This window comes from Phyllostomus discolor, chromosome 4, assembly GCF_004126475.2.
Source record: "Phyllostomus discolor isolate MPI-MPIP mPhyDis1 chromosome 4, mPhyDis1.pri.v3, whole genome shotgun sequence".
Classification (NCBI taxonomy): domain Eukaryota; kingdom Metazoa; phylum Chordata; class Mammalia; order Chiroptera; family Phyllostomidae; genus Phyllostomus; species Phyllostomus discolor.
In genome coordinates this window covers 41942120-42014208 of record NC_040906.2, presented here as the reverse complement: position 1 = coordinate 42014208, position 72089 = coordinate 41942120, and the positions used below count along the sequence as shown (strand labels likewise).

Sequence of the window (72089 nt, the reverse complement as noted above, 5' to 3'; positions counted from 1 at the left end):
CTCCATAATCCTGTGATGTATAGGCAAGATATATAGGTAATGATATCTATAATATAAATATAATATACAATATGTACATACATATTTTGTATACATATGTTTTTTGGAAGTTGTCAGACCTCATTCCTGGTCTTTTGGGAATATAGAATATAGTTGTAAAGAGAAAGCAAACACATCAATATTATAAAATATTGAAGATATTATGTAATTAAGGGCAGAATCTCATGATCCTGGCCAGAAGGACACTGGTAGTGAGAGAGTAAAGCAGAAGGACATTTCAGACTCTATTTTCTAAAAATGTCCTACCTTCTTTCTAGTTTTTCCCATCACCTCTCTATTTGAGAGTTTCTCTGGATTAAATGTTTAAGGTCCTCCACAAGACAGTTGGGTCAATAAATGGCCTATGGTTCTCCCTATGTGAAGCCTTGCTCCCTGAGTGTCTTAATATTCTTTTGGTTGTGAACCACAGAAACCTAAGAAAGGAAGAGAATGTATGTGATGATTTAGGGGGGTCTCTGGAACTCAAGGACAGAGCATGGCTATGCCAGAAAATAGAAGGCCATCTCTAGATGGCTACTCTCTCCACTGGCATCATGGCCCCGTCCGTGTATCTACTCTGCTCTTCTCCTTTAGAAGTAGGAATTTTCAGCTTCCCTGAGCACTTAAGAGAAAATAGCTGTCTTATATTTCTCAAATTTGCAGATCATTCTAATAATCTGATCAGCCTAGCTTAAGTCATGTGTCCAGTAGAATCCAGCCCAGCTGTTCTGAAGGGAGGCATGGGGCGCTTCCAGAGCCATACCTGGGCCAGTAGTCAGGGCAAGAGAGGCAGGACTGGACAAATCCTCTACAATATGTGAAGAATACATGAAAACACTGAGATCAGGCAAAAACCTAAGATGGAAAAAAACCCACCAAAAAACAAAAGAAGATGCACTCTAAAAAAGAATAAATACAGTGAGAAGCATGTTATGACAAGAAACAGTGATTCATTTTTCTTGTCTATTTAGCTTTTGGATTCTCTCAGTGGACTTTCCACGGCTCCTTCCATATGCTTGGTGGGCTCCAGGAAAGGGGCTCAGATGCATACATGGAGTAGGAGGTTGCTATGTGTACCATTTGAAAGAAAATCTTTCATGACCATCTCATCTTTCATGCACGTTAATTCATCATAGCCTCTGAGTTTGAGGCTCAGTGGCACTGATACTTTTTAAAAAGCTCACCAGGTCATTAGAATATGCAGCCACTCCTGAGAACCATGTGCTTATGAAGAAGAAATAATTATTTCCTTATGAAGGGAAGTTTGTGCTGCCGATGCACTTCCCTTGGTTAAATTTTTTATATGGACATTCATTGATTTATTCAACAAATATTTTAAGTACTTTCTGTGCCAACGTCACTGCTCATTCACAATGCTTACTTATAATAGTGAGCTAAACATGGTCTCTGCCCTCATGGAGTTTCTAATACAGTGAAGGACATAATCTGTAAGTGGTAAGGGGTATAATAGGACAAGTGTATGGGAAAATATATCACCTTAGTGACAGATGAGGCAGTCAGATAAGGCTTTCTTGAGGAAGTATTATCAAGTTGGTCATGCTTAAATTCGTTATTCTTGTTACAGATCTCAACATCCCATCCTCTTTTAATTAACCTAATTGAAGAGAATTTTTTAAAAAATCATCTTTTTCTCTTTAAGGTGACTCATATTCTCAATGTTGCATATGGAGTTGAAAATGCCTTCCTCAGTGACTTTATATATAAAAACATTTCTATCCTGGATCTGCCTGAAACCAATATCCTGTCTTATTTTCCAGAATGTTTCGAATTTATTGAACAAGCAAAAATGAAGGTAAGTTTTGTTTTGATCCATAGTTCTTCAAAAGCAGAAATTTAAAAATGAGTCTGTTATCCAATCTTTATTCTTTTTGTAATGAATATGTAGAGCACTATTAATAAATTTCCCCTCCAACAATATTTTATTAATTCTTACAACTATTTAGTTATTTTTTAAAGTTTTTTTTCTATTTTTTTATTTTAATCATTGTTCAAGTACAGTTTTCTACTATTTAGTTCTTTAATTGCTCTTTTCTCAATGAGATATTTATTTTTCAAATTAATTTTCCCTTTTCCTGTGCCTATATACTTAGATTTCCTTTGATAGTTTATAACCACTTGTCCACTGACCAGTTTGCAAGGTAATCAACTGGACTATAAGGTAGAGGTTGCTATAGTCCTATTAATGCATTTGTGAAGATTAATATGCCTTTATTGTTGTGGCTGAGGAGGTAGGGATTGTGAATTTGTGCATTTTTTAAAGATTTTATTTATTTATTTTTAGACAGGAAGGAAGGGAGAAAGAGAGTGAGAGAAGCATTAATGTGTAGTTGCCTCTCGCTTGTGCCCTACTGGGGACTTGGCCTGCAACTCAGGCATGTTTCCTGACTGGCAATTGAACTTGGGCCTGCAACCCAGGCATGTTTCCTGACTGGCAATTGAACTTGGGCCTGCAACCCAGGCATGTTTCCTGACTGGTGACCCTCTGGTTCACAGGCCAGCACTCAATCCTGAGCCACACCAGCCAGGGCTAAATCTTTTTATAAGTACTGCACGCTAACCGATTGCGCCACTGGAGCTCCTAAATGTGTGCATTTTTAATAATAGAATTTTAGGGTGCTCTAAGGACTAAATGGGTATTGCTTTACTGAAATTGTATGAAAATGCTGATAAGAAACTGTCCATTGGGTTTTCTGACTTTAGAAGACTGACAGTGTAATACTTGGATCTTGGTACTGGATCCAAGTCAACACACTGACACACTGGGCTTCTAGTTTGGCCACTAGCCGTAATTATACCTTGAAATGACATCATTTCAAATCAGCATGTAAATCTTCCCAAATTTATAGGAGAAAAATAGATGGGAATGTAGAACCATTTACAGAGAAAAGTTAACTCTCCGGGAACACCTAACAATTACTGACAGTTAATGTTAGAATCCAGTTTAATTGAATCCTGTCTAATGATCTCCCTTCTGTCTTTTCTCCTCCCCTTCCTTCCTTCTCCTCTCTTCCTTCTATTTAGTGATATTTATTGAGTGCTGTATGTGCCCTGCATTGCTTGAGGTGCCTTTTCTAGATTACACTGAGAATATAAAACTATTCAACCTTACCATCCAGCTTTATTCAATAGTAGATATTTGGATGAGAGAAAAGGTTTTCTAAGTCAGAACCTAGTATTTGCCAGTTTTTTCTTCTGTGAAAAATTTAATAGGCTCTAGATTGTAACATTCCCAGGTACCAGTAATTAAAGTTAAAAATAAAAATGACGATGTCCCTGTATTAGCTATTTCTCTATGGAGAGATAGAATATGCCTTAAGATGGTAAAGTATAGACAGCATTCGTATTCATATTTAACATTAGAAGGTATATACATGTTGTAGGTCAAAAATGGAAAGAGTGATAGTTAATTAAAATGGTCCTTTGCTTGGATTTCCTGAAAAACAGGACCTGAGACAAAGATTAAGAGCTGATGCTTCATTTCAGAGGTGCAATTGCCAGGCAGTGAGAGGGGGAGGAAGTGATTCAGGGAAGGATGAGAAGCAACATAAGGTGATATGTTGACCCTGCTGAGTACAACTTCACAGTGAACTGACAGTGACATAGCTGGATGCACCTTCCCTACCACCCAGAATACCTCTGGGCAGGGGGTACAAGGAAACCTCCATATGGAATTTGGGAGGGAGGGAAGAGAGAATTTATCTGCCTGGCTGTGTGTTGGCTCCTGTTCCCCATTGGTCAAAGTTTACCCACAGGGAAATAACTATTTCCCACAACACTTTGTGGAATTTTGAATTCCACAACAATTGTGGAATTGAGTCCCACAATTCCAGGGTACAACACTTGACTGCTTCAGCAGCCACCTTGAAGCCAAACCCAATGCCCTGTGGTGTTACTTTCCATCCAAGTTCAGGAGCAGCAAGGGAATCCAGAACTCTGTCTATGCAGAGACCGCTACTGGGAAAGAGCCAGGACTTTGTAAGGAAGCAAAACTCAATAGGCCTAAAAGGTGCAGTTGGCCATAGAGGTGATGGCTGAGGTGGAGCCAGTTTAGGGTGCATGAGATGATGGTACCAAGAGACTCTGAGGAGGCGCATAAAACATTTCTGCTGCAAATTGTATTAGAATTCCACGGCATGCCCTAATTTGTCAGGCCTTATGTTTTATATTGGGATCCTAATCTCCACATATATATGGAAACAATTGAAATTAGCATTTTAATGTGAGGATAATTTTGTTGTGGATTCTTTGGCATTTTGAAATGAGATGCACTTGAAAATTTGTTACAACAGATCTGGAAAAGGATTTTTGCAACAGATTTATGAATCTGGGAAAACTGCCTTGCAAAAGTAAAATAATCCAGTGAACTATAAACATAGTGTTGCTAATATGTGCTTTGGGTAGAGAGTCTTTAGTTCTAAGTTTTGTTGTTTTCCCCTTCCTCTGTTTCCATCTTTCTTTTGTGTTGTACCAAAAGAAGAATCAGGAAATGAAGTAACTAAAATGTTTAGTTCCACAGTGTGTGCTCACAGCTCACTCCATTTCATTCAGATCATTAACTTTTTAAAAGCCTGAAATAAGCCAACCTGTATCGATGGTGTTCCATCAGATCTATCACATTCATTATTAATGCAATATTACCCCATCAGCATTGGTCTTACAGTGTGTTCCTTTTCACTTGTAAAGTATCATTTTCAAGTTACCTGAAACGTTATTCATTTATTGACCTCATGCTGGTGTCTAATTACTTTTTCCACTTCACATTTTTGTAAGCTATTTGTGTCATCATTTACTACCTGATAAGTTTAACTATTTTTTTAAGCTACTTCCCTCCAGAATGTACCTAAGGGAAGGGAATTTTGTCTTTCCTGATCATTTTACACCCAGATTTCCATGCTAATAACACTAGCTTTATAGGAACACTATGTGTACATAGAATGTCTCAGGCTTTCTGTTTAGTTTATGATTATGGTTTTCTTCACATTTCCACTTATATTTCCCGTAATTTCTCTCTTATTTATAGACAAGTGGCTAAGTTATTATGTCCTTATGTGTACTTTACTAGATTACTTCAGTTTAACAAAAGATACTGTTTCAGAATTACAAATCTACCATCAAAGCACCTCAATCTTGGGAGGTGAAAAGGGGAGGTATTAGTCCATCGATTGATTGGTTTTTCCATTTTTTCCTTACAATGAACTGTATTTGAGAAGTGAATAAATCGATAGAATGAATTTTATTTTTATTTTATAATTTTTATGAGTATAAGATGGTACAATCGAGTTAATACCTTTTCTTAAAAGAGTAATGAAGAGTTTTGTTTGATTTTATTGCAGGATGGAGTGGTTCTTGTTCATTGTAATGCAGGGGTTTCCAGGGCAGCTGCAATCGTAATAGGCTTCTTGATGAATTCTGAAGAAATCTCATTTAACAGTGCTTTTTCTTTGGTGAAAAATGCAAGGCCTTCCATATGTCCAAATGCTGGTTTCATGGAGCAGCTTCGCACATATCAAGAGGGCAAAGAAAGCAATGAGTGTGACAAAATACAGGAATTAGAAGGGGACAACAGTTCATGAGTTACACTAGTAGATGATGGACAAATAATGTCTGAGTTGGCCTCTATAACCACCTTTCCCCTTTTTTTATAGAGTATAGTAATAAAAACTTCCTTTTTCTTGTTTTTTTTTTTTTTTTCCCAAGTGAAAATGGAGTCAGTTGATTGTCCTGAGATAGTCTATAAATAATTTTTACAATTATATTACTTTCTTTGATATTATAATGTGTGATTAAATGCTTCTTTGATTTGCTAAGGGAGAAAAACAGTGTATTCCCAAAAGTGATTATGTAGAAGAAAAAATGTTTAAATTTAAAATCTATGTTAGAACATGGAAAGCTTAAATCAGTTGATTAAGATGTTTGGTACTTTTCTATTCCAGCAACTGTATCCGTGAAGGAAAGAACTTGAAATGCTACTTGACTTACCATTTCAGAGGGAGATAAATTTCTTTGTAAATAATTGAAGATTAAAAACCAATACTTTAAACTTTCCAAGAGAGGTAACCAAAATGTGAAGGTTTATACAATATTTATGTAGTGATTACAATATTCACAAAGTTTTTATCTCCTTTTATGAAAATGTACTCACTTTTCATTTTGATTTTTAAATTTAATTATACTCCCTGGATTTATATTTTAAGTTCTTGTGTAGATTCTTCTCCATGACATTATTATGAGCTTATGGTGCTTTAATTAGGTGAAGCTAGTCTCTAACACTGTCTGCTTTTTATCCTGGGCTCCTAGCATTGTGTTTTTAGGTCCCATGGCATAATTTTATGATCTTCTTGGATCTGTGGAAAAATATTTTATACTGAATGATTGTTTTTTAGATATGACTTGTTAAATGATCTGTTTTTAAGTTCAATATTCTATTAGAGAACATATTTTTAAGGAAAGAAGGGTTATGGTTTTGTAAGGAATTTTAAATACATTGTTGGAAAGTCTAAAATTATTTACAATTTATCTCTGGCCAGAGGATTTGAATAGTTTCTTTTTAAAATATTAAGTCTTCAGGGGAATGGTCTGGGCAGAGGGGGGAAAAGGGGGAAAAATTGGGACAACTATAACAGCATAAAAAATAATAAAAAAATAAAATAAATAAAAATAAATGAAATATTAAGTCTCCATATTGGCAAGGCTGAACTCTATAAATTTGCTTAAAGGTATTTTTTGACTTATTCAAAATAAAGTGCACTTAAAATTAATATAATAATTATGATAGGATTTATTTAATAGCTTTCAAGTAACCTTTTATGACTTAGAAAGTATTGTTGCCATTTAGATATTATTAAGAAAGTCAGCTCTTCTTAAATACATAATCTAGTGTATTCCTATATGTAAGAAAGTACACACTGAGTGCATCTGTGTATTTGAGGAAGCAGGCTTTCTTATGCTGTCAGGGGCAAAAAAAGTAGAAGTGATTAGTATGTCTTGAGATCACTTATAGCTTGATAAGATGCCATCACATGCAAAACTATGAACTTTGTTTCTGTTGGGCAGTATAAATGTAATCAACCTACAGTGACTTTTCTGAAGCCAACAAAGGCAGATAGAATCATCTTAAATATGAGGTTGATGTATAATGTCTCCATAGTCAGTATTGCTGAGCATTTTCAGGGTGAACCTTTTCCATTAATGTAAAAACATTTATTTAAATACATTTTCTTTTGCTAGGTGCTGTTATCAGCCATTAAATTTGAAGCCTTGAATAGAACTTGTTCATAATGGATAGTATGTTACTTATGTCTGTATTTTGTATGCTCAGGTATTGCCTGTAGTTTTCTGGTTATGGTGCAAGCTCGTATACTCTATATCACCTACAGAAATACTTTGAGCATCTATTTTATTTTATCTGAAATGATAGTAGTTTGCTATATCTAAAATAGATCAACAAATGTAATTCAGTCATTTAAATTACGGATACTATATAAGGCAATGATGGGTCATATATATGAATATATAGTATATTTATTGTGTTTCCCATGGATATAAGTCACTCTGTCCTATCTGGCTATTTATAAAAAGGAATTTTATCATTATGATTCTTTATCTCACATATTGTAAATAAAAATATATACCAAATATAGGTCTGTTTTGAGAAAGAGGGAAAATATTTCAAGGAGTTTTTACCTCTATTTTAAAGTAGATATTTCTACAATTTTTCAAAAGAAGGAGGAAATGAAAATATCTTTTGTTTTTAAACATTAAAAACAAATAAAATATAAAGCCTTCCTAGCAACCTGAGAAAGATGATCAGAAAAAAGACTGGAAAATATGATATAATTCTATTTATTTGAAGTTAATATTTTAAAAACATTTTGCTAACTTTATGCTTTAATATAGGCATGTGATGATGACATATACTTTGTATTGAAAACCAAGGCCCTGGCTGGCGTAGCTCAGTGGGTTGAGCGCGGGCTGGGAACCAAAGTGTCCCAGGTTCGATTCCCAGCCAGGGTACATTCCTGGGTTGCAGGCTGTAACCCCCAGCAACCGCACATTGATATTTCTCTCCCTCTCTCTCTCTCTCTCTCTCTCTCTCCCCCCCTTCCTTCCCTACCTAAAAATAAAATAAATAAATAAAATCTTAAAAAAAAAAAAGAAAACCAAGAAATATTTAAATTTTTGAAAACTGAAGAAATCTTTTTCTTAGATTCTTTTGGATAAAATTTAGACCCTTATATTAACTCAAAGATTTCAGGGAAAATGGAGTGTAGTATTTAAAATCATCATTGCAGTTTTACTTGTGCATAACTTCTTCCCTATTGAACCTTGACTGAAATGTATGAATATACCACATTCATGTATTATGAATATGTATTGTGTAACCTAGGGTACATATTTCCATTCTGATTGATAATTTCACTGGTGATGGGGAAAACTTCTGAACTTGTCACCTGATTATTAGTAGTATAAATGGTTCAACTGTATATAGCAAGTCCCCCTCAAAGGTAATTTCTCCAAAGATTCTTGAAAGTAACAGGTAAAAATCAGAGTATTGTTGTAAAATCTTAGTGAGTTAACTCAGTGAATTGATACCTTTATAAGCAAAGCCACATACATTTTAAAGTAATAGAAATGTAGTACAATGAATTATTTAGTTTTGTCACGTAACTGTAAATAGTTGATTTTTCTGCCCAAAGGATCCTGAACATATTTAGTCACTGTGTAGTTATTTAAGAATTTAAACCAGAAGACTTTAAAGTTTTATATTCTTGTAATATATGCAGTGGCATTTATAGTTAACAAATTTATGGTTGTTTCCACAGATATACTTTAACAAACTTTTCAATTATAAGTGAAGTTTGACTTGTTTTGTATCCATATTTATAATGTATCCTTTATTGTTTCTAGGTATTGATATACTTTAATAAAATAATAAATTTACTATTTCCCCTGTTAATATCTTCATTTCTTTCAGGTTATTTGTTTAAAAAGATTTAACATATTTGCTGTCAAATTCTGGGTTCCAAAATCTTTTGACAGGACAAAAATTATACATCTTGCAATATAAATGACTTTAAGGTCTGTACAGATTTGTTTGCTCCGTACACGTTAAGAAATGAAAAGCTAGTATATTATAATTGGCATTACTGTGGATAAATGGGCATTGAAAAGTCAATAGAACCAGCTAGAATTTTAAGTCAATAGAAGATGTTGAGTTACTCTCAGATTAAACTACCGAATATTCTAACCATGACTGCACTGAGATTATTGGAACGTCATTCAGCACCCACTTCCCACTTACACACATTGTTACTTCTCTGACCTATGCAGTTGGGCTGTTTCCTCCCTCCCTCTCCCTGTTTTATCCCAACTGGTGTCTTGGCTATGCATTCCCTGAAAGTGCATAATGAAGGCTCTACTTCATTACCTGCTGTTCCCTTTACCTGGGACACTTTCCCACAGAAATATTAGAACTTTGATAAAATGTTACCTTCTTAATAAAACCTTCCCTGACCACCTTATTTATAATTGTTCCCATCTGGAACACTTTTATTCACCTTTCTTGTTTTATATATGACATGGCCCTAATTATCACCCAAATTCAGTATATTTTACTTATTTTGTTGTTTTCCTCGTCAAAACTGGAGCTCCCATGAGAGCAGAGATTTTTACTGTGTGGTTTTTCTATACCAGGTATATTCCATACCAGACCTTCAAAAATTGCTTACTAGAAGGAAGGGAAAGAGGATCGAAGGGAAAAAATGATGCATACCTTTGCAAGTTATATAAGTTTTGATGTTACTTTTTAACTTCCAAAGAGTGATAAGAAGAGTGATAAGAAAAATGTGGTGTAATGAGGGGTGTTATTGGTTGGAATGTGCTGCGCATGTGTACCTTGTGGAGCTGAAGAAAAGGAGGCTGCTATAGGGAACAGGAAGCCTGAGATGGTTTTTGGACAGCTGGGTAATGTGTACAGAAAAGGGAGTATTGGCTAGTGGTGTTTGGATTTGGTAAGAGAGACTGACTGAACAAAGGGAGATGCTGAGAGTCGACTGCAACTGTCTGCGCATTAGAAGAATAGAGAAAGAATAGGACTTGGTATCTGAATGTTTGATGGTAGAGATGGTGGAAGCCAGAAAAAGCACAGTGGACAAGATGAAGTGCTTCTATGAAGCATAACCTCCTTTCAAAGTGGGTATTGTTTCCATTTTACGCAAAATAAAATTTACAGAAATTTAATACCAATCCAAGTAATACAGGATTTAAGTAGGAAAGTTGTGCTCTAAATTCAGGTCTATTTGACCTTAAATTCTGCTCTAACATACTGTAACAAAATTATGTTAAAATCTAACATAATAAAATTTAAATTTTGGGTGTCTAAGAGAATAATGGGAAAGGGACAACTGGAATGGGGCAGATTTTAAGGGTAAGATTAGTTTGTTTTCAAGGTTTGATGTACTGGTAGGTTGTTCAGCAACCATTTGGAAAAGTATCATTTGGCTTTAGAGAGAGAAGGGGCATACAATAATAGAAATTATTTGCATGGATGTAACAATGGATGAGGACTCCAAGGGAGAACATAAAAAATGTTTTTTTTTAAAAAATTTTCAGAGCTTTTTATTTTATTTCATTTTTTATTAAATACTTTTGATTTTTATTGTTCAAGTAGTTTTCTGCCTTTCCCCTGCCCCTCCCTACCACCCTAGCCATCCCCACTTTTCTCTCCTGTTTCCAACCCCCCTTGTTTGTGTTCATGTATCCTTTATATTTGTTGAGAAGATAAAAAATTGAGGAGGAGAGAGAGTATGAAGGCTTCATTAACAATTCTATGTTCACACCGCTAAAGAAAACACAGGCTAAATGAAAAGGGAACCAACCATACGGGAAAATATATTTGCAAATGATGCCTGGGACAAGGGCGTGATCCCCCAAATATATAAAGAACTCACGTGACTCCACTCCAGGAAGACAGACAAACCAATTAAAAAGTGGGCAAAGAACCTGAACAGACACCTCTCAGGAGGACATACAGAGAGCCCAGAGACATATGAAAGGATGCTCAGCATCACTAGCCATCAGAGAGCTGCAAATTAAAACCACAATGAGATACCACTTCACACCGATCAGAATGGTCATCATTAACAGATAAATGTGCAGCAAGTGTTGGTGAGGTTGTGGAGAAAAGGGAACCCAAGTGCACTGTTGGTGGGAATGCAGACTGGTGCAGCCACTGTGGAAAGCAGTATGGAATTTCCTCAGGAAACTAAAAATGGAACTGCCTTTTGACCTGGCAATTCCACTGCTAGGATTATATCCTAAGAACCCTGAAACACCAATCCAAAAGAACCTGTGCACCCCAATGTTCATAGCAGCACAATTTACAATAGCCAAGTGCTGGAAGCAATCTAGGTGCCCATCAGTAAATGAATGGATCAAAAAACTATGGTACATTTACACAATGGAATTCTATGCAGCAGAAAGAAGGAGCTCCCACCCTTTGTCACAGCATGGATGGACCTGGAGAGTATTATGCTAAATGATGTAAGCCAGGTGGTGAAAGACAAATACCATATGATCTCACCTATAAGTGGAAGCTAATCAACAAAACAAACAAGCAAGCAAAATATAACCAGAGACATTGAAATGAACAAACTGATAGTAACCTGGGGGAGGAGGGAGGGAGATAAGAGGAAAGAAAGGAGCCATGGACAAAAACAAAGGGGGGAAGGATGGAAAGTGGGAGGTGAAGGTGGGTGGGGTGGGGGAAAGTGGTGGTGGAAAAATGGAAACAAACAACTGTATTTGAACAACAATTGGAAAAATGATAAAAAATATGAGCATGGCACACACACACACAAACAATTCTATATCCAGGTTAGAATAAAATGGGATCACGTATGGAAGAGCCAGGGAAAGAGCAGAAAGTTAAGAGAGTAGGAAGTATAGCATCACCAAAAATAAGGAAAACGATTGTATGTAGGAAAAGATTGTTAAAGCTGTTGAATACCACAGATGTCAAGGGTACAGGCCTAATATGGCAGGAGAAAAATAGTTGGGGTCAATAGTTTCAAAGAAGGATTTACACAAGAGTCAGTGTATAATGTATTAAAAAACAAGATGGTAAAGTTAGGGAAATAGGTCATGTACTAAAGTCTGTAGACCCTTATTTTGAAATGTTGAAAAAAAAAAAAGGAAATGTGAAAGAAAATAGTTCATGGCAGTTACAAAAAAGATAAAGTCCTAGGGAAGGTTTTTTGATAGGACAAAATGGGCATCTTTATACCCTGATAAGGAAAGAGTGTGTTGAAATGGTATAAGTTTGAAATGCAAGTGAAGGAAGAAAATAATTAAGAATTATTTTCTTAATTTTTTTTACAAATATCAAACTGCACTACCAGGCCATACTAATCAAAACAGCATGGTACTGGCATAAAAACAGACATATTGATCAATAGAACAAAACAGAGAGCCCAGAAATAAACCACACTTTTATAGTCAATTAATATTTGATAACGGAAGCAAAAACATACAATGGGCTAAAGATAGTTTATTCATTAAATGGTGTTGGGAAAATTGGATAGGTGTGTGCAAAAAAATGAAACTGGATTACCTTCTTATGCCACACACAAGAATAAATTCAAAGTGGATTAAAGATTTAAATGTTAGACTTGAAACCATAAGAACCCTAGAAAATATATGTAGTAAAATCTTGGACATTTTTTGTAACATGTTTTTCTGATATATCTCCTAAGGCAAGGGAAATACAAGAAAAAAATAAAACAAATGGGGCTATAGCAAACTGAAAAGTTTTTGCACAGCAAAGGAAAACATCAACAAATGAAAAGACAGCCCACTGAATGGGAGAACATATTCACTGATACATCTGATAACAGGTTACTATCCAAAATTTATAAAGAACTTGTAAAATTCAACACCAACACCCCCAAACAATCCAATTAAAAAATGGGCAAAGGAACTGAATGGACACTTCTCCAAAGAGGACACATAGATGGCCAAAAGACATATGAAAAGATGCTCAATGTCACTAATCATGAGAGCAATGCAAATTAAAACCACAATGAGATATCACCTCACGTCTGTCAGAATGGGGAACATCAATAAATAAAAAACAAGTGCTGGTGAGGATGTAGAGAAAGGGGAACCCTAGTGCACTGTTGGTGGGAATGCAGACTGGTGTACCCACTGTGGAAAGCAGTATGGAGTTACCTCAAAAAACTAAAAATGGAACTGCCTTTTGATCCAGTGATTGTATTTCTGGCAATTCGTCAAAGAAACCCAAGACACCAACTCGAAAGACTATATGCACCCCTATGTTCATTGCAACGTTATTTACAATCGCCAAGATTTGGAAGCAGTCTAGGTGTCCAGCAGATGAGTGGATAAAACAACTATGGGACATTTACACAATGGAGTACTACTCAGCAGTAAAAAAAAGAAGAAGAAAATTTTACCCTTTGCTACAGCACAGGTGGACCTGGAGAACATGCTGAGTGAAGTAAGCCAGTCAGAGAAAGACAACTACCATATGGTTTCACTCATGTGGAGTCTAGTGAACAAACTGAACTCACGAGCAAAACAGAGACAGACTCATCCATGGCCATCTGATGACAGAAACAGAGAGCAGCAGTGTCAGAGAGGTAGAAGATGTCATGCATCTGGCTTTGAAGGGGGAGGGTGGAGCCTTTGAGACCAGGGATATAATTTAGTCTTCAAAAATTCGAAAAGGAGGGAATCAGATTCTCTTCTGGAGTCTCCAGAAGAAACCAGTCTTCCTGACACCTTGATGTCAGCCCCATAAAACTTAGGTTGCCGGCGTCCAGAATTGTGAAAGATCTGTGGTGGTTTAACCCTTTGAGGTAATTCAGTACGACGACCTCATCTGAACTTGATTACATCTGTAAGGTACCTGTTTCTAAATAAGGTCACAGTCAAACGCACTGAGGGTTAGGACTTAAACACATCATTTTGGGGGACACAGTCCAACCCATACATCTGTAAAAAAGAGTCAATTTATCTCAGTGATTTTAAATTTCGATCTCAGGAGACATTCCATTTAATTATGTCATTGTAATTGCCTCACTCAAATTACAAAATTCTTGCTGGATTTGGAATTTCAGGAAACCCCAGAGGAAACAGGAAGGATGGGTAAGTATTTTGAGGATAATTAGTTTGGCACGGACTAGAGAACATTCTAGAATATATATAAATGTAGCACATCACTTTTATATAGAGAGAAAAACTAAACAACTTTCTTTTTGCACACATATATAGGCTATATTTGAATACGCTCTCAAGAAAAGCAGAAAGTTGGGGGAGGACAGTCCTGACGGCACAAAGAGGGTGCTGCGATGTGGCGGGTTCACAGGTGTTTATTTACTCTTTGCTTCCATTATTCACTATCTTTTGTACGTATTGACATGTAAAAACCAGCAAGCATGAATTATGCTTTAATGTATTAAAGCATACATTGTAAAATTGTTCCCACACAACACATTTTTTTTTTAAAAATGGCATAGAAATGACAAAAAATATGCAGCAAGAATGCAGCTTCACGCACTAAGCCCATAAATCGACACTGAAAAGCAGCACCAAGTTTTGCTCTTGGCCAACTTTCTGGAGATGGTGCTTGGGAAAGCTGACGGGTGACAGACCAATGGGTACACTCACGGTAGATAATGAAATTTTGAATAAAACGAACAGTACACCTGTGAAATTCAAGTACCAAAAAATCAGGACGCTCACACAGTGAGCAGAGGATTTCGAGAAATAACGATTTCGTCACAATTACATTGAAGTCTTTCCGGAAGACACTGAGTCTGCGCAAAAGCCCTTGCCCACTCCAAAATGGCGGCCCCGGCGTCCACAGCTCAGTGCGGCGCATATCCGGAAGTTACGCAAATCCTTTAAGTAGCGCGCTCTGACCCGTGGGGAGTGTTTCCGCCATTTTTGAAAATCGGGAGGGTCCGCAGCGAAATATAGTTGGCGCCGCGATGGCAGCCTTTGCTGTGGAACCTCAGGTGCCCTCGCTGGGTGAGTGAAACACTGCTTTTCCTCGCTGGCAGTGCGATCGGTGCCATAGGCCTGCAGGCGGGCAAAGCCGACGGGTAGTGGTCCTGACCTTCTCGTTTGCTAATTTCATTGGCGCAGGGGGAGTCCTTGGATCGTCCCCAAGTCCCTAGACGGCGCTCGGTTCTAGTCATTTGGCAGCCTGGGCGACTCCGGGAAGCTGCGGTCCCTGGAGGGACCGGTGAGGAAAGGGCTGTCGTATGTGGGCTGCGCCGTTTTGTGTCCCTGCACGCGAGCCCGCCAAACCTGCGGATACCTGAGACCTCCAGAGCTCTAAACTGGATCCGGGTGTCGGGATCCGGGGATTGTAGGTGGGAAGGGACCTGGTGGCTTACACGTGGGTGGGCGGTGCCCCGGAGAGTGGCCACGGACCTCGGCTGTTGAGTCATCTGGGCTTGTAGTTCCTGTTTGTTTGTTTTTTCCCCTCTTTTGGCCTTTGGCAAAGGAATCAGTTATTAATGGAAGCTTGCATCGTGCGACACTTTAGCCAGATGATGAAAGCCATCTAGATATTGGCCTTAATAGGAAACCAGGAGTTCGCACCATATTCCTTGCCTTAATCTTGGGAAGGTGACCAAGTATTGTAGGTATTTCTTAAGTCAGTCACATAATGAATACTTAAAAGTTCATTCCCATTGCTGAATTGTGACGTTGAAAAAATCCAGAAAGTTAACAGGATTTCCTTTTTGTCTGCTGAGTTTTGGGATTTCTGAGAACTGTCAACATTTTTAAATTAACCGTCTATTATAAGAGACTTAGTTGGAAATTAGGTCAACATATTCTGAGTTTGGAAAACAGAGTGACCGTGATATTTATGTGTAGAATGAGGGTTTTTTTCCCTATTTTTTTTAAGATCGGAAGAGTAACGATTTACATGTTTTGTACAAAATAAGTTTCTTTTGAGAGTAGAGCAATGTGAATTGTTTTAGTATTAGTCATAAACTAAATGCATAATGTCAGTGTAGATACTCTGCTACATTTAAATTTACATACAGATACTGGTCTAGGTATTTTAGAGATCAATTTTCTACTAAAAAAATTGGAGTGCATATTTATTGGGGTTAATGTGTCTAAACCTCTGTTTACTGCCTAATCAGAAATCTGACATTAGCTAGTAGTAAGTGTTCAAGTCCACATATTGCAGAGAATAAACATTTTCCCAGCACCTAGTGGTATTTTAAAAGTAGGTGTTACTTCAACAGTCAGTGCTAGGTAAGAAGACACACTACTTTAACAGTACAGACTGTGATAGGGAATTGAAGACTTGCGGGATCCATTGGTGCAGCGAGATAGCTCTCTCTTTAAGCAAAATTTAGCCTGATGGGGGGTTAGTGACAATCTGATAAGAGTTTTTTGTGCCCTCCCTCTGGTGCTTTCTACTGTATCACAGTATATATCCAGATGTATAAGAACTTTTTTTGACTTTTACAATCGCCATATTTTTTTTCTTTTGGGGGATGGTAGAGTGAAGGCAGTTAGTGGTTCCTAAAACTTTGTATTTATTACTGTGGGTTTTTAATATTTGTTCAGAAAATGCTTTTGGATTGATTTTAGTGTTTGTTCTTTGGAAATATGTAATAGTTTCATAGTAACATAGTAACTATCACTTTAATTACAATGTAATTATAGTTCTTCCCTATTTCAGTATTTGCTTTATCTTTTTCTTGAATTGCTTTGCCTTTTCTTCTTTTATATACTTGCATTGTTAATATTTAATTATAACTATAACAAGTTATAAGAGGAAGCATAAATGACCAACAGCTTTTGGAGAGTAGGAAATAAATTTTTGAGACCGTTTAGAAATTAAGTGATAGTTAATGAAGATCATATAAATAACATAAGAAACGTTGATGTTTCTGAGTTCCATAAATCACATTTAGGCTAGTCACATTGTTAAAAATTAAATTTTCAGAAGCAGAAATTGCAGATTCTTCACTTATACATTTGTCACTCAGTTTTGGCTATTATAAGATACTGTTATAGTATCTTATACTATAAGTATTATAAGTATATTTATATTATAAGTATTATAAGATATTGTTATAATAACTAATGTTTGCTGAACATTTACAGCATTTTAGGCACTGGGTCAAGTGCTTTACTTGCTATAATTTTAATCAAAGCTCTGTGAGTGGGTGATACGATTATTCCCATTTTGCTGAGAGACTTAAACCTAGGTCTCTCACTCCAGAGCCCATGTTTTTCTTACTGTGTTATTTATGCTCTGAAGTTAGAGTCTAAGTTATAACTTCCTTATCTTCATGATAGGAATAAATCTCCAAGTAAATTGTGAAGGTTAATTTTGAATTGATGATTATGAAGTATCTATGTTCTTTTTTGAAATTGGTTTTATATCAGGGAGACTTATTGATTACTCCTAATTTGAAAATGATTAATTTAAAAAAGATCCAAGAAATAAACTTTCCAAACATTTTAGATGTTTTTTGCCACTCATTACTGTTATTTCATATGTGCTCTAATGTGTGTGTGATTACACTTTTATGGCCAACATGATTTATGGTTTTTTGTGTGTGAGGAAAAAAAATGGGACATATAGCAAGCTAAACTCATTGAGTTTGATATGTTAAGACTTTGTGTAAATAAGTAACTTGTGCACGCTGTTCTTGTTTTTGGTTGTTGCATAGCTGACCAGAAATGGAAAGTTTTCCTGTATATATTAGGAATTTTTAAAATATTATAAACTAAAATTCTTAAATTTAAAAACATGTTGATTCTTAAACCTGTGAAATATTAACAGAATAGTTGTCAAGGATTAATATTGTTAATACAAAATACTTGTTTCTCTAGAAATAATTTGTGTTGGTTTTTAAAAAATAAATTTAACTATGGTTCTGTAGTATTTAATAGTATTGATTAGATTTTCAAAATTCTAGATTCTTATATCATTTTGTTAGATATTATAAAATTAAAGTCCATATTTTATTTCTGATTCATTTAGGATCTGAACCAATGATGCTAGGTTCTCCCACATCTCCAAAACCAGGGGTTAATGCCCAGTTCTTACCTGGATTTTTAATGGGGGATTTGCCAGCTCCAGTGACTCCACAACCTCGATCAATTAGTGGCCCTTCAGTGGGAGTAATGGAAATGAGATCACCTTTACTTGCAGGTAGGTAAATTGCCTAAAATAGTTTCATAGTAATGTCATTTTAAAAAGGGTAATGGTTCAGCATGCACTCTTCCTACCCCATTCATTACTGTATGTTGCCATGTATAATGCACACTTTTTTGCCTAAACTTTTGAGGGAAAAATAAGGATGTGCATTATACAAGGGTAGTACCAATTCTGTAGCTATATAAATGTTTACAATTCTTTTATTTATGCTTATGTGTTAAAGGTGTAACTCTAGAAAGCAATAACAATATTCCTATACAAATAATACCTTAGAATATGATAATTGGTTTTGTTTCTGAATATAAGTAAATAAAAACTTGAATTACAAAATTAAAACGAAAGATTTTTTTTCCTGAAAGTTTGGGCCAAAAACAGGTGTGTATTATACACAGCAAAATATGGTAATTTAAAAAATTAAGTAGTGGCTCTATTTTTTTTTACCATACGATTCTTAGAATAGAGGTGTAAACGGTATAAGCTACAGCAGTCCCCACTTTTATCAGCAGAGGGAAAGTTCCGAGACCCCAGTGGATGCCTGAAACTGCTGATAATATCACGCTTTATTTGTACACTATGTTTTTTCCTATGCTCACATCTGGTGATAAAGTTTATAAATTGGGTACAAGAAGAGATTGACATTAACAATAAAATAGAATAATTATAATAATATACTATGATACCATTATGTAGATGTGGTCTCTTTCTTAAAATATCTTACCGTACTGCATGTACTGCTTGGATACACTGGACAAAGGGACGATTCATGTTCCAGACTGGATGATGTGAGATTTTATCATACTACTCAGGCAGCAATTTAAAACTTATGAATTCCTTAGTTTTAGAATTTTTCATTTAATATTTTCAGACTACAGGTAACTGAAATGGCAGGTATCAAAAAAATCTCAGAGTAGGGGGGTACTACCATATTATCATTCTAAGAACCACTTATTGAAAAGTATGCATACTACATTTCATCCAATCTAAAATGCCAGTGTGTATGGGGGAGCGATATGGTCATTAATTTCAACTGAGTTTAATTCATCTTGAAGATAATAATAGAACACAGTCAAAAGAAGGGTAATTTGAAAATTTGTAAATATGGATTCTACCTCTAGGCAGAGTTAATTAAGGTTCTCACTTGTAGTATGTTTAGTGAAAGGACTTCACCAACTATGGGGAAGACTTTTACGTAGGCTATGCAAGCCTCAGCACAAAATGTTGTTACTTAAATACAACATATATCTTTTACAGGATCCCTTTTAGCAAAAAAACATTTTAAAAGATAACTTTGAAGTTTTGACTATGAGTAGTGAGACTTACCTGCAAAAATGATTGAATTCCAAATTTGAGCTAGTATCCTTTTAGTAGATGTTTAAAGGTAAACTCTTCTTTGTTTTTAACCTATGATTTGATTTAAAGTGGTTTTATATATATATAAATTGGTTAGGAGGAATTATAAATTATATTTGAAGTAATTCACTTAAAGATACTATTCTGGATATATTTTTGTTTTGTATATATTTCAAATATGTTGTTATTGTAGCTATCACTTATTGAATACTTATGAGCCAGGAAATATGCTAAGCATTTTGTTATTTTTATTCTTTCTTCAATCTTGAGCAGTATATAGTAGTTATCCCAGGTTTTCAAAAGAGGAGACTGAGGCTAAATGCAATAAAGAAATTGCTGAAACTCACAGGTTACTAAGTGACAGAGAAGCAGGTCAAAGCCCAGGTTAGTCCTGTTTTGCAGTCTGCTTGCTCTATGCTTGTGCTGTACTGTCTAGGCTCAGACCTTAGTGTCATGGAGGGCAGGGGCTGCTTCACTTCTAAGACATTGCTAATTCTCTGATTTATAGACATCTTTATGTCCCTAAAAATTGTTTTTTTAAATAACTTATGTACTTAAATCTGTTTTTACTATGAGAAACACTATAGGATCTGTTTAATTTTGACAAATGCCACATTATGGGATTATATTTATTCAAGTATGTACAGACTGGAGCTGTTTAATACTTACTTTCAAATGAGAGAGAGAATTAAGGGTTGTGTTGAAATGCTAAGCATTGTGTAGAGAAAGCAAACGTTACATGTGTTTACTATAAACTAAACTTTCTATTTACTTACGCTGGATCTTTTATTCAAAGTGCAGTCTGTGGATCACCAGCATTGGCATCACTGGGAGCTTGTTCGAAGTTCATAATCTCAGGTTTTACTCTACATGCTGTGAATCAGAATCTGAATTTGAACAAGATTCTTTGGTAACTGTCATGTGTATTAAAGTTTCAGAAGCACGAGGAGATGAGTTTAAGTCAATATTTTACGAATATAAATTTAAAAAAAAATCTTGCTTTCTAGCAATTTCTGTGAAGCAACTCCCTGTCTCTTGGTTTCCTCATTTGTTAAATGGAAATCATTCTCAAGTCATAGGATTGTGGTCAGGAGAACAAAGTTAAATAATAACACCAGTATGATTATTTGAGAAAAATTCTATTAAAAAGAAGGAAGATTTCTTTGTTTTCTCACCTGACTGTATGTTTTGTACATTGTAGGTGGGTCACCACCGCAACCAGTCGTACCAGCTCATAAAGATAAAAGTGGAGCTCCACCAGTTAGAAGTATATATGATGACATTTCCAGCCCAGGACTTGGATCAACACCTTTAACTTCAAGAAGACAGGTGATACACATACCTGCACTCATGATCCACAATGAATAATTTTAAGGTTTTTATGTGGCTATACAGTGACAGTCAGTACTTTGAAATGTTTCTCCAAGGTCTGTTGTAGTATAATTTTATTGCACAGAATAAGCATTAAGGACATTTATCATAGAATATACTTAAATTGTGCTTATCATGAAATATACATTAAAATGTAACAAAACTACAGTGCTGACTGGTGTGGCTCAGTGGGTTGGGCATTATCCCATAAACTGAAAGGTAGCTGATTCAATTCCTGGTCAGGGCCCATACCTGGGCTGCCGGCCAGACCCACCCAACCCCCCTGCCCCTCCATCCTGGTTGGGGACATGTGAGAGGCACTGATCAATGTTTCTCTTGCACATGGAGGTTTCCCTCCCTCTCTTTCTCTCTCCCTTCCTCTCTTTCTAAAAATAAACAAATAAAATCTTTTAAAAAAGGCATTTCAAAAAAAATAATAGAATTCCAGATTATTTTCTCATGTAGGTACTTCTGTGGTTTTAATACATATGTCATAGTCACCCGTCCATGCCCTCAGCGTACTTCAAATACATGTAGAAATGCTTATGGTTTAAGTCATTCCAGTTCTTTAAAAAGTTCAGTATTTATTTATACATAATTCTATGAAAGAACAAATGAAGATTCAGGATTTTATCCAGATTTAGGGCACTTTGTAATGATTTGAGATCTTTGTTTTAGGAATTATTTTATTAATATACAGCCATTATCCTTTTAGAGCTATGTTCATTATTTGCTTATTTTACTAAAAACACTGCCTCCCACATAGTTCTGAGCTGATGCTTTAGCACAGCAATTTTTTACTGTTGTGTTATGGCACACTAGTGTGCTGCAAGAACTTTTAAGATGTATAATACCTGACTATTTGGTCAGGGCACTGATCTCCTTTCCCTTAGAATGTCAAATAAAAAAAGACAGTAGCCAACATAACAATAGCCATTTGGTGTGAATGCCCTTTCAATGCCCTTCCTCAATAGATATATAAATATAGTGGTCATATAATAGAATTGCATATTTTTGGTCACGTTGCATATTAAGGTTCTGTCTGATAGGCACCTGATTTTTTAAAAAAGTCACTTTGGAGCAAAAAGGTAGGTAATTACTATTGTTATGATTTTTTGGTAAGTCAATCAAAATTATACCCATTTTTTGTCAGGTTGGCAAAAATATATCTTTTGGTGTGGTGCAGAATTTTGGTAATTAGTTCATGTGTGCCATGGGATAAAAAAGGTTGAAAATCCCTAGTTTAGTGTGTTCTTTGTGTAGTGTTCTGATGGTGATGTTAAGCTTTGGTTGGTGTAGGTGTTCTCATGGCGTAGAGATCTCTGTTTTGATGGGACTGATTGTTACAGGAAAGTGTCTGGTATTAGGAAGTACCTGTGGTGCACAGGTACTGATCTTACAGTTTTAGTAACTAGTCAGGGGTAAGGCAGCTAGTCTGGCAGAGCCAGGCTTTCAACCTAGGCAGGCTTAACTCTAGAGCCAGTGTTTATAATAGCACGCTGTGCTAATACTGTTGCGGTAACCCTTCACTATCACTTCAAAGGTAGTATGGATTTTTCTTTTAAACGGGAAGTTTAGTAGCTTTTAGTAGCTTTTATAGTCATGTTCTTTCCTGTCATTATTATGCTTGGTAGGACATATAAACAAAGTGTGTCAATTTAACTGATACATTGTTTGTATAAAGACATTTCTGATAGCCCTGGCTGGCATAGCTCAGTGGATTGAGCGCGGGCTGGGAACCAAAGTGTCCCAGGTTCGATTCCCAGCCAGGGTACATTCCTGGGTTGCAGGCCATAACCCCCAGCAACTGCACATTGATGTCTCTCTCTCTCTCTCTCTTTCTCTCTCTCTCTCTCTCTCTTTCCCCCCTCCCTCCCTCCCTTCCCTCTCAAAAAAAAAAAAAAAAAAAAAAAAAAAAAAAAAAAATAAAAAATAAAAAAACTTACAAAAAAAAAAAAAAAGACATTTCTGCTGTTTAGTTTGGAGAACTGTTTTATGACTTTCCCTAAATCAAATATAGCATAGTTGTTGGAAAGTTTAATAAAATGCATACTTCAGTAAATTTTGACTATAGGTTTTATATTCCTGGCATATTAGGCCTACTTGTCAAGCAAAACAAAATTAATTCATTGTGTTAAACAATTACCTTCTCTCTCCAGCACTTCTAGACTTGCCCACCTGTCGATTATAGTAGCCACTAGCCAAGTGCAGCTCTTGACACTTAAAATATGGCTAGTCCTATACTTGAGATATACTTGTCTACTATAAAATTTAAAATTGCTTGCATGGCTTGTGTTAATATTTGGACAGTGGTGATCTAGACGTAACAGGTCCAGAATATTCTGTTTCGGGATATTTTTCTAAAGGTTGGTAAGTAAATCTGACGTTCAGTTTGGTATGAGAACCACTGGCTTATAAATTTATGTTTTCGTTACTCCACTGATATTACATGAGAAGAAAGGTAGTTATAGTAATTGCTATGTTCAAAATGTTTAAGAGTCTTAAGTGTAATAATTTGTAGAGAATGTTTTTGACTGAAGGTTGGTAAGAATATTATTATTAGATCAAAACCTGAATTGGTTTTGCTCCCTGAGACTTTGCTCATCCTCTCTCTAATTACAAAAGAAGCTGGCATTAAGAATTGAACAGTACATTTTGTATCTTCCCTAACATTCTTTCTGCATTTGGTTCTGGTTGCTAGATAATAGCCAAAATTTAGATTTCCTTAGTTTAATCATATTTTGTTTTAAAAATTATATATATCTACTTCTAGAGACTCTTCTAATTCTTGATTTGATATTTTTATCTTTGTTTATAGAAGGACTTTTTAAAAAAAATATTTTTAGATAGAGAGGAAGGGAGGGAGAAACAGAGGGAGAGAAACATCTATGTTTAGTTGCCTCTTGCACGCCCCACACTGGGGAAACTGGCCCGCAACCCAGGCATGTGCCCAGACTGGGAATTGAACCAGTGACCCTTTGGTTCACAGGTCAGCACTCAATCCACTGAGCGACACCATTCGGGACAGGAGGACTCTTTTTTTTAAAGATTTTATTTATTTATTTTTAGAGAGGGGAAAGGAGGGAGAAACATTAATGTATGGTTGCCTCTTGTGCGCCCCCAACTGGGGACCTGGCCTGCAACCCAGGCATACACCCTAGACTGGGAATCAAACCTGAAACCCTTTGGTTCACAGGCTGGCGCTCAATCCACTGAGCCACACCAGCCAGGGCTATAGAAGGACTTTTAGCTACTTTAATCTTTAATTTTCTCGCATTTAAAGGAACTGGTATTGATAATTTTCCTTCTTTGTGACTTTCTACCAGTAGAGGCAGAGGTATCCTGTCTTTCATTGTGTAGACTGATTTGAAACTATAGTATTTCATAATTTGTAAGAGTTTATTTAAAAATAAAATCCTGCCATCTTTTTGTTTTTCTGTGTGAGCTTGGTGATTTGAAGTATCACCATTACGTGTGTTATTTCTGTACCTTAGGAACTAAAACCAAATGGCATTGTTACTTTCTACTAAAGGTAATGCTTTTTCACCTAATGTGATTTTACTTATTTTAAACAAATACTATGATAAGGGTCTAGGATATTTTAGATTGCTACTGCTCAACTTAAAAAAAAAGTTAGAGAGTACTCTTTGTGAGCTAATTGTAGGCATCTCTAGTACCTGGTAGATACTCAGTTGTCTGTTGAATGAAGCCTTTCAACACTTACTGTGTATATGTTATGGTTAGAACTTTACATTTTTACCTTAACACTTTCTTCTGTTTTTATGTAGCTAAACATGTCAGTAATGCAGAGTCCTCTAGTTGGAGTTATGACAGCGACTCCTGGGACAGGTAAGCAGTGCCCTTGAACAGCAGAGACTGCTCTCTGCTTTTTGAATGATGGTAATATAAGACCTTTGTTAATAATTGCCAAATTGTTTTCTTTTATATTTCACACTTGGAGACTTGTTCAAATATAAGTAATTTTATAAAAGAAACACTTTGTATATTTATTCTTTTCTGAATTTAAATATAAGATGTGAATTCTGTTCAAAAGATTGATAATTTAAAAATATGTACCTAATAGTATCTTCTGTGTTATTAAAAACTGTAATAAAAAAGCTGTTACAATTAGGAAGAAGAGGAATACATAGTGAATAATAAAAGGTATTTTGAGAGACATTAATGCATAGCTATAAATCTGTCATTGGCTTTAAACAGCTGCTGATTATACCTAGTTTTTTTTTAAGATTAATGGTATTTTTATCACATGAGCATCATCATTAGCAGCACTTTTCTTACATATTCATATATTTATAATGTGTCAGGTGTTCAGTCAGCCAGTAATTGAGCACATGATCATGTACCAGACTCTGAGAAACTGAACAAAATAGATAACCTTTGCCTTTATGGAGCTTACATTTATTTACAGAATTTACATTTATAAATAAAGTAAGTAAATTATAAAATTTGTTGGAAGGTAATCTATTTTATGGAGGAAAATTAATCTGTAAAGGAGTATCGGGTGTGAGGGCTTTCAGTTTTTAATAGGGAGGTGAATTAATTTTCTATTGTCATAAAAAATTACCACAAACTTAAAAGTGGCTTAAATAAGACAGATGAATTGTTTTACATTCCTGGAGGTGAGAAGTCTAAAATGGGTCTGAATGGCTAAAATTAAGGCATTCATAAGGCTGTGTTAATTTATGGAGGCTCTAGGGAGGAGTCTGTTTTCTTGACTTTTCCATGTTGTAGAGGCTGCCCACATTTCTCTGCTTGTGGTCCTCTTCCTCCGTCTTCAAAGCCAGCAACTTTGCATCTCTCTGATCCTTCTTCTGTAGTCACATCTCCCTCTTTTTTTTAAGGATCATTGTGAATACATTGAGCCCTTCTGGATAATCAAGGATAATCTCCCCATTTTAAGGACACTGATTAGCAGCCTTAATTCCATCTGCAACCTAATTCTCCTTTGCCATGTAATGTAATACATTCCTAGGTTCCATGGGTAATGATGTGGACATTTGGGGCAGTTAGTGGGAAAGTAACACTTGATCAAAAACCTGAACTAAGGAAGGGAGGTAGGGAAAGTGTAGACAGAGAAAATAGCAGTTATAAAGGCCCTTAGGTGGAAGTGTGTCTAGGGTGTTCCAAAAAGAGTAAGGAGGCAAATATGAAATGGAGTGAGTGAGGGAAAGGACAGTAGGAAATGAGGTCTGAGAGGTAATGGGGTCCTATCTCACAGGGCCTTGTAGGTCACAGTAACAACTGGCTTTTACCAAGAACAGGTGGAAAATAGGTAGAATGAGACTGTTGCTATGGGGAAAAGAGATTTAGGGGCAGGGGTGGAAGCAGAGGAAGCCAGATAGGAGGCTCTGTGCTAAGCCAGGTGACGGGTGGCGGGGGCTCAGACAGAAAGTAGAGGAAGAGAGGTAACAACAAAAAGGTGAAACAGAAGAAACAATAGCAAGGTAGTAGATTTAAAATGAACCAAAATCAACAATATAAAACAAAATGGAATAACCACTCCAGTGAAAGGTAGAGATTGTCAGAGTGTATAACAAAAGCAGGATCCAATAACAAGGTAGATCTTTTCATCCTCCAGATCCAGATTTCTTAAAGTAGCCTCTGAATCCTCCCTGGCAGTGTCTTTAACATCTACATTCCTACTTCCAGTCTGTTCAAGCTATTTACGCTGTTTTTCTCTTGCTTCTCTAATTTTTTAAAAAAGATTTTATTTATTTATTTTCAGAGAGAGGGGAAGGGAGGAAGAAAGAGAGGGGAGGAAACGTTGTGCCAGAGAAACACCAGTTGGTTGCCTGTCTCACGCTCCCAATCAGGGACCTGGCCTGCAATGCAGGCCAGTGCCCTGACTGGGGATCAAAGTGGAGGAGGCCTTTTGGTTCACAGGCTGGTGCTCAGTCCGCTGAGCCACACCAGCCAGGGCATGCTCCTCTAATTTCTTCAGCCCCCCACTCACTGCTCGATTCCAAAGCCACTTCTGCATTTTTAGTTATTCGTTACAGCTGCACCCCTCTTGCACCAAAATCTATACTATTAAGTTGCTGCTGTAGGAAACTACCACAAACTTTAGTGGCTTAAAACAACACACATTTATTATTATTATGTTTCTATAGGTCAGATGTCTGGGCACAACTTGGTTCTTTCTTTAGAGCTTGGGTGTCACCAGGGCTGGTGTTCCTTTCTGGAAGCTTTGGGGATGTACTGCTTCCAAACTCATTCAGAGTGTTGGCTGAATTCAGTTCCATGAGGTTGTAGCTCTCTTTTTTTGCAGGCTATTGCCTGGAGGTTTTTCTCAGCTTTTAGAGCCTGCTCTTATGTCTTAGCTTGTGGCTCCCCTTCTATCTTTAAAGGTAGTAAATGGCAGATAAGTTCTTTTGTATGCTTTGAATCTCTGTGACCCCTATTGTTGAATCACTGGCTTGACTTTTCCGCCAGCTGCTGCTAAGGGCTCATTTGATTACATTGGACCCTGACCCTAACCCTAACCTGCCCCGTGGTCCCCCTGCCCCGCCTCCCTGCCCCCAAGAAGAGTATTCCTATGAAACCTTTGGGATGTAGAAATGTCCTAAAGCAAAGAAGCAATTGTGTATCTCAAGGCACTTCTTGCTAATGGATGCACAGAATAAGTCTGGATAAAGCACAGATGCTCACAGACACAGTCCAAAGCTATGACAGCTTGATGCTGAGATGCTGAGTGTTGTTCCCAGTGCGGGAGTTTGGTGGTGCAACTCTCGCTGCTGCTCATGGAGCATGCTGCAAAAGTGCTGAACTCTATTTTCGTAGGGTCTTTTTATAAAAGCAAAATGGCATATAGCAGACATGTGAAAGTGGAAGAGACCTGCAATCCGAGATAATTTTTTATTTTAAGATTAGCTGGTTAGTAGCTTTAATACTATCTACAAAGTCCCTTTACAGCAATACGTTCTTGAGTATTTGAATTATCAATTAATCTAATCAGGGGACAGAAACTTGGGGCTGATATCTTTAGATTTCTGTCTACCACCTGCACTTGGGGGCAAAAGTACGTTTTCAGTTGTTTGTATGGAAAATAATAAAATAAAAATTAATAATATAAGAACAAAGTCTGTGTTTCATGTACTCACAACTGTGAACCTACTCTTCCCCACCCTGTATGTCATGGTGAAAAATCTAGGATGTCACCTCAGTCTCATTCTTACATACCTGAGGTGGAATGTTCTAGGGGAATTAGTTCAGATTTTAACAATCTTAATCTGATTAGACAAATAGGTAGATGACAGTGCTTTGTTATAGGACTATTTGTTACAACAGTGACAGTTTACTTGTTTAATAAACAGTGAGTGATCCTAGGGACGTTGAAGAATGCAAAAGCATAATGTATTTTATACTTTAAAAGATCTCTCAATTGTCTGAAAAGCATGCATTATAATATTCTTATTGGTGTCGAGGATTAAAGTTAATTAAATGTCATTTTGTTAATTTATTTTTGTGTAATACTGTAACGTCCATGAGGTTCTTACACTTTTTGAAATCAAATGTGAAAATAACAAAGATCTGCAGTAGGAAAATACACCAATCATAAATTGGCCACTGGGAGCCACTGCTGCTTCTACTTTGAGTTTAAGGAATTTACGTGTAGGAATTAATGAGGCATAAGTGAAAAAGAGTATTTTTGAGAGGATGTGATGGTTGTGAAGACCTACCATGCATGGCCAATAATAAGCAAGAAATGAGAAAAAGAGTTGACTTGGGAAAATTAAGGGAAAATGTAGACTTTTCTGTTATAGCTATTTTTTTAGCTCCTATATTTAGTGTTAAATGAAAATTTCTGTGTAATTTGTAAATTTTAACTTTTCTGAGATTGGTAAATGTATATAGAGCTGTCACGGACGGTCATGGGATTTAATGGCACGTGGTCTTTTATGCTTAGGTCTTTGTGTTTAGTAAGGAGGTTTTTAAATTTTATAATTGATGTTAACATCTCTTTTAGAGTCTTATTTGGTGCAGGAAAACCTTGGTCATAGGACAAAGTGGGAAGTTTGGATTAAAGAATTTCAGAAACTCTTTTCAGCCATGGTACATTATTGCCCTGATAGAGAATGTTGAACATGTTTACTCTGTCTTTCCCTGCCTCCCCTGTCAGTTTTCTGCTGCTACTATTTAAATATTCCTCTGCTTTTAATTTTCTTCTAAATGTTAATTCTTGAGATTCTCTTTCAGGTACCTATCAGCTATTTTATCAAGAGGCAAACCACTTATAGCTACTGAATTAGAATCCTTATTTGTGTTAGCATGTTGTTAATAGACTAAATGTAGAAAATAGACTGTAGCACTTTTCACTGGCTTTTGTTGATTCTAGTAGCTCAGAGTTCTGATAGTGTTGCTGGAAGGGGAAGGACTACTTTGTCTGGGGGACCTTTCCCTGGAACCTCTTTTTCTGGTCCTTGTATTTGCCCCTAAAAAGCTCTCACTGCTCACCTCTTACCTTTCTGCATTACCTGGTTATGAGGTGCTTCAGGACAGATTCCTTCTGTATCTTTATTATTTACCCATCACAGAGCTGGGTGTAAATGGACCTCAGTAAATGTTTGATGACTAAATACATTGATATGTCTAAGTTGTTAGTTAGTTGACTGGTTGTCCCCAAATTAGACATCCACATCCTAATACCCAGAATCTATGAATATTACTTTGTAGCAAGAACATGAGGCTAAGTTAAAGGATCTTGAGAGGAGAAGCTCTCTAAGGAGAGTTTAGACGGTTGAGGAGATAGAGGGGAAGTTAATCCTGGTGATTACCTTAGTTGTCCATAAATCCAAGTATAAATGTCCTTATTAGAGAGAAGCAGAGAGAAAACTGACACAGAATAGAGAGACATGCAGAGGAGAAGGTATATGAAGACAGAGGCAAAGATTGGAGTGTTGTCGCCACAAGCTGTTTGAGCACCAAAACACGCCAGCAGTCCCAGAAGCTAGGAGAGACAAGCAGTGGATTCTCCCTTAGTGCCTTCAGCGGGTGCTCAGGCCTGCCGAAAACTTGTTTGGGCTTCTGACCCCCAGAACTGGGAGAGAATAAATTTCTGTTGTTTTAAACCACCCGGTCTGTGGTAATTTATTATAGTAGACACAGGAAACATATATGTGTATAGTGGTTTGAGGCAATAATATCCTACTGACAAAAAGAAAAGAGGAATATTTGTGTCCAAGTTGGTATGGCTCACTCTTTTGCTCTTCCTCCCTCCCTTCCTCCCTCTCCTGTCTCTCTGTTTCTTCTTTCAATATTTTATTTTATTTATAGATTTTAGAGAGGGGGGAAAGGATTGAGAAAGGGAGGATAGAAACATTTATGTGACAGAGAAACATCTATTGGTTGCCTCTCGTATGTGTCCTGACTAGGGGACCAAACCCGCAACCCAGAAAAAAACGCCCTGCTGGGAAGCTTTGCAGAAGGTGCCCAACCAGCTGAGCCACACTGGTCAGGGTGGTATAGTTCTTTAATAATAATTGGAATAAACAATCTTATTCTATATTACAGTAGTTTCTTACTGCTGCTGAAACAAATAGACTAGTATTCATACAATTCAGATTTATTATCTTAAAATACCTGGAGGTCTGAAGTCTGAAATGGATCTTGATAGACTAAAATCAAGGCATTGGTAGGGCTGCGTACTTTTCTGGAGGCTCTTAGGGGAGATCTTATTTTTTTTAAAGCTTCTAGAAGCTGCCTGGATTCCTTGGCTCATGTCTGCCTGCCATCTTTAAAGCTTGCTGTGGCCAGTTGAGTCTTTCTTATGCCACTGTTTTCCTTCTCCATTTAAGGGCCCCTGTGATTATGTCAGATATACTGGGTTAGTCCAGAAAAATCTTACTTAAAGTGAGGTTAGCAGTCAATTTTATCTGCATCCTTAATTCCTGCTTACTATGGAATATAATTTGTTCACAGCTTCTGGTTATTGGGACATGGATATCTTTGGGGGATGATTTTTTGCCCATCACATATTTAATAGAATTAAAAAAAATGGTCACCAAAATTTTTTTAGAGTCATGCCATATTAGTCATAGTACTGTTGAATGGTCTCTAGTTTTGGGCGGGGGGCATTATTTTTTAGTAAAAATAATAAATGAAGATAGTTTTAAAAATCAAATAGTATTTATATATAATGAAATGTAGCAGTCTTTAGTTGTATTCCTCCAGAACTAAGTGAGACTTTAGAACTATTTGCTTTTGGGATTTATTTCTGTTCATCTAAATGAGATGCTGTCTTAGTTTCCTGTTGCCACTGTAACAATATATCACAAATTTAGTGGCTTAAAATGACTCAGATTTATTCTCTTCAAGTTTAGGGGTCATAAGTTCAAAATCAGTTTCACTGGGCTAAAGTCAAGGTGTTGGTGGGACTGATTCCTTCTGGAGGCTCTAGGAAGAATTCTTCAGCCTCTAGTGGCTACCTGTAAGTGTATCAGTCCAATCTGTTTCCATCATCACATCACTTCTCTGTAGCAAAATCTCCCTCCCTGTCTCTCTGGTGAGGATCCTAGTGCACATATTGTGAGGAATTGTGGGGTCCACCTGAATAGCCCTGGATAATCTTTTCATCTCAAGATCTTTAGTTATGTCTGCAAAGTCCCTTTTGCCATATAAGGTAAGGTTCCAGGGATTAGGATGTAGTCATCTTGGAGGGCCATTACTCAGTTAGCCATGTGTGATTATATTGCTAATTCTTGATTTTCAGTTTTCAGTATCGCTATATTTAAGGTGATTGAAGATCTTACATCTTATCTCCTCCACATTATCTCAATATAATTAAATTAAACTTTATTCCTTTTTTAGTGTTTATATTCTTATGACCATCTAAAACACTGTCAGTGCTAAACCAGCTATCATAATTTATCCTTTCTGTAAAATTTTAATTTTTCTTTAATAATTGTCTTTTCCCCCATTCGTCTGATTTTCTATGTGTTATTTGCTCTCTTTATCTTAAATGGTCTGTTGCTATGATACATATCTGCCTTTTATAAATGTTCAAACATACTATCAAACACATTTTTTGTGTTTGTTTTAAGCAGAACATGTCACTCTTAGCCTCTCTTGGCTGTTTCCTGTTTCAGCATGGTGTACAGTTATCATGCTGAGACTTGCCTTGGCAAGTTTCTAGAGTTGAGCTATTTATCTTAGATAACATGTTTTCTTCTTAGTTTAGTTCCTCATTTTGGTGAAAACATATTTGATTAGTTTTCTGGGAAGGCTTGCATGGGAAGTGAAATTAAAGACCTCATTTCTGAAATTCCTTTTTTCCTGTTTTTACACTGGATTGGTAGTTTGGCCAGGTATAGTATTTTACATCAGAATTTTGGAGACAGCATTCCATTGTCTTCTGGCTTCTAGTGTTCTGTGGCAGTTATTTGTGGCATTGATTCCTGAGTCTGTGTGTGGCTTGGTTTTGAAAATTTAAGATTTCTTTATGGTTAGTGTCTCAATTTAAGAAATGTGCCTTGCTATGGAACTTTTTCATTTGTTTTGCTGAGGAATTAATTGATGGATCCTTTAGAGACACTTATCTTTAGTCCGGGAAACTTCCTTGTATTTGTTTGGTAATTGCTCTCCCTCTGTTTTCTTTGTTCCTTCTTTCTGGTATTCTTTCTAATTATGAACACTGTAGATTTTTCTAATTTTCTACTTTTCTTCCCTTACATTGTCTTTTATATATGTAGTCTGCTTTCTGAGAGTTATCCTCAGTTTCAGTTTCCAATTTTTATAATAATTTTTTGCCATTTTAATTCTTAATAATTTTTTGTTGTTGATTTTTGAACATACTTAAAAATGTAGCATCCTATTGTTGTTTCATAAATATGAATCTTACCAGTGAGATTAATGTTGATTTTTATTCCTGTTCATATTGTCTGTTTTCTTTTAGTTATTAATATTTTTTCCTTTTTCCACATCTTCTGTCTTGGGGAAGGCATATTTATTGAATGGTCACTAAAGAACTACCTGGAATTAGTGCTTGTGTGCACATCAGCATTCACAGGAAGAGGGAAAGTTGTAGAGAGAAGCTGTTTGTCTCTTACTGGACTTCACTGTAAGGGGATTAGATTAGGTAGTTAACTATATTTTTGTTGGGAAAAATCTCTGATTTCAGCATATGTAGGTCTCTTTTTTTTTTAATTTTCCCAAAGAAGAATTTAGTCTCCTTACAGTTGTCCTTACACTGCGACTGGACTCATGGAGTCCTGAGCTATTTAGATTATCCTTTTCCTTAGAGATTAAGTCCTTGGTCTCTTGGGAGTGGAGTGGATTAGTGACAGTCATCAGGCTGCCTAAGATGAGGAGGAACCTGCCCATCTCACTTTTTATTATGCCCACTAATCTTCCTTGATTTTAGCCGGCATCCTCTTTCACACTTTTCATTGTTCCTGTGGTCTCCAAAACTGGGGCGTTTCTAAAATGACTGTCACTGGGTGTTGAAGGGATTAGAGATGAATACAAATGTTTAGTTCACCATGTTTGAGTGGATGATGTTGTATCCATTGTTCACTGTGCTTTTGGATACAATGAGTTTGTCATACTGGAAAGTACCCCCAAGATTTCTCTGACCTCAGATGACAGCTGCAAGTTTGGGGGTACCCAGGGCTACCTTTACTTTCAGACCTACTGGCTATAAAATCAGAACCCACTGAAACTGCTATATATATGTTTACAGTTTTATTGTAACAAAGGATACAAATTAGAACCAAAGAAAGAGAGGCATAAAGCAAAGTCTGGGAGGGTTCCAAACACAAAGCTTCCATGCTGTTATGTTTCCAGCGCTCTACACAGGATATTGCCAACTAGGGAAGCTCGCCAGAGCCTCTGTGTCCAGAGTGTTTATTGGAGTTTCATTATGTAAATATGACTGATTGAATCATTGATAAAGTGGCTAAACTCATCTCTAGTCCCCTTTTGTGCCCAGAGGTGGGATGATACGTGGCTCAAAGCTCCATTCTTTATCACATGGTCTTTCTGGTGAGACTTGTCACGTCGTTAGCATGAACTAGTGCACTTGATTGAGCAGCCCTCTTCATGAGTAGCAAAAACACTTCTCTTGCTGGGCAAATCTTAGGGTTTAGATGTTACCTCCCAGGAACCCGACAGAGGTCTGACCTCTCTTTGGGCTGAGGCCAAATTCTTTATTATATATTGTGCTACTTTGTTTCATGGTAAGAAGGAACCTCTTTCCCAAGTTTCATATGCCATGTATCTGTTTAAAATTTAGCACTCTTTATTTTATTTTCATTTAGACTAGTAGCCTATTTTGAAGTAATTGAGTATGTTCTTTAATTGAAGCCATTTTCATAAAGGGCGATAGGGTCTTTTGCCCTTCACTTTAGTCTGATATTAGAAGAGTGAGTTGTGATTTACCAAGGGACAGGCATTTGATGTGGTTTGTTAGGTATACTTTATTTTCATCTTATAAAGCATAGCATGTGGATACCAGAAGTCTGATTGAAAGGAAGTAAAATCAGTGGAGCAATTAAACATTAACCAGGTGGGGGGCAATTATGCTAAACTTATGTAAATACTTTTAGATTATGTATAAGTAATTATGTTTTTCAGAGTAGTTGACAGGGCAAAAATTAGATTTCTTATTTGTTTGAGACCTAATTTTGATTTGTGTTTTTTAAAGGTCACAATGGTTATTTCATTTACGCCTTCATTTAATTTCTTGCTTGAAGGTTGTTACATGATGTAGCATGAATAAATTGTACCATCTTAATGGTAATACAAAACATAAAAAAGTTATATTGGCTTCAGATTTTATACCAAAATGCTTTTTTCATCTTTTGTGTGTTAAAGGCATGTCTTTGTTGTAAAAGCTAAATTTATTTAAGAGTATTTTTGACACCTCCCCCCCAAAATAAACTACCCTCATAGATACAGACAACAGTATGGTGATTACCAGAGGGGAAGGAGAGTGGGGGAGATAGAAGAGAGTAAAGAGGGAGTAAATGGTGATGGAAAGAGACTTGACTTGGGATGATGAACACACAGTACAGTATACAGATGATATATTATAGAATTGCACTCCTGAAACTGTAATTTTATTAACCAATGTCATCCCAATAACTGTAATTAAAAAAAGGAGTATTTCATTTTAAATTAACCTCATTTTAGAAATGGTTGTACCTATTAAATATATCTGTGATGAGAAAAAAATAATTGTTAAGTGTATTATAACATGGATGCAGTTGGATGTTCATTTCAGTGATTTACTTTGTATTCTCTTTTAAAAAATTAAACACAAGCTCAGTTTTAAAAGTCAGATAAATCTGTAGGATGGAGCTATGTAATATATTGGGATTCTATTTCTTTCTTGTGTACCTTTGTTTTCTCTAGAGCTAATTGTTGCATATAGACTTTTGCTTGATTGCTTTAAAAATACTTGAGTATGTGTTTCTCAAGCTTTCTAGGAGCTCAGTTGTTTTATAGCTTGTTAACTTGATGACTGGACATAAGCATTCAGTTGTGAGCACCTTTCCTTGTTTTCTAGTAGCGTCTGGGATAGTACTGTGAATTAAATAGAATCTTTAATGAGCCTAATAGATCTGAGGTGATCTGAAACATATTTTTTTCCTGACGGAAAGGCTACATAAATTAGATTAATGGTGATTTCTAAATTTGAGCCTAAATGAAATAAAGGATTCAAGTTGCATAGAATAATTAAGAGGGAGAATTTTGAAGTTCTTAGGTGACCATAATATTTTTCTCCTTAGCAATAATCACATTGTTGCATTATATTTTTAGTTGATTGATGCTTTGAACTTTTGATCTTCTTGAGGGTATAATTTTGGTTTGGTACATTATTCCTAGAAGTCTTTTTGACTTGACTCTGTATATATTTGCACTGTTAATGCAAAAGAATAATTGTACCAAGTGCATCATTTATGTTGAAGTTATGTATTGTTAAAAACCATTAACTTTTTTGAGTTCTTGTCTACTGTTCCATTTGATTCTTGAAGTTACAAGTAGGTCTTGTGTTGCAGGTTCATTTGTGGATGTAACTACGGAAAACTAACATTCATTTATTTCAGTTTTATTGAGATACAATTGACATGAAACTGTGTAAGTTTAAGGTACACAGTGTGTTGATTTGATGCACTTATATATTGCACAATGACTATAGTGTTAGCTAACACCTAATTACCATTTCCTTTTTCTGGCGAGAACATGTAAGATCTACTGTATTAGCAGCTTTCAATTATCTAATATAGTGTTATTAAGCATAATACAGTGTGTAATATAGATTCCCAGAACTTACTCATCTGAAGACTGGAAATTTATACTTTTTTACCAATAACTTATCCCTCAGCCCCCGGTAAGTACCACTCTACTCCTTGTTTCTATGAATTTGGCTTCTTTACATTCCACGTGTGAGATCATACAGTAATTGTCTTTCTCTGAGTGCATTCACTTATCATCATGAACATCATGCCCTCAAGGTCCATACTGTTGAAATGGCATGATTTCCTACACATTCATTTATTGACGGACACTTAGGTTGTTTCCATATCTTGCTTATTATGAATAATGCTGTAATGAACATGGGAGTGACAGTATCTCCTTAAGATCCTGCTTTCATTTTCAGTGGCTATACCCAGAAGTGGGATTGCTGGATCATGTGGTAGTTATTTTTGTTTGCACTAGCAGTGCATAAGGATTCCTTTTTCTTGTAATCCTTGCCAGCACCTGTCTTGTCTTCTGATGATGGCTATTCTAAAAGATGTGAAGTGATATCTCATTGTGCTTTTGATTTGTATTTCCTTGGTGTTAGTGATATTGAACATCTTTTTTTTTTTTTTGTACTTTTTGGACATTTGTGTATCTTTGAAAAAACATTGTTACTGTAACCATTTTTAAAAATTGGATTGTTTTCTTTGCTATTGAGTTGTAGTAGTTTCTTAAAATATTTTGGATATTAACCCCTATCAGATGTATGGTTTGCAAATACTCCATTTGATAAGAATTGTTTTTCATTTTGTTGATGGTTTTGTAGATGGCTTTAAGAAGTATGGACATTTTAATATTCTTTTGACCCATGAACACAGTATTTTTCCATTTGTTTGTGTCTTTAGTTTTTTTTATCCGAATCTTGTAGCTTTCAGTATAGAAATCTTTCACCTCCTTGGTTAAATTTATGTTAATTGTTCTTGATGGTATTGTAAATGGGATTTTTGATAAATTTCTTTTTCAGATATCTCATTGTTAGTATATTAGGATTTTCTATATACAAGATTATATAAGATTATATATGTGTAAACAAAGACAGTTATACTTCTTTCTTTCCAATTGGATGGCTTTTATTTCTTTTTCTTGCTTGATTGCTCTGGTTAGAACTTCCTCCAGTACTATGTTGAGTAGGAGTGATGAGTGGGTACCCTTTTTCTTCTTCATGATCTTAAAAACTTTCAATCCTTTCTCCATTATGTAGGGCGCTAGATGTGGGCTTGTTGTATATAGCCTTTATTATGTTGAGGTATGCCCCCTCTGTACCCAGTTTGTTGAGAATTTTTATCATGAAAGGATGTCGTATTGTCAAATTCTTTTTTCTACATTTATTAAGGTGATTGTATGGGTTTCTTTCATTCTGTTAATGTGGTATATCACATTTAGTGATTTGAGTGTGTTGACCTGTTCTTGCATTCCAAGGATAAATCCTGCTTGATTATGATACGTGATTATTTTAATACGCTTTTCAATTTGGTTTGCCAATATTTGTTGAGAATTTTTGCCACCATGTTAATCAGGAATGCTACTCTGTAGTTTTCTTATAGCGTCCTTATTTGGCTTTTGAATCAGGGTAATGGGGCCTTGTAAAATGAAAACTAACATTTATTGAATCTCTTAAACATGTTTCCTCAGTTAATCATCAACTGTGTTGGATAGGATATTTTATATACATTTTATGTTCCTGATATGTAAAGTGGATATAGTATTTATTTCTCATACAATTGCTTTTAGGATTAAGTATGAACATATAGTAGTCCCCCCTTATTTGCTGGTTTGCTTTCTATAGTTTCATTTACCAACAGTCAATCCAAAAATAAGGAAAATTCCAGAAATAATTTACACATTTTTAAATTGAGTGTTTTAAGTAGCATGATGAAATTTCCCCAGTCCCACTCTATCATGCTCAGGACATGAATCATCCCTTTGTCCAGTGTATCTACACTGTATACGTTATCCACTTTGTGTTCAAGTAACCCTTAATTACCTAATGATGGCTCCAAAGTGTAAGGGTAGTCATGGCAATTCATATATGCCAAAGAGAAACCACACAGAACTTTCTTTAAGCACAAGGAAGAATATATAAAATGATGTTTTGAGAGAGGGCACATTCACATAACTTATTACAGTATATTGCTATAATTGTCCTATTATTTGTTGATAATTTCTTAAAGTGCCTGACTTATAAATTCAACTTTATCATGGGTATGTATGTATAAGAACAAATACACAGTCATGTGTTGCTTAACATTGGGGATATGTTCTGAGAAATGTGTCATTAAGTGATTTTGTTGCGTGCACATCATAGAGTACAAATCTGGATGGTATAGCCTACAACTATGTACCTGGGCCATATGGTATAGCTTATTTCTTGTAGGCTACAAATCTGTACAGCATACAGCATGTTACTGCTATTGAATACTGTAAGCAGCTGTAATACCAGTGTAAGTATTTGTGTATCTATATATGTCTAAACATGGAAAAGATACAGTAAAATGACATAAAAAATAAAAAATGGTACACTTGTATAGCCCGCTTACCATGAATGGAGCTTGTAGGACTGGGAGTTGCTCTAAGTGAGTCAGTGAGTCAGTGGTGAGTAAATGTGAAGGCCTAGGACATTACTGCACACTACTGTAGGCTTTATAAACAGTGGACACCAGCATCACCACAAACACTTAAGTGCTAATGTGTTACATTCTGATGTTACAATGGCAGTGTCACTAGGCAATAGGAATTTTTCAGCTTCGTTATAGTTTTTTTATAGTCTTAAGTATTTTAAAGATTTTGTTTATTTTTAGAGAGAGGGGAAGGGAGGGAAAAAGAGAAGGAGAGAAACATTGATGCATGAGAGATACATCGATCAGTTGCTTCTTGCATGCCCCCAGCCCAGTGGCCTGATCTGCAACCCAGGCATGTGCCCTGACTGGGAATTGAACTGGCAACCTTTTGATTCACAGGCTGGTACTCAATCCACTGAGCCACACCAGCCAGGGCAATAAAATCTTTCCTTAAATCCTCACCCAAGGACATGCTTATTGATTTTTACAGAGGTGGGATGGGGAGAAAAACATCGATGTGACAGAGAAACATTCATCATTTGCCTTTCACATGCACCCCAAGGTCTGAACCCACAACCTAGGCATGGGCCCTGACTGGGAATTGAGCCTGTGACCTTTTGATTTAGTGGATGATGTTCCAACCAACAGCCACACTGGCCAGGGCAGCACCATTATAATCTCAAGCAACCACTGTCTTATATGCAGTTTGTTGTTGACCCAAATGCTGTTGTGTGGCATGGCTGTAGTATATATCTCAGGCTTGGTGCTTATACATGGTTTTAGGCATCCTCCATGAGGGTTTTGGAATGTATTCCTGGAGGATAAGTGGGGGACTACTGTATAAGTACTCAATACATGCAGTCATTATCATTAATGCTGTTACTGTTTTTGTTTATATTTTTGTTGTAATATTGGGAGGTGAGGCTTAATAACTTGCGTTAGTTTGTGACAGTAGTAGAACTGTAGTGTGAACTGACTACAAAGCATATTACTCTTAGCACTACGTGATGTTCTCTGTCAAGGTCAGTGATTGGCCCAGGTCTAATGTTGTTCTTGCCTCTTCGACCCAGTCTAGTTCTGGGCTTCAATTACATGTTGCCTTCCAAAATGCAAGATGTTATGCTGCCTTTCTCCCCTATATATTAAAAATAGTTTTATTTTTGTAATACAGTAGCAGTTAGAACATGAGGCTCTATAATAAAATAATAATCTCCCGAAATGAATTATTGGGGCAGTTTAGTGTTTTTAAATTTTCTTTGACTTGTTTTTAAGCATTATCATGTTTTAAAGATTTTATTTATTTATTTCTAGAGAGAGGGGAAGGGAAGGAGAAAGAGAGGGAGAGAAACATTAGTGTATGGTTGCCTCTCACATGCCCCCTACTGGCGACCTGGCCTGCAACCCAGGCATGTGCCTGACTGGGAATCGAACTTGCCACCCTTTGGTATGTAGGCCAGCGCTCAATCCACTGAGCTATGCCAGCCAGGGCTTTTTCGACCTTTTGAGTGTTGTATCTTTTTAAAAAAAAGATTTCATGTACTGTATTTACTTATTTCTAGAGAGGGGGAAGGGAGGGAGAAAGAGAGGGAGAGAAACATCAGTTTGCAGGAGAAACATTGATTGGTTACCTCTGGCACTCCCCTAACTGGGGACCTAATCCATAAACCATGCATGTGCCCTGACCAGGAATCGAATTTGGGACTTTTTGGTTTGTAGGATGATGCCAAGCCACTGAGCCACACCAGTCAGGACTATAATTATATCTTGAGAGTAACTTGATCCTCCAGTCCTCCTTTGTTGTGGGTTAATAGTGTCATTGTGAGTCACTGTGATACATTACTAGCTTGTTTAAGAGAACTTTTTGTATGGTTCTGAGTTAATCATTCTATTTTTATTAATAGAACATTAAAACTCATTTGTAAACCTTTTTTCATCCCAGCTTTGGATTTGAATAGTAATAACTTTATTATTCATTTCCTAATAGGTTTGGTCCCTGTAAATTCTTATGTTAGTCATGCACTTATAAGGCACATAGGAAGTATTTGACACAAGATTAGCCGTTACCAAAAATAATGTGTTTTATTGAGAATAAAATATAGTCAAGTAGAGTATAGGAAAATTTGACTCAGATGTAGTTACAAATATTTTTTTTATTGAAAAACACTCGAGAGCTTTTTATGTGTAAATTTCCATCAAAACAATATAGCATATGGCCTTTCAAAAATTCCCTATCAGTACAATATAGTATATGGCCTTTTATAAAGTTTTACCACAGTACCTTCCCCTCCACTCCCACAGAGTCTCTTTTTTATTAAAATATACTTTAACAAATCCATTTGACTATAAACTCTTTGGAAGGACTTAGGGTAATTTTCAATTCAATTGGGAATTCAGAGAAAATGACAAGGCAGCTGGTTGAGCAGAGAACCTTCAGAAAGTTAGTAAATGTGGAGTTTGAATCATGTGCAAGGTCCTGTAGAACAGTTGTTCTGAGAAATCGAAGACCAAATTGCTTTTAGATTATAGCTGTTGGTACTTGGCATTAAAGTTAAAACTGAGAACTATTTTAAAGTATGTATTAATTAAAATAATCTGTTTCATATAAATAAGTTTTTTAAAGTAAATAACTTTTCTATAAGAAAATATTTTCATGAGAAGAGTGACATTGTTTTGTTTTCCTAATCTTAACGTCTTCCTTAAAATACAACTGAAATCTCTTATTTGCTTTTGTATTCAATGTGAATTGATTGAATCACATTAAGTAGTGTCTAGAAAAGTCCAGTGTACTGTCATGAGTGAGTAAGAGTGAAAAAGGCAAAAGAAACTTTAAATTATTATGGAAAAAGTTTTGACTTAGCTGATCCCATGCGAGGGTCTTGGGGACCTGAGGATCTAAGGTCCACTGTGGTACAACTATTGCTGTAGTAATTAGAGTATTTCCTAGATTAGTGGCTGAGAGCTCATGCTTTGCATTTGATTGCCTAGATTGGCATTCCAGCTTTCTTTCTGGATGTTATTTCACATCACCCTGCTAAATGGAGCTACTAATAAGATCTATCATATAAGATTTTTAGAATTAAATTATATGTAGAGAGAATGGTGTTAAAAGTACTCTGTGAAAAGCTACCATTTATTATCATGTCAAATATTTTGTCCTGTTATGTCATCCTTGTTCACAATTTATCTCTGCCTTCCTAACTCATTTCAGGTAAAAGCCTAAGTCTTTACAGTCGTTCACAATGTTTTTCTTCATAATCTGATATCTTGTTACCTCCCTGTGCTCACCTGCTTGTTCTGACCTCATTGTGCAATCTCTCACCTTACTGTGCAAAACTGGCTTTCTTGTTCTTCATCAAACACCAGTCATATCCTTTATCAGGGATTTTGTACTCATTTTTTCTCCCACCTAATATTCACGTCTTCAGATATTGGCAGGTTTTGCCTCCCATCTCCTTCAGGTTTTTGTTTTAATGACACTTCAGTGAAATTTTTTTTTTCTATTAAACTTTTGCACATATGTACGTGCATACTTAATCTCCCTTCTCTGCTTTATTTATTTATTTTTTTAATGCAGGATTGTCTGTTTTATGACATTAGGTACTTGTTTGCCTCTCTTTCACTAGGATTTAAGACCATTCGAAGTAGAATTTCTTGTGTGTTTTTTTAGTCTAACTTGTTCACTACTGTTAATTAGATGCCTGGAATTATGCTTGGTGCATATCATATTTTTTGGTGAAAAAAATATTTCTTTATGATAACTCATTATTTCTACTCCAAACACTAAAGAAAAGTGGCCTCTGCTGCTCAGAAATGTGTGGTCCCAATAGGACAGTGCCTCTGAGATAAGATGAACATGTAAAGCATTTAGTTTGGCATGTTGGATATATAGAAATATTCATTAATTGGTAGTGGTTATTGAAGGATAAGACAATAAAGAGCAGAATCAGACATTTCAGATAGAAATGACCGGAATATAAGAAAATTGTATTCACATCTTAGGGGTCAGGGTAGGGACCATTTAGTGGCAAACTAGAAAAAAAAAGGGGGGTAGCACTTTACTGTGGAGGCTAGGCCATTTGGATTTTGTTCTGTGGGTAATGAGTTACTACATATTCTGAAGGCAGAGGTGCCATGATGAAAGTGGTAGATTTGAAAGATGAATCCATCAGAAGCCTTTGAGGTTGACTGATGATCCTTCTGTTGTAGGCTGAACCAGAAGTTAAAACATTTGGAAAATCATAAGTTACTCTCACTTATTTATGACTTCTCAAATTGTGTGATAGTATAAAATTATCGTTTGAGGACAGTTGTGTGTTTTAAACTATTTATGCAATTGTCAACTTTTAATATACTTTTTCATTGAAAACTAAAAGCTTTGATTTAAAGTTAACCAAAATGTTTATATTTGTAACTAACTTACAAAATATGCTAATATAGGGCAAAGTATGTTTAGTCCCGCAAACATTGGTCAACCACGAAAGACAACATTATCTCCTGCCCAGTTGGATCCTTTTTATACTCAAGGAGATTCTCTGACTTCTGAAGATCACCTTGATGACACATGGGTAACTGTGTTCGGGTAAGGTTTCTGGATCATTTACCATTAAAGAATAAATAACCCCCTCCTCAATGTTTCATAATGAATTTTATCAAACATACAAGAAAAAAAAAAGAATTGCAAAGCAAATACCCATATACCCAACACCTAGATTCTACACTTAACAGTTTGCTACATTTATTTCATATTTTATTAATTCATCCTTTTTTTTTTATTGTTGGTATATTTCAGAGTAAGTTGCAGACATTAGTACAGATCACCCCGGCACTTCAGCATGCATATTATTAACTAGTGTTCGCTATTCATTTGTTGTTTCATTATTTGTCTGTTTGTTCTCAGATTATTTTTCCCCTTAGCATATTTGCTGGATGTTGCAACGGAGTTGCCCAATTAAGTTTAGGAAGCTGCTTTCTCTCTTTCTAGTTAGTGACCATTTCTCTGCTTATAGTAGGCTGAACTACTTTGGAACTAACAAATTGAATTTCATTTGTGAGAGACTTTTGGCCAAGATGGAGGTGTAGATAGATATGCTTTGCTTCCTCACGCAACCAAAAGAAGGAAAACAACCAGTTTAAAGACAAAAACCAACTAAAACTGCCAGAAAATTAAACTGTATAGAAGTCTGACAACCAAGGAGTTAAAGAAGATACATTCATCCAGACTGGTAAGAGGGGTGGAGATGGGCAGCCGGGGGCAGAGAAGATGCGCAGCAAGGCGGCAGCTGGTGGACAAGGAGGTCCCACAATGGTGTGCGGATAAGCTGGGAGGAACAACTGGGGGTTCCAGCACAGGGAAATAAAGCCTCAAAATCTCTGGCTGTAAAAATCTGGGGGGAGTTGCAGCAGCAGGAGAAACTCCCATTCTCAGAGGGATAGTCCACTGGAGGGACCCAGGGGTCCTGAAACATACACAAACCCACCCGTCCGGGAATCAGGACAAGAAGGGCCCAATTTGCTTGTGGGTATCAGGGGAAGTGACAGAAAGCGGATGAGAGCTGAGCAAGTTACCAAGTAGCATTGTCCCCTCTTTGACCCCTCCCCCACATACAGTGCCACAACACAGGGTTACCTTGCACTGGTGAATACCTTAGGCTCTGCCCCTTACAACGTAACAGATGCACCAAGACAAAGAAAAATGGCCCAAGTGAAAAAACAGATCAAAACTCCAGAAAAGGAGATAGCCAACCTATCAGATGCACAGTTCAAAACACTGGTAATCAGGATGCTCACAGAAATCATTGAGTATGGATGGAAATAATGGAAGAAGGGAAGGCTATGCAAAGTGAAATAAAAACTATACAGAGAACCAGCAGTGAAGGGAAGGAAATCAGGACTAAAACCAATGATTTGGAATAGAAGGAAGAAATAAACATTCAACTGGAACAGAATGAAGAAACACAACTTCAAAAAAATGAGGAGAGGCTTAGGAACCTCTGGGACAACTTTAAACGTTCCAACATCCAAGTCATCGAAGACAGAAAGGAGGAGAGAAAGAGCAAGAAATTGAAAACTTATTTGGAAAAATAATGAAAGAAAACTTCTCCATCTGGCAAAGGAAATAGACTTCCAGAAAGTCTAGGAAGCTGAGAGAGTCCCAAAGAAGTTGGACCCAAGGAAGCACACACCAAAATACATCATAATTACATTACCCAAGATTAAAGATAAGGAGAGAATCTTAAAAGCAGCAAGAGAAAAGGAGACAGTTACCTACAAAGGAATCCTCATAAAACTCAGCTGATTTCTCAAACGAAATCTTACAGGCAAGAAGGGGCTGGAAAGAAGTATTCGACGTCATGAGAGGCAGGAACCTACAACCAGGATTGTTCTATTCAGAAAAATTATTTAGAATTTAGAATTTCTATTTATTCTATCATTTAGAATTTAAGGGCAGATAAAGTGCTTCCCAGATAAGATCAAGTTAAAGGAGTTCATCCTCTCCAAGCCCTTACTATATGAAATGTTAAAGGGACTTACCTAAGAAAAAGAAGATTGAAACTATGAACAGTAAAATGGCAACAAACTCAAAACTATTATCAACTGAACCTAAAAAACAAAAACAAACTAAGCAAACAACTAGAACAGGAACAGAATCACAGAAATCCCATGGAGGGTTTTCAGCAGGGAGGGGGAGGGAAGAGAATGGGGGAAAAGGTACAGGGAACAAGAAGCATAAATGGTAAGTACAAAATAGACAGGGGGAGGTTAAGAATAGTATAGGAAATGGAGAAGCCAAAGAACTTACATGTATGACCCATGGACATGAACCAAGGTTGGGGGGGGGCAGATGCTGGAGGGTGGGAGGGTGCAGGGCCAAGGGGGATAAAGAGGAGAAAGAAAAGGGACAACTGTAATAGCATAATCAATAAAATATACTTAGAAAAAAGAGTTTCCTTCGTGTATAAGTACTATGTCACAGGTACATACATGTATATATTTTCTAGTCACAGAATATTGACTATTAATAGAAATTGTTTCCAACACATCTAGCTGCATTTCAAATAAATTTTTAGATCAAAAAAGTACTTTACAACATCTTAGAGATATTAGATCATTTATAGATAAGGAAACTGAGGTATAGATGAGTTGATTTATTCAGAGGTTTACATCTAGTTACTAGTAAAGCTTCAGCAAAATCCAGATCTTCTGAATTTTAAACTGTTTATTTGCTTACACGGTATATATTATATAAGACTTGTTTCTGAAAGTGTTATATGTCGTACTGATAACTGAATCTCATTATATTTAGTTTTGGGTTAAAAAATATAAAAATACATGAGCTCCTTGAAGGAAGAACAAGAAATGTTAGTAGACTTTATATATTTAGTTTATTTGAAAGTTACAAAATTCAAAAGAATATATAAGAATATACAGTGAAAATTTTCCCTTTCCACTTTGGTTCCCAGCTACAATTTTTTTTTACCCTTTAAAGCACTAATTGACAGCTATATTTTGTGTAGTCTAATAGAGAGATTCTGTGTGTTACTGATTCTGTTTAGGTAAAAAGTAGAACTGTTGCCTTTTCTTGTTTTGCAGAAGTTTGCACTCAGCCCTTTATTCATAATTGGGCTGGATACTTGATTTTTGTGTGTTTGTTTAAATTTTTATGTTCTCTCACGAAATGGCTGTTTTTGAATTTGTATGTTCAATTCCAAGTTTGTTTTTTAGTTTCAGTAATAATGGTGTCAATTATAAGATTCCTTGGTAGTTGAGTAATTTAGTTAAAGTACTTCTGCTAGTCCTTTTCTTCATTTTTAAGACATATACTTTCTCAGCTATTTATTTTCTATTGGTTTTATTTTTTGGTAACCCTCTACATGAGTTTAGTTGAAGGAACTGAAACATTTTCTTCTAAGGAATAAAATATGTTGATCATTTGTAGAGAAATATATCTAAAATACATAATATGTGTTCTTTGATAATTTAACTTTTCCTGCTGACTCAGGGTCTGCACAGGATACTATTCATTGTTTTAGTGTGATTCTTATACAGGATATTGGAATATTTCTACTCAGAGTGGCCCTGAGTCTTAAAATTCCGTAGTAGTTTTCAGGTTATCTTCCTCACTTGCAACCATTATTTCTCCCCTTCGTTTATATTTTCTGTAGGTCTGCTTTGCTAGGTACCCTGCCTCATTTGTTGTTTTTCTTTGGGGTTAGAAATCATATTTTCAAGCTTATGTAATATAAAATAAAATTCCAGTCCTGAATTTAGTATTTTACTTACATAGATTTTACTCACATAGATTTTTTTTAAAGATTTTATTTATTTATTTTTAGAGAGGGAAGGGAGGGAGATAGAGAGAGAGAGAGAGAGAGAAACATCATTGTGCGGTTGCTGGGGGTCATGGCCTGCAACCCAGGCATGTACCCTGACTGGGAATCGAACCTGCGACACTTTGGTTCGCAGCCTGCGCTCAGTCCACTGAACTACACCAGCCAGGGTTTACTCATGTAGATTTTAATGTGTGGAGTTTCTAATTTATTTTGGGGACTCAGACCCCCCCCCCCCCCCCCAATGCAAGCTCCAGATAACTGTAGTTATTGGCAAAGGAAACTCTAGATTTTAACATCGAAATAGCTCTGTGGTTTGGACTATATAAGTATTAATGTCTTATAAAATATTCAAACCATAGAGAGCTTTATAAAGAAGAAACTAAAAGTCACTTGGAATTTTCCCAGAGTATATGGCTATTAAAATTTTGGTAACCATCCTTTTTAAATGTTTCTATACCATTGATAATAGTACTGACTTCTATTTTTATTTCAGGACTAAATTTATGAATTTTTAGGTGATACTAAGTGTACAATGATAATTACTATATAATTTTAAATTCTTTCCCTTTTAATAGCTGTAATATGTCTAAAAATTCCCTCTTGCTTTCTCTCTCTCTTACCCACACATACCAACCACCCTTGTAAAATAAATTATGTACAGAATTGCAGCTTTATAATTCTTTTGTTAGGGCTGTGACATGGCAGAGTGGAATTTTAGAGATTTCAGGGGAGGAATCTGGGAATGGGAGTAGAATGGCTGAGTCAAAACTGATTTGAACATATATGCTTTTGGGTAATGGGCAGTGATAGGTTTAGCTAATAGGGGGAAATAGGATGGTCAAGGTTCCTGTGGTTCTAGATCAGCGATTTTCAACTGGTGTGCCTCAGCAGGCACACTGATGTGCTGCAATAATTTCTAAAACATGCAATGACCTGTATTTAGTCAGGGGCACTGACCTCTTTTCCCTTAGATTGTAAAATTTTAAAAAATGACAAATTTATGCCTATGTTTTTGTCAGATTGGTAAAAAAATATATATTTTTTGGTGCACCGCAAAATTTTAGAAATTAGTTTATATGTGCCATGGGATGAAAAAGGTTGAAAAGCACTATTCTAGACAGTTCGGAGGAATTTATTTTGAAACCCTTGCAAGTAGGATAATTTGCATTCGTTTTTATTGGGAAAGATGACTGGACAACTCTTTTTTTCAGGTTTCCTCAAGCATCTGCTTCCTATATATTATTACAATTTGCACAATATGGGAATATCTTAAAACATGTGGTAAGGCTTAATTCTTTTCAATTCATGATTTAGGCTGAGGACAGATAAGCTATGAATAGAAGGAAGCTTTGCTGCTGAATTTTATATCTGCTCTTCCTTTTTTCAAAAGTTTCATAGAATATGTTTGTTAGAGTCTGGAAGGCTGGAAGTTGCATACTATTTTCAAAAATGGACAAACAAAATAAGCAAGAGAACTAAAATTTCAGGCTTTCTCCCACCTCTTTGCTGAATATCATACCATTTTCCGATTAGAGCTTGTTTTATTGGGGATAAAGGAAAAGGGAGTTCTTAGGGCTTTTTAGCTTATAGAGAACTTTTTAAAACAAATTCTGTTAACTTTGCACAAGTTATAAATACCAAGATTTTTTTCTATTACTAGAGATTAATGTATTCAACTCCTACACAAAATCACATGGTGAACACAGTTTTTAAAAATCTCATAGCAAGTATTGATGAGACCTTTTTACTAGAAACAGTTATCTTTTTTCAAAATAACCAATTCATAATTTTATAAATTATATGAGAAACAGTTATCTTTTGAGAATTGTTTTGCTTTCAGAGAATATTTACCACATATTCTTTGTATTAGAGAATTGAGAGCCAGATAGAAATTACTGAAATTGTTTAATGTGATTTATGTTGAATCCTACTATATAGCTTTTTACAGGGCATCAAATAACTAGTAGAAGCAGATTTATCTTCATATATTTCTATTTTCTAATGTAATACATTACATTTAGATTTTATATTTAAAGAAACAGCTTCATTTTTTGCAGATGTCTAACACAGGAAATTGGATGCATATTCGTTACCAATCTAAACTGCAGGCTCGGAAAGCCTTAAGCAAAGATGGGAGGATTTTTGGAGAGTCCATCATGATTGGTGTAAAACCATGTATAGATAAAGTAAGTCATTGTTTATGTAAGGGAAATGTCTTAATCCATTTGAAGAGCACAAGTGTAAATATTGAGATTATCGGTTATGTCACTTTGCTTCCCTATGCCTGTTTTTCCTAGTTTGTAAACTGGCGATGTTAGAATACTCTTTTCTTGGTAAGCAACTTACCTAAGGTTGTGAAAGATGAGGCCTAGATTCTGTTCTAGGTCTCTTAACTTCTAACCCATTCTTTCTTATGCAAAGCAGCGTCAAATTTCTTTACTTTAAAGGAATGGTGCTATTTCAGAATGAAATATTTCACATAAGGGTTATCTTAAGTGGTGTAAGCTTTTTATTAGGTATTTCTATACTAAGATACAGTATTTAAAAAGTATCATGTATTTATATACTTAAAAAACAATACTGAGCACAACTTAAACTTTTTTTTTGGCTTTAAAGTCATCACGATCATTCTTTAAGTAAATATGTGTGAAATATACTACCTACCATGGACTGTGCTTAGAAATTGTCTACATTGGTGTACAAAGCATAATGGCTTCTGGTGCTCATAGTGTATATAGGATCGCTGTCATTATTAAATTGTGTTGGACCAGAAGTTTGCAGAGGCTAGATGAGAATTTGGCGTTACTGGGGACTAAGTAGCATTGGACTTTAATTTCCCCCTCCTCTCAGATTTCCCCAAGGATTCTCTTTTTCTTTCTTGCTGTTTGTTAGGAGATTCTTACTCTTGTGAGTCTGTAGTTGTCTTGAGGATGTTTGAGGTCACTGAAGTTAGATTTCTGGCTGAACATTAGATCTCAAATGCTAGCCAAGAAGCATATATTGTTTTATCAGGCCCAATATTATTTAATATATTAATTAGATCAAATAAAGCATGCATCTTTTAATAAAGTTTTCTTTGTAAATAGGATGTAATAATATGTTTATAAACAGAAAAGTTCTTTATCTTTATTTCTCTAGAGTGTTATGGAAAACAGTGACAGGTGTGCTTTGTCATCTTCATCTCTAGCCTTTACACCACCAATCAAAACCTTAGGTACACCCACCCAGCCTGGAAGTACTCCTAGGATTTCTACCATGAGACCTCTTGCTACAGCATACAAGGCTTCTACTAGCGACTATCAGGTATTTTAAGGATTGGATACATGGATGCACTACAGTGCATAGCATGTTTAACAGTTTCATTACATTGATTTATATGCCATTATATAATTAAATATATATATTTCCATTAAATATTCACCATTAATACTGCCATTAAATATTAATATTTCCTACTGAAGTGATTGCCTTGATGAAACCTATAAACTTTATATTCTTAAATTTCTTATTTAAAAAATTAGAATTTTCACGAATTGGAAGCATCCCTTGAATTTTTAAAAAAATTTCTTTGCCACTTTAAAAACATTTTCAGAGTTTAATTTAGTTTTTTAAGTAATCTTTGCATATTTAAAAAGGTGTGGGGTTTTTTTTTGGTGAACATCTCTGGCATGAAGGAATATTAAAAGGCCTATTAAATTGATAACTAAATCTGATGGTATCATAAATGAAGAACCCTAGGTTCTGTTGGAGTAGCCTTTGGTTATTAAAAGAAAGCATTGGCCAGTTCCTATTTCAACTTTTCTCATTTCAAAAAGGTTTAAAGGAAAAATTTATTATATTCCTTGAAGAAGGGTAGGAGTATTATGATTCTCATTCAGTTTGTTATTATCCCCTAGTTATTGGGCAGGAGTTCTGAACTTGCCTAGCAACAGACATGGGTTCTAAAAAGGCAAATTAAAAGATTCGTCACTTTAGTATTTTGATTTCCTTATGAAATTTGGAGATCATTCTTGAACTGTGGGTTTTTTTCCCTTTAGTTTTGTTTTATTTTAAAGCTTTCATCTTTCGTAGCTTTTGTGTTTGTTCAGTTTTCTAATTTAAGTAGATGTAATTACCAAAGGAAAACAATTTTACTATTCTTAAAAATATAAGGAGGTTCTAACCAAAGCCATATTTTAATTTTTAAATATATAGTTCAATTCTACAAATGCATTTTAGTGTTCAGCTCTGTTAAATTAGTCATTAGCTCTGTTAAATTGACTATGAAGCTAAAGAAACCATAACCTAACAACTGTGTGTTTTTTTAATAGGTCATTTCTGACAGACAGACGCCCAAAAAAGATGAAAGTCTTGTATCCAAAGCAATGGAGTACATGTTTGGCTGGTAGTACAGTGAGAGCTAAGAACTCAGTCGACTACAGAGGAGGATGCTGCTGCACTAACAGAGCAGAGCACTGCCGGGAGTCCTTCGGTTAGTTATATAACCACTCTTGGCCGTGTTGGATAGCTGTCTCATACTTTTAGAAGACTTTTTCTTTAATGATACAGTATATTTGTAGCTCGCACTTTAAAAGATGCTTGAGATGTTTTAAAGAAACAAAAAATCCCTTCAGGATTTTGTGCTTTCTATGGTAATGCACACTTAAGCACAAAAAACTCAGCATTGATAACTGAAAATTATATAATTGAGTTTGCATTGAGGCTTTGCAGCCTTCATGAGTTGATGGGGTGAATTTTGTGAAGAGTGATTGTCTGGCTACATCTAACAAGACACAAAAATTATAAAGTGAACAATTTGAATTATGGCCTTTTAATTTAGACAGTATTTAATATTTTAATTATCCTTGTTTGTGTATGTTTTATCATGGATTGTCATCTTTCATTATACTTAAAACCAAAACATTCTTTTAAAAACCTACTAAAGTTCTTGATAATAAACTTTGCCAACTATATGTATCAGATGTTTTTTGAAAGAATAATTTATTATTACAACAAGTTTTAAGTGCCTGCTGAAAAAGAGAAAATATGTCATGAACCTCCATATACCCATAAACCAGCTTTAGTAACCTTCAATATGTTGTCATACTTTTATTTTGAATGTGATGTCATTTTTATCTAAATATTTGAGGGTATATCAAAGAAGAACATTTCTATATGTAATTACAATGTCAGTATCACACCTAATAGAGTTAATGATTTATTAGTATCTAATATCCAGTCTGTTTAAAAAATTTTTCAAAAATGTATTTATCGTTGAGTGTACACATCTATTTGGTTGTTTTGTCTTTGGGGTGTCTTGATATCTAAATTAGCTTCCCCACTTTCACCCCCCGGAACACGCTGTGGCTTGTTGAAGGAGCCATGTGAGTTTTCTGTCATGTCCCATGGACTGAATTTGGTTGTTTTCTTTTTTTGTTGTTGTTTAACGTGTTCATCATCTATTCCATATCCTAGAAGTTAGATCTAAAGAGGATTAATTAGATTCTGATTTCATTATTCTCAGTAAGAATATTTCATATTAGTGTGGTATACTTTATATCATATGAAATCAAGAGGCACTTAATTCTGATTGTCCCTTTTTTAATGATGCTCAGATTGGTCATTGGCCACATGGGCAGCAGAAACCTTACATCTTCATCGGAAAGTGTCCTGTAACCTTTTTACGGATTTTTTTTAAAACATGAATTCATGACACTTGCCTGAATCAGTCATTAAGGTTTGCAAAATGGCGATTTTCCAAATTTATCATTCCTATTGCACTTCCTAGGTGCAATTCTTCTGTGTAGAAGAACCTTGATCCATGGATGGGTGCTATTTGGTCATCATGGAATATATGCATGCCAGAATGGCAGGGTACATATTTAGTCCTTCCCCTTTATTTGTTTTCAGAGTAATTTTTGGTGTCCTGCCAACCTCCATTGATGTCCTATGAATTAAAAAAATTTTCCCCTTCACTATCACTATGAACTCATAACCTTTTTTTTTCTTAATTTAGTGTTTCAGATAGTTGTAGTCATTATTCTTTTGTTCAGATTATCCCCTTTGGCTGGTGAGAACTTTATCAAGGTGGTTCTTCTGTGCAAAGGAGGTTTTTAATTGGAATATATTTCACCATAGTACAGGTATCTAGGTGTGTTGTACCTTTCCTTATTTTTAATACATCATTGTAAAAAATCAACACACTGTATAGAACTTTTACTACACTTTTTAAATCACAGCAAACTACCAGTGAAGACTTGTTTTGTTCTCTGAGATGAAGTGATATTAAGGAATGTATAGGCGTGAATGCAAATTGATTTATCATTACATTTATAGAGTATTTTTCATCTGAAACTTTTATGTTTAAGTCTTTCTCTTCAATTTAAAATAGAATTACATTTTATATTCTGTTTCATTACATGCAGAACTCAATTATGTAAGGGAGAACTGGCTCTGGCTACTAAATCCCATTAAACTGTTGCATTTGTACTTGAGTTACACACATTTTTTTGTAAAAATACTGTGGGCTTCTTTTTCTTTTGGAGAGGGCATTTTATTCTATAGAACTCTAAAACTCTATGGAGCATGAAGTTTCCTTTCTGACTAAAAATTTTTGTTTGCCATGTTTGGATTTATTTTTTTAACCTAATGTTATATTTTATGTATCGTTGTATCCATCACAGCATTTATTTAAAAAGAGCCAGGAAATATATAAATGTAATAAACCAGCATGTTGAATACCTCAGACTTACACAATGTTATATTTCAATTATGCCTCATTACAGTAATTTATAATTAATACAGTAATTTAAAAAACAACAACAAAAACATTTTTAAAAAGCCAGGAAAATCTCAGCAAGTAAGCTTCCATATTTTCCAATAGTGTACAAAAACAACAGATGTGGGAACTCTGGAGCTAGAGAAACTATCCTGAAAAAAGCTTCTTTCTAAAAGCCCAGGAAAGCTCATTTCATATAAAAATAAGTAATATAAAACTATAGTCCTGCGTGATTTTTCTATCCTGTGTGCATTGAAAGCATATCAGAATGACATGCCATACAATAGATCAAAACTGTAACCTATTATTTTAAAATGGGTTATAAAAATTTTAAAAATGATATAAAATGTGAATACAAAAATCAGAATTTGAAAATCTTTGGGAAATACTAGAAATAAAGGGACAAATAATTCAGAAATGAAGACTAAACTATAATAAACACAAAGGCACATAGACAACAGATAATGCCTTAAGGGAAATAAAATTTAAAAAGGAGAATGGCTTTAGAAATCAGAAATAGTATAGAAAGGATTGGTGGGAAAATATCAATTTTAGAGATTTAAAAATATCAGAACATATATACTGAACAAAATTATATGAAAAATACTTTGCTGAAAACAATGATTAAGAACTACACATTGAAAAACACCCTGCCTACCTGAGAACATTACCCCAGATATAAACTTTGGTGTTGGCTATCTAAACAAAAACAAGTGACTTGTAAAGAGCAAGACTAAATTTAGCACTATGCCAGGAAGATGACACATTTAAAACATTTGTGGTGGGAAAAAAGTAAAAGATTTTGCATCCAACAAAACTTTTTTTTCCCCAAGTATAAAAATCATTGCTCAGACATTCTCAACATGTAAGACTTCAGGAAACATACTTCCCTTGAGTGTTTCCAGAGGAGTAGACTAGTGAATATGCTCAGACAAGGTAAATAACTAGAACTGTGTTAACATAAAGTCTGTGGTGAGCATTCAATTTGACACCCCATCACTAGAACAAAGGGCTGACTAGGTTTATTGCTGGAAGCTTAGCTCATGGGGTGGATTTCCCCTCATCACTGTCTTGCAGCAGTCCAGTTTTGGCTTACAGCAACAAGTCAGTTTGATCCATTTGAGAACCGAGTCTGGATTTTTTTTTTCCTCCTCCTTTGAACTCCAATGAAGTCATAGGTTGTGAGTTGAGAGGGGGAGGGAGATGTTAGTTTCTTGGAGGTAAGTGATGTGGGATTCTGGGCCATGTTTTCATGAAATTTGGAGCCTCTAGACATGCTTGGGCCCCATCCTAAATGTACCATTGTTTCTTAATATTCTGGCTCAGTCTTGTGTCTTGGTGGATCTGACAATGCCCAGCTTATGATGGGCAGCTCTGGTCACACAGTTATGCTATGATGTAAGTAATGGTTAGGTGGGAAATCACTTGTTCCAATGCACCCTCTCACTTTCTTCTTTGGGCCCCCCTAAAATCATCTTAAGTCATCTGAAAAATGCTTTGAAGCATTTTTCCCATGTATATTTTGTGTTGTCTCCAAAATCTAGAATCCTACCAAGTGCTGTATCTCTTTGTTAGCGGTAGGAGGAGCAAACCAAGTAAATTCATCCTTCAGGCAGGAATGTCTCAGTGTGCCCCTGACCACTTGGCCCCTCGTAACTTCACCAGTATGATAAGCTGAACTGTTGTGGTGCATCAACTATCCTCTGGCATATGTGTGCCTTACCAGGAAGTCCAGAACATTTTCCACTTATTTCTGCAGGTTAAACGGACATGATGCCATCACCTTAGGCCAGCACACTGTCCAAGTGATCGAGAGTTCTGGCTGTATTACAGCATGCCCAAGACAGACATGGGCCAAGATTCCGTCTATCACCTGGCTTCCTTATGGCCTTGCTGTAACAGGAACCGTGAGGAACATTTTGGTTCATCAGTGTCAACTAAGACCTTATATCTAACAGCCCTTAAAATATCTGGGTATTCCTCTTCAGTGTACAGTTACTTAGAAAAATGAAGATGACCTGGGAGAATTGCTACTGTGTAACTAATTTTGGCCTTTAAAATTCCTTCCTTAATTGGAACTGGCCTCCCATTTAGTCTGTCAAAGAATTGACTCCCATCTGGAAACAGCTCTGTGGTCACTGATGTCAGTGTTCTGCATGTGTGCTCTTGATCTATTAAAATTATATGTAGACCAATACTTTGGTGACTTTCTTTGCCTTCCTCCTTTTAAGAACTCATTTTATTGACCAAATAAATATACAAAGTTAAAATACAACTTAATGAATAATTGGGTAACCCCGTCAAGAATTTTAACAGCCTGTCTCCACATGCTCCATTTTAATCTCCACCCCACAAAAATAAGTACTTTTACAACTATTTAAATGGTTTTATTATCCAAATGTGCATTCCTAAATACTATAATTTGCCCTTTAAAAAATGATGTCTTTAATGAAGGAGAACTTCCCTAAAATGACAAAGGAAATAGACTTCTGGGAAGTCTGGGAAGCTCAGAGAGTCCCAAAGAAGTTGGATCCAAGGAAGCACACACCAAGGCACATCAAAGTCATGAAAGTTATGAAAGACAGGGAGCTACTTCCAAGATTACTCTATCCATCAAAGAAAGCTATCATTTAGAATGGGAGGGCAGATAAAGTGCTTCCCAGATAAGGTCATGTTAAAGGAGTGCTTCATCACCAAGCCCTTATCATGTAAAATGTTAAAAGGACTTATCTAAGAAAAAGATAAAACATCAGTAAAATTATAACAAATTCACAAATAACAACTGAACCTAAAAAACAAAGATGAAAACAACTAGAACAGGAACAGAATCATAGAAAGGGAGATCACATGAAGAATTATTAGTGGGGGGTGGGGGGAGAGTGGGGGAAAAGGTGCAGGGAATAAGCAGCATAAATGGTACGTACAAAATAGACAGGGGGAGGTTAAGAATAGTATAGGAAATGGAGAAGCCAAAGAACTTACATGTATGGCCCATGGACTAAGGTGGGGGGATGCTGGCGGCGGGGGGGGGGGCAGCGTAGGGTGGAGGGGAATAGAGGGGAGAAAAAAAGGACAACTATAATAGCATAATCAATAAAATATATTTTAAAAAGTGATCTTTTAAGTCTATTTATCTGCAGGTCCTCCATGCATTCTTTTCTTTCTTTAAACTTTATTGTTGAAGAATCAGTATCATTTGATGCACAAGATTTACCACACTTGGGATCTACCGATTGTATACTCCTGAAGTTCTGCGTGTTCTTCAGTGTTGGGTAGTTTTCGAATTGACAGATGGATCCAAAGACTTGATCAGATTCAGGTTTGATCTCTTGTCAAAACTGTAGCTAATGCTGTTTTCTTTTTATCAAGGCCGCATTAATTTATTTGGGGGTTAAAAAGGGTGATACTCTAATTTTATCATATTTAGTAGCATTTTTATGAAAGCACTTACCCTTCGTTTGTATTTTGTTACCAATAGTGTAGATAATATAGAAAAAACAGAATATGTACTTAAAATGTTTCAAGTTAATGAATTGGTTCCTAATTCTCTGGAGATGACTAATAAATTTATTTTACATTAGGTTCTTGAATTACATTGTTTTCCTTACAACATTAATGAGGTAACTTAGGAACTTAACTCATTTATATCAATTGGCCTATGGTAAAATTGGTTTCACTTTATGTTTTGCTTAATATTGCAGAACCTACCAATGATGTTAACTGAAGACTTACTGTATTTAGTTATTAACTGGAATTAAGGATATTTGATAGTTTTAGTCCAGTATTACAAATACATTGAAGCACAAATCATCCCATCTCTAGGAGTTTCTTTGTTAGCTCAAGTTGGCTCCTGAGTCCTTTTTTTAAATTGTATTTTTTCTATTTCCATTGATCCCCCTTATACTGCCCTCCCCGCTGCAGTCACCACACTGTTGTCTGTGTCCACGACTTCTTTGTTTTTTGCTCAATCCCTCTACCCGCTAATTCCCCCAACCCTGAGCTGTCATCTTGCTCTCTGTCTGTGTTTTGCTTGTTAGTTCAGTTTGTTCATTAAATTCCATATATGAGTGAAATCATATGGTATTTGTCTTTCTTTGACTGGCTTATTTCACTTAGTATAATGTTCTCCTGAAGCATCCATGCTGTTGCAGAAAGTAAAAATTTCCTTTTTTTACAGCTGAGTAATAGTCCATTGTGGAAATGTCCCATAGTTGTTTTGTCTACTCATCTATTGACGGACCCCTGCATTGCTTCCAAATCTTGGCGATTGTAAATAATGTTGCAATGAACAGGGGTGCATATAGTCTTTTGAGTTGGTGTCTCAGGTTACTTTGGATAAATTGCCAGAATCACAGTAGCTGGGTTATAAGGCAGTTCCATTTTTACTTTTTTGAGGTAATCCATACTGTTTTCCACAGTGGCTGCACCAGTCTGCATTCCCACCAACAGTGCAAAAGGGTTCCCCTTTCTCCACATCCTTGCAAGAACTTGTTGTTTGTTGATTTATTGAAGATAGCCATTCTGACCAGTGTGAGGTAATGCCTCATTGTGGTTTTAATTTGCATTTCTCTGATGATTGCCGACACTGAGCATCTTTCCATATGCCTATTGAAACTTCTAGTCATCTGGTAATTTCTTTGCTATGAAAAGATGTTCTATGATCACTTTGTTAAATTTTCTGCTGCATCCCTAAAATTAGCCATTTCTCCAGTAAGCCTTAGTTCTTTTTAGAGAAAATAACTAAAAAAAAAAAGATTTTTTTTTATTTTTAAAGAGAAGGGGAGGGAGGGAGAAAGAGAAATATTGATCAGTGCCCAACTGGGGACCTAGCCTGTAACCCAGGCATGTGCCCTGACTGGTTTGTGGGACAATGCCCAACCCACTGAGCCATACCAGTAAGGGGTGGGGCCGATAACTTTTTACACCATAATCTGGGTACTTGAAATTGCTTGTTTCTACTAAGTTATTTAATAAAGTACTTCATGAGCTCATACTGATAGAACTCAAATGCAACACTATAGATTATTATTATTACTATAACTTGTAAACATTTTCTGTGTTCTACTCATATCCTAGAATTGTGGTTTCACAATATGTAGGTAATGCCAACTGCCAAGAACACACAATGGAAGAAGGATAGTTTCTTAATGAAGGGTGCTGGGAAACTGGATATTCCTCTGCAGAAGAATGAAACTGAACTCTTATATCACACTGTGCAGGGGTGGGCAAACGTACGTTTACAGTTCATGTGGAAAAGACATGCAGATTATTACGTTAGCTTTATTAACTCTTCTCTGTACTCAAAACTGTAAACCTATTTTGTCCACCCCAAATACAAAAACTAATGTGAATTAAAGGCTTAAATGTATGACATGGAACTGTGAAACTCCTAGGTGAGAATATTTTGGTATTTCCTGACGTTATTTAGGTTGGTTGTCAGGAAGGAGATAAAGCAAAACTTTCTATTGTCCTGAACCAGTCTCGGTTTGTAAAATCACACCCACTTTAACTTCATCTCTGTTCACAAGGTCTTAGGACTGTGAGCTGAATTCACGAGGGGTAGAATATTAACACAAACTAAATGGCAACATCATATTGTACTCAGAATTGCTTTTGCTAATAGGCCAAATTTATCTCCCTGACAGTCTTCCCTCAGTATAGCTTCTCAGGAGACTGTTGTTGAAATTTGAACATTAGGTAAGTGTCTAGGAACATTGAAATGAATAACATTTGAAACCATGGGTTCTTGAGGGCAGGCAGTATAGTGAAACTTTGATTTAAAGGCCCCCTATTCACTCTCCTCTGGTCCTGTGGAAGAGAGGACAGAAGTGTGTGTGCACGCGTGCCTACGTGTAGAGCTGGATGTTTTTCAGATGGAGAACTACGGTGTTTTATTTCCAGCTATATATTTTTTACCAATTAAAGAAATGTAGTAATGTATTTAGGAGCTGTAATTCACAAAGAACTTCATTGCTGAGTAAAAATGCAGGAATTTGTAGCTACAAAGTTTTCAGTTAAATTCCTCATTCGTTTCTGAAATGTTTTTGCGTTTTCCCCAAAATGTATTATCAGGTCCTCATAAACAGTCCTTTCCCTTCCACCCTTCCTCTTGCTGCCTGATCTTGGCAGGCAGTTCTTGATCATTCGTCAAATGTTTATTGGGTACTTATTATGTCTTATGTTTTATGTTAGGTATTGGAGGTTGAGTAGAAATAAGACATGGGACTTCGATCTTTTTTCTGGGACTCAAAATGATTAATTTACTTAGTGTCTCCTTTTTGCCTCCCCCCACCCTTTTTACCCTTATGTAGCCAGGGCTCACCATATTCACCCTTTAGTCTCACTGCACTTCTAGGTTATCGAACCCCCATCTTTCCAATACTATGAAGAAAGAATAATAGGAAAAAAGAAAAAAAGGTTCTTTTGCATTGATTTTTAAAACAGAGTTTAACTTTGAAACCTAGCCTTATTCATCTACTAATTGACAATTAAAGGAAAGTTTATGGCCATAAACAAATCTTGAGCTAGGTGACATTTATTTTGATTGCTTGTGTGTGTGGGGGGAGGGGGTGCTTGGCCTTGTGTCTTGTAACTTAAAATTTTTTTTTATTGTTCAGTGACAGTTGTCCCCATTTTCCCCCATTACTCTCCACTGCCCTACCTAGCCCCCTCCCATGTTCAAGTCTCCCCCCTCCTGTTATCCTTGTCGGTGGGTCCTTTATGCTTGTTCCTTGTCTAACTCTTCCTTATCTCAGACTTCCAGTGTAACTTAAATGGCAAACACTCTGTATACTTTGTTTCTTCCATTCACAATATTGATACTTCATGTTTTGATAGTATAGGGAATGGTGAATCTCTGTTTCAGGTTTCAGTTCCTGTGAATTGATTAGCAGTGGCCCTGATTTAGGACATGCAGACATTCCAGGGAGTTACAAAATTAGCCTTAAATATGAAACTCTTATCACTCAAGTGTTAACACTTTCCATTGAATTTTTTTTTTATCCCAATTGCAAGAAGAGCTAAATTAGAAGTAAAATAGACTAGTGTTTGTGTTTTTTCAGACATTGTTGGTCCAGACAGGCTTTAGAAGGGTTGGGATTTCTACTTGATGTAGAAAACTGATAGATGTTAAAATTCTTAACAAGTTTGTAAGACTTTTGAATGTTAATGAAGCAAAGGTGTGGATATCATAACTCTGATCCAGTTTTGAAAATTAACCACAGGTTAGTAAATAAGTTGAGTCAAAATTATTTTAACTTACAATCTTTAGGTTATTAAATGGTAATGATTTAAACTGAAAATAATCCCTTTGACATAATTTTAAATGCTTTCCTAAGTGGATAGCTCTCTGACTGTAATACTCATTTTCTTGACTTGATGTCTTTACATTAATTTCAGTAAGCATTCTGATCACTTACGCAGTTTAGATTACTGTATCACTTACTACTAGGTTAATTTAAAGTAGTGGTTAAGCCCTGGCCAGTGTGGCTTAATTGGTTGGGCATTGTCCAGCAAATTGAAAGGTCATGGGTTTGATTCCTGGTCAGGGCACATGTCTGGGTTGTAGGTTTGTTCCCCAGTTGGGGGGTGTGTGGAAGGCAGCCAATTGATGTTTCTCTCTCACATTGATGTTTTTCTTCCTCTCTTTCTCCCTCAGTTCCCCTTTCTCTAAAATGTAAGTAAAGAATAAAAGTAGTGGTTAAAGTTCATGGAATCTTAGAATTTGCACTCTATAATGATTAAGAGCATGATTTTGGAGTGAGACTTTTTAACTCATCTCTGTTTACTAGCTATCCAACCTTGCACAGATTGCTTAACCTTTTTCTTTTTCCTTTTTTTTTTTTTTTGCAGAATTTTAAGGTTTTATTAACACAAATACAATGTGCACACAATCTATCTATTCATTTTCTTCACTGCACAGCCTGGCATTGGAATTGGTGACTATGATGGCCAGCTGGGCTGCTCTTTCCACAATGGCTCTGTGGTTGTTTGAGGAGACGTTGTGAGCAATCTCAGCACAGTAAGATTTGTTGCACATCAGCAGCACTTCAAGCTCCTTGACATTATGGACCGGGAACTTTAGAAAACCACTGGGCAGCATGTGCTATGTTTTCTTGTTGCTCCCATAACCAGTGTTCAGCATCAATACCTGGTCCTTGAATCTTCAGCGTACCCGATTGTCAGTGCCTCTCGGTTTCCACCAGTTCCTCTTAATTTTGACATAACGGTCTGACTGGTGCCAAATGAACTTCTTGGTCCTCTTTTTGACAATCTTGGGTTACACGAGGGGTCTGAGGGCTGCCACCTCCATAGGCAGCGCCGAGGAAGAGAGTGCTGCTTAACCTTTTTCTCATGTGTCTCAGCCTCACAATAAAATGGTGCCAATGATAGTATTTTCTTCATAGAATTGCAAGATCCAATATGAATGCAGTAAATATTTTTAGAATACTGCCTGACATGTACTAAGCACCCATCAAACATTAACTTACTAAGTAGTCTGCAAATGTAATTAATATGCTTGGTAATTAGCCTCATTTTAAAAAAAGAGCATGTGATAAATTAAAGATGGCTGCAAATATTTTTGAATTATATTTTACTGACTATGCTATTACAGTTGTCCTAATTTTTCCCCCTTTGCGGCCATCCATCCAGCACCCTCTACTCCCTCAGGCAGTCCCCACACTGTAGTCCATGGGTCATGAGTATAAGTTCTTTGACTACTCCCATTCCTACACTATACTTTACATCCCCATGACTATTCTGTAACTACCTATTTGTACTTCTTAATCCCTTCACCTCTTCACCCATTTCCCCATACCCGCCTTCCATCTAGCAACCATCAAAATGCTTCTGTGTCCCTGATCCTATCTGTTCTTTTTGTTTGCTTAGTTTGTTTTTTAGATTCAATTGTTCATACATATGTATTTATTGCCACTTTATTGTTCATAGTTTTGATCTTTTTAAAAATAAGTCCCACTAGCATTTCATAAAATAATGGTTTGGTGATAATGAACTCCTTTAGTTTTTTTCTTGTCTGGGAAGCTCTTTATCTGCCCCTTGCTCAGTAGAACAAGTTTGGGTGTAAGTCTCCACTTTTCATGACTTTGAATATTTCTTGCCAATCCTTTCTAGCCTGCAAAGTTTCTCATGAGAAGTCAGCTGACAGTCTTATGGGAACTCCCCTATAGGTAACTAACTGCTTTTCTCTTGCTGCTTTTAAGATTCTCTATTTATCTTTAACCTTTGGCTTTTTAATTACAATGTGCCTTACAGTGGACCTCTTTGCATCCACCTTGTCTGGGATTCTGTGTTTCCTGGACTTGTATGTCTATTTCCTTCACCAAATTAGAGATGTTTTCTTTCATTATTTTTTCAGATAAATTTCCAATTCTTGCTCTTCCTCTTTCTCCTTCTAGCACCCCTATGATGTGAAGGTTGGAGTGCTTGAAGTTGTCCCAGAGGCTCCTTACACTATTCTTGTTTTTATTGGGGGGGGAGTACTTTTTTTTTCTTGTTCTGATTGGTTGTTTTTGCTTCCTTATGTTCCAGATCATTGATTTGATTCTTGGCTTCATCCACTCTACTGTTGTTTCCCTGTAAATTGTTCTTTATTTCAATTAGTGTATCCTTTATTTCTGACTGAATGTCTGTTTTTGACATTCCTTGCCCTTGAGAGATAGGATCTATTTCTGTGTGTGTGTGTGTGTGTGTGTGTGTGTGTGTTAACCACTATAGTATAGGGGAAGTGATGCTATGCCATTTCCAGAAATAGCCTGTAAAAGAGGACAAGCGACTTCTGCCTTGGTCTCTTGTAGTCCTGATCTGTGGGAGAGATGGAAAGAATCTGAGGCTACATGCGGTGGGAAAGGGCCTCCACCGAACCCAGCCTTCCTGTTGACCAAGGCACCAAACATGTCACAGACTGGTTATGCCCAGCTCAGCTGCCAGCTCAGTATCACCAGGAGCCCATTCATATTACGTGGAACTGGAGAATTACCCAGCCAAGCCTTGCTTTACTTTCTTCTTCACGAGATTTTGAGCTATAATAAAATGGTAGTGGTTTTAAGCTACTAAGCTTTAAAACAGGTGGTAGGTTGCAAAGCAACTGGAACAGAGGATAGTAACATAGAATACATCAATGGTTTACCAAAGGTCACTTTGATGTATACCTGTGGCAATAGGGCAGAAACCAAGATTCTTTACTTTAGAGTCCGTGTTGTGGAATTATGGCATATTTTATTTAATAATTACGTTATTTGATTTTTTAAGTCAGTTAAATTTAAGATGTGCTGGAGTACGGAAGTGCTTGAAATGACTCTTGGATTCCAATTGTAAAAGAATGTGTTTCAAAAAGCATAATGAACAACTTATAACCAAATAAATGAATTATTTTGGCCGTAATAAAATTTACGTAAAAATTTATAGTATATGAAGGATTATATTAACATAAATCACTGCAAACATTTGTTAATCACGAGTACTTAAATATTATTAAAGGTTGCTGAATTCTTCATATAGTTTGTGCTAACACTTACTATCTAGGCTTACTTAGGCTTAGGGAAATTCTTGAGACAAAAAGGCATCTCTGGCTCAGAGGACACGTGTATCTGTTTCAGCTCCAAGTTTGTGCCAGCTGGGAGAAATACCAGGGTGTGTGTGCAGGCACAGAGACAGTGACACTGGAGGGACTCAGCTGTTTTCTAAGAGATGGGTCAGTAAAACAGGCTCCTTTGGAGACTTTGGGTCACATCTTAAATTATCAGGTTATTTCTCAACTACTCAGTGGAAGATATTTTATGAACTTCAACTGTCTATCTTCTTTTGGTTTCTTAGAAGTAGCTGTTAAAAATCTTGCAGAATCAGTTTTCGAAGGGAAGTTTCAAATGGAATTGAAATAGATTTTTTATTATTGAAAACTGTTCATGTTCCTAATACATCAGAAATGTAACTCAAACTGCAGATGTACCTCCATCTGGTGGTGACTCTCAGAAGTGTCCAACATGAAAAACTTCAGAGGAAGCTGGAAAGTCAGATAAAAAGCATTTGTTGTCTTTACGTTTTTGGAAATATTGACAACTTTTTAATATCTTTGTTCCTTTCTGCCTTCTTTTTTTTTTTGAGGCTTGATTTTAGTCTTACTGTACATATTTATTTTTATCATAAAGGATCAAAAAAAATTTTTGAGGAAGTGGACAGGTATAAATAAGTCATTTTTCTTTTTCAGAGTTTTCTTTTGAGCCAGAATGAAAGGGTTAATGATCTTGAATTGAAATATGGGAACACTGAGTTGGGTCATTGATTTAAAAAGAAGATATTAGTAAAGATCAAGAAGATATAGTTCAGTATTTCAAGCAGCTCTACTGTTTATATGACCTACAAAAAGAACCATAGGTTGTATTCACCTGTAATCCCGCAAATCACTCAGTATTTGGAAAACTGTTCTACAACCAATTCAAGTAATGTTTATTGAGTTCCCAGTATGCGCTAGGGCCTTGGATGCATCAGAGGAGTAGACAGGTCCCCACCCCTGTGGAGGTAACGTGTTAGCAGAAAGAAACATCAGGACATAATCATGGTAAGTAAATTACAGAGTAAGGTGGTAATAGGTGCTATGGGCAAAAGTGATCAGAAATCTTGGAATATTAAACAGGGCACTCATGATAGGCCCCACTGAGAAGGCGAGATACGAGCAAAAACTTAGAGGGGATGACGTTGTTCGCAGAGTGGAATCTGGGGAAGAGCATTCCAGGCAGAGGGGACAGCAAGGACCAAGGCAGGAGTTTACCTGGTGTGTTCAAGGAATGGCACGAAGGAGGCTAGAGGTGAGAGCAAGGGGAAGAGAGGCATAGGAAGAGAGATGAGAGGGAGTGGGGGCTTAGATCACATGGGATCTTCAAAACCTTTATAAATATTTTGGCTTTTACTCTTTGTGGTAGGCAGAATAATGGCCCCCAGTGATGTCAATGTCCTCATCCCAGAACCTGTGCATATGTTACATTCTGTGGAAAGGGAACCACAGATACGATGAACAATATAGACCTTGAGATGGAGAGATTATCATTGATTATTCAGGTGGGTCCAGTGTAGTCACATTAACCCTCAAACTTGGAGCAATTCCCCTAAGTCAGAGACAGAGCCCCAGGAAAGTGGGAACAGCTTTCACCTGGCAGCCAGCAAGGAAACAGACAACTGTCCTACAATGGCAGACAGCTGTTCTACAATGGCAGAAAACTGAATCCAACAACCAGAACGAGCAGTGAAACTGATTCTCTACTCAAGTGTCCTTGATTTTGGCCTTGTGTGACTGTAAGCAGACTCATCTGAGCTCGCTGGACTTCTGACCTGTGGGGTCTGTAAAATAGTTTCTGTTAATTTGATTTGACAGTAATAGAAAACGAATACACTTTGAAATGGAGTGACTGGATACTCTTGAGTAGAAGTGTATCATGATGTGAATTATGTCCTTTTTATTTATGTAAATTTCTGTAATCTGTTGACAACACAAGTGGTTTTTACAATCTCTTAGGGTAATCACCTTTCAGCTCTGGTTGTTAAAAGGCTGAGTAATTTATATCCTTGATATCAGACACCTGTGATAGGCAGCATACTGGCTCCCAAAGGTGTTGGCATCCTATATTTTGACAGTTTGAAAAGCCTTTTACACTTTCTGAATATATATATTCTCCAGAAACTCAGATTAATATGATTTAGAATAATTCAATAAATACAAAATTATTTAATTCATTTAGGGAAAAAATTAATCCCTATTAGCAAAGCCAAGCCTGAATTACCTCTTAAGCCAATCCTAACCCCTCTACTGTATTTCTCTATTTTTGAATTTTTCCTTCCCACAGACTAAGTCCTCATTAAAACTAAAGTTATTAAGTGAGGGATAAAACAATATTATTGTCTTCAAGCTTTTGTGTCAATGTTTCTTAAAATTTGTGTCTATTTTCCTCAGTATTCCATTTTGACTGCTCAGGCAGCAGCAGCATATGAGTTTTGTGACTCAATCATCAATTAATAACTGTCTTCTAAATTTGTATTGGAATAGTAGTTGAATAAAACCCAGCTCCATGTGAGACAACACATTTCAACCTGGGACCACAGACTTCCAATCAACTATGGATTAAGAAGTTACAGCTGTGGGAAAAGACTAAGGAAAACCTCTGGGCCAATATGCAGAAAGGCTGAAAATAGGCCTGAGCGGTTTCTAATAGATTCTTTTTCTAAAAAAATGTTGTAGAAGCTTTATTTGCAGTAGCTAAAACCTAGAGCAACCCAGATGCCCTTCAATGGGTTAAACAGTGGTACATACTAGTCAGTAATAATAATGAGCACGCTACTGATGCAACAACCTGGGTGAGTCTCCGGAGAAATATCCTGAGTGAAGCAGGCCAGTCACAAAAGGCTATAAAACTGTATGATTTCATTTGTATGGTATACTAGAAATGACAAAATTACAGAAATGGGAAGCAGATTAGTGGTTGCGGGACATTACAAAGAAGGAGGAAGGGGTACAAGAGGGAAGAGGTTACGGCTCAGAAAGGACAACATGAGGTGTGGTTCGGTGATGGAAATGCCCTGCATCTTGACTATTAACATCAATATACAGGGAGTGGTTTTGCACTGAAGTTTTGCAAGATTCTACAATCGGAGAAACTGGGTACAAGGTACATGGAATCTCTAGTATTTCTCATAATTACATGTGAATCTATCATTATCTCAAAATAAAAAGTTTAATTTTTAAAAAATGGTTCTTTGATCTCTTCCAACGTTGGGCATCAATGTCCTGAGGTTGACTGCTATGCACTTGCCTCTATGTGAAGAACTCATTGTGCTCATGTGTTCAGGTTTCTGAGGGTCACATTTCATCCATGACAAATTCAGTAAGACATCTAGTCTGTCAAGACTGGAGAACTTTGGAAATACCCAACCTTGACATTTGCCATATTATTTTCCACTTGCAAATGTCTGAATTCTAATATTTCAAGGATGAATTCGAGTCCCACTTTGCCAATGAAGTCCTATGCCGCCACCCTCAGGATCCTTGATTTTCCTTTCTCTGAAGGCCTCCGGCACTCTTCATACCTGTGATGTCTGGTGTAGGTCGCTAGCTTCCCACGGCTGTGGAGTACAGAAATGCACTAGTGCCAGTTGAGAGCTGCTGTAATAATTCTGAGCTCCAGCCCTAGGGCAGCAGCTCAGAAGACACCAGGGACAAACAGGGAGGAATTGACTTGTACTGCCTCGGGGTGAGATCTGGAGAAGCAGCTTTCTTCCAAACAGAAGTGCAGGCAGTGGTATGTAAACATTTTTAGTGAGAAACTTCCATGCTTCTGGACAGGACACATCCTCTTTGTGGTAAAATGCTGGGCACAATATAAATATGCTGCATCCATAGTAATTTGTGAACTAAAAAATATGATGTTACTTTACCTGAGATGAAGTTCATTTATGCATTGAACATTGCACCAAACATTAAGGCAATTGGTTCTCTAAGGATCAGTAAAATCTGTTCACATTAAATCTTTAACCTAATGCATCTTATAGCAGCAAGTTCCCATTGCCACTGAAAACCCAACTCAAATGTGACATTGTCAGATTTAAGTTAAAACTTTTGAAATATTAATGATTGATATTTTGACTAATTAGGAAAGAAGAATTAATACTATGAAGTACTGAAAATAAAGGAGATCGTCCTGGCTGAGTAGCTCAGTTGGTTAGAGCATTGTCCAGATACACCAAGGTTGCAGGTTCGATCTCTGATCAGGGCTCATACAAAAATCAACCAATGCATGCATAAATAAGTGGAACAAATCAGTGTGCTTCTCTATTTTTTCTTGCTCTCTCAAAATCAATAAACAATTTTTAAAAAAAACATGAAGAAAATAAAGAAGACTGAGGACTTGTAAAATTTGGGGTAAACTTAAGAAAAATGAATCCAGAGGCTTCACTCAGAGAATTATTTGGGGGACCCAGACTCCATTGTCATTATGCAAGCCAGACAGCATTAGCTAAGGTAGGTCTGTAGAATATCAAATTTGTATTCTACAAATTTTGAAATGCTGTACATTAGTGCCCCCTTAACTGTGATTTTGCCTTTCATGGTTTCAGTTACCTGTGGTCCACCTTGGTTAGAAACTATTAAATAGAAAATTCCAGAAATAAACCATGTGTTTTACATTGTGCAGTGTTTTGAGTAGTGTGATGAAATCTCACGTGATGTTTTGCTCTCTCCATCCAGCCCCTCCCAGAATGTAAATCATCCTTTCATCAGTGTCTCCACCTGGCCCATAGCTCCTGGCCCTGAGTCACTGAGTAGCCTTCTAGGTTATCAGATGGACTGTCTTGGTATCACAGTGCTTCTGTACAAGTCACTTATTTTAGGTAATGCCCCAAAGTGGAAAAGCAGTGGTTCTGGCAATTCGGATAGCCAAGAGAAGTGGTAAAAGTGGTTCCTTTCAGTGACAAGGTGAGTTCAGAAAAATAAGATATTTAAAAAGAATTTTTAAATGTGTTAATTGAGTTTAGAGAGAGAGAAACATCCATGTGAGAAACATTGGGGAATTAAGCCTGCAACCTACATCTGTGCCCTAATCGGGAATTGAATCCCCAACCTTAGGGTGTAGGGATGATGCTCAAATGGAGCCACACTGGCAAGGGCCAAAATAAGATACTTTGAGAGAGACCACATTCACATTAACTTTTATTACAGTGTCTCGTTAGAATTGCTTTATTTTATTATTAGTTGTTTATTGTTAATCTCTTTGTTGAATTTCTAAATTAAACTGTATCATAGGTACATATGCATAGGAGGAAATTGTGTTATACATAGGGGTCAGTACTATCCATGGTTTCAGGCATCCAGGGGGTTGTTGGAACACGTTCCTCATGGATGAGAGGGAGACCACTGTAAAATACTACTGTATTTTAATGTTCATGAAGTTAAAAGTAATTTAAAATTCATGTTAGGCTTTCTCTTTGACCTATGGGTTATTCAGAAATGTGTTGTTTACTTTTCATGAATTTGAGGATTTCCCAGATACCTTTCTCTTCCTGATTTCTGGTTCTGTGATCTGAGAATGCTCTTGTATGATCTCTGTTGTTTTAAGTTGCATAAGATTGTTTTATGACATTGAATATAGTTTCTTGTTGCATATTTCCTATATACTTGGAAATTATTGGGAATTGACCATATATTAGAATGTTTCAAGATGGCACAAAAATGAAATAGTGTGTGAAATCACACAAAAAAGCCTAGTTATTCACCTTGTGACCATTTCCCCTTGCAATGTGACTTTGCAGCTTCTTGCATCACAAAGTGGGGTTCAGTTCCCAACCCCTGGAATCTGGGATGATCTAGTGAGTTGCTTTGGTCAATGGAATTAATGGAAATAGTAGTGTGAAAGTCCCAAGTCTGAGCCTCAAGAAGCCTTGTGCTCTTTTCTCTCTCAAAACACTGCCATCAGGATTAGAACTAGCCTGGGTAAGCCTAACAGACACTGAGAGAATAGGTAGGAAAAAGCTCAGTGATCCCAGATATTTTGAATCAACCCAAACCTGGTGGGATGCTGAGACTAGAACTGCCTAGCTGACTGACAGACTTAGGTGAAACAATAAATGGTTGTTATTTTAACACTCTACATTTTGGGATAATTTATTATGTAGCATTACTGTGACAACTAATAATTGATACATAGCTCACACCTAAATATAGTTACCCAAAGTATGCTTACATGGAAACATATATAGACACTAAAAAAAGTTACAAGTACTTTCGGGTAATTTAGATTCAAGGTATCAAAAATTATGTGGTGACAAAAGGTCGTGTTTCCTCCAAAAGGCACCTCTTCCTTATCCCACCTTTGATCACCTACATCCATAAAAATACACCCTAATGCTTCTGAAAATAATACATATTTCCCAAACAGGGGAAAATGCAAGTTTAATGTAATGAAGAGTGTGGACTCCAGATACAGATTTTTGTACCCACTAGGTACATGATCTGATCGTGGGAGATGACATTTATGTCTATCACATAGGACTATCAAAAGAGTTCATTAAATAAATAGATATAAAGGGCTTAGAATAGCACATGGCATACAGTAAATACAATAGTACCGTACATGGTAAGTAAGCTCTTCTCAGTATTGTTAAAAGCAGGCTTTCTCTTAGCTTATGTACTTAAAAATTACTTCATAAAGAGCTCAGTTCTCAAATAATTTTGCTAGTGAGTTGGATAAGTCTTAATGTGTTTAAAGCATTTTATTCCATTTCCAACCTCTGCACTCAGCGTGCTACGAGGACCTCCTCGCTGCTAGAGGGTGGAAGCAGGCCGCAGAGAAGTACTGGTGCTTACGACTCAGGTGGAGTAGCAAGTGTAGTTTCGGTTAAGTGCTCCAAGGCAGCCTTCCCTGAGTGTTTTTAGAGCAGAAGAAGTTTGAGGTTAGTAATTCTGTGACAGTACAAAAAAATGTGAAACCTTAAAGCTTAAAAAAACCCTTAAAAGTTTTAGCTTTGGTTCTTTGCTGGCGTAGATGCTACTATATTACCATTCAGCTATAATGTCCTTTGCATCCTGCTAAAGACAGTGATGCTTTTTCCTACCTATTCTCTCATTTATATTTTTATTAAGCTTGATAAATGCTGCTTTCATCTAAACAGAAACACACACACACACACAGTCTGTATGAAACAGAGTTTTTTTCCAAGGTGGGGAAAAATATTTTTACAGGGACTAGAATGTGCAGGGTTAGAAGGAAATGTAATGTAGCTGTGTTATGATAGTGTGTATGTCTGTATACTGTGGCCCTTTCCAAAAGCCTTTGAAGTAGATTTTAAAAATACATACAGTATAGCAGGATGATAATTACTGAAATGGATTATCAGTTGAATAACACAATAGAAAATTGTTTATTCCTTTCCTCTGTCCCTTCCTTTTAGTGGAATCTTTCAAGTTACTTTGAGCACCTACCATATGTCAGGTACTTCATAAAAAAAAAAAAAAAAAAAAACTGCCCCTATTGATAAAGCAACCCTGGTATAATTGTTCCTATTTTATAGGCAAGGACTTGAGACAGTCCCTCTGGGCCGTAAAAGTGGTGGAGAGTGGAGTTTGGGTCAAACCCAGATCTATCTGATGCTCAAGTTTATGCTCCTCCCAGTGGTGGTTTTCA

The 72089-nt window shown here is 36.2% G+C and overlaps 2 protein-coding genes and 1 pseudogene across 3 annotated transcripts in view; 2 read left to right on the top strand and 1 right to left on the bottom strand.

Moving 5' to 3' along the window:
• Positions 1 to 7015, top strand: part of DUSP19 (dual specificity phosphatase 19) — a 19081-nt gene extending 12066 nt beyond the window's left edge. Inside the window, exons 3-4 of the mRNA XM_028510582.2 lie at positions 1700 to 1852; positions 5394 to 7015. Of these exons, the coding sequence (XP_028366383.1) occupies positions 1700 to 1852; positions 5394 to 5633 (393 nt within the window). The 3' untranslated portion in view covers positions 5634 to 7015. The remainder of the gene's footprint in view (positions 1 to 1699; positions 1853 to 5393) is intronic.
• Positions 7016 to 14988: 7973 nt separating this feature from the next.
• Positions 14989 to 53319, top strand: NUP35 (nucleoporin 35). 2 transcript variants are annotated; one of them, XM_028509980.2, is made up of 9 exons: positions 14989 to 15111; positions 18107 to 18277; positions 20835 to 20962; positions 24793 to 24853; positions 43261 to 43402; positions 48365 to 48434; positions 49211 to 49339; positions 50292 to 50456; positions 51464 to 53319. In XM_028509980.2, the coding sequence occupies exons 1-9, from the start codon at positions 15072 to 15074 to the stop codon at positions 51539 to 51541; spliced, it is 984 nt and encodes a 327-aa protein (XP_028365781.1). In that variant the 5' UTR covers positions 14989 to 15071; the 3' UTR covers positions 51542 to 53319. The 2 variants fall into 2 exon arrangements, with proteins under 2 accessions (XP_028365781.1, XP_035879105.1); XM_036023212.1 differs by having other exon boundaries at positions 49196 to 49339.
• An 8413-nt stretch (positions 53320 to 61732) lies between these two features.
• Positions 61733 to 62221, bottom strand: LOC114494813 (annotated as a pseudogene).
• Positions 62222 to 72089: the final 9868 nt, after the last annotated feature.

Bases quoted from the DNA above. Each gene is read 5' to 3' on its own strand.
- NUP35 (XM_036023212.1), top strand. From the start codon at position 15,072: ATGGCAGCCTTTGCTGTGGAACCTCAGGTGCCCTCGCTGG. The intron at 20,963-24,792 runs GTGATACACATA...GTTTTTATGTAG, and splicing joins CTTTAACTTCAAGAAGACAG to CTAAACATGTCAGTAATGCA. The intron at 43,403-48,364 runs GTAAGGTTTCTG...TCTTTTTTTCAG, and splicing joins ACATGGGTAACTGTGTTCGG to GTTTCCTCAAGCATCTGCTT.